Genomic DNA, 72,089 nt, shown 5'->3' with positions numbered 1-72,089 from the left:
AACACTAGGAGTGGTGTTTCCCTTGACCTGACTTCTGGTTACCAGTGAAGTGATGTGGATTGCAACAGTGGAGAAGAAACAGAGGGCAGTGGGGCTGGAGATGGCATGGGGGCAGCAGAGGGCAGTGGGGCTGTGGAGTAAACTAGGTGAGGATAGTGAGGGGATACTGAGGGTAAACCTGGGGAGGATAAGGAGGGTAAACCTAGGGAGGATAAGGAGAGTAAACCTGGAGTGGATAAGGGGGTAAACCTGGGGATGATAAGGAGGGTAAAGTTGGTGAGGATAACAAGGAAAAACTTAGGGGAATAGGGGCCTGGGGAGAAAAATTTGTCAGAGGGGCAGGAGTGAGGAAATGTGCCATACAGGTAGGAGAGGAAACGTGTCATGAAGGAAGGAGGGTAAACGTGACATTTGGGCAGGAGGGTCGGTAGTGATATATTGTGTAACAAGTTTGTGAGACCGGTCAGGGTAGCGTTAATATGATGGAAAGTGTGATGAATATGGGTTAGGGTTGTGCCGATGTAATGGGTGGTGTTTTTAAGACTTGATTAGACTGGAACATTTTATTGTAGAAATCTTGTATGTTCTCAGGGTGCCCACTGCCCCCTGCTTCCTCATCCATCTGAGTCTCTTCCACATCATGGGTCTCCTCCGCCAAGTTGTTAAGGGCAGAGTAGCATGAGATCCTCAACTGCTAGAACCGCTTTGCGAGATGTTCATCTTTAGAAGCCCCCTTTAAAATGAACTTGCTACATTTCAAAATACTCAGATGGCCCCAAGATTTAGGCGGGTAGTAGTAGTTGTTAATCTAGAACCTGCCCTGTGGAGAGGACAGAACACAGTAGGAGGTAATGAGCAACCAGGATATATTAACAATATGTGATCCAGACAGGGAAGGGTTAATGTGAAGTAGTCTGGCATTTATCTGATGGGGTGGATAGCACACAGCAGCAGGTAGTGAACAACCAGACTGTAAATAGCAGAACTCTGAGCCAAATAAGCAAGAATTAATGTAGAGTAGTCTGGCACATGTCTGATGGAGTAGACAGCTCATGTTAACAGGTAGTGAGCAACCAGAATGTATATGGCAGAACTCAGAGTCAGACAGGCAGGGATCAGGAGTAGAGAAGACAGCAGAATCCTTTAAACAAGTCAGGGGTCAGGGCAGGTAGAGATATGGAAGCAAATCTTTTTAACAAAGCCTAGAGTGGAGAGAACAGCAATGCCTATAAACAATCCAGGTCAAATACTGATAGCAGAACATGTCAGGATACAAGGCACACTAGCTCAAGCAGGAGCTATAACCATCATTGGTATGCTACCAGGAAGAGGTTTATAAAGGCAGCAGCACCATTCAGAACTGCAGGATGATTAGCTGCTTGAGTGTGGTAGATAATTGCACAACTAAGGCTGCCAGACTGAGAGCCGAATGAAGCTTGTAACTATTTACCTAGTAACCAGCTGTATCAGTGAACTTCAGGAATGATGCTATATATAGTAGTATTAGTAATTAAATGAATGATAGATCAAACAAACAGGAGAGCTCCTAGTTTATAACACAGGTCCTCCTCTTCTTTGACTGTATCTGCCTTTTCAGCTAACAATAATGAATGGGAAAAAAAAGAAACAAAAAACATCTATGTTTGACTCAATAACATCCACCTTTTTCCATCATATTACTAGATTTCTTAACATTTTTTTTTATTATTTTTTAAAATGAAAGTTGGTGTTTATATGTGGGGTCATCTTTTATCAAAAAGGTTCGAAATTATTGTACTATATAAATTTAACAAACAGCACATCTGTGTCTTTCTTCTCTGAAAAACACTCAGTAATCTTGAAAACCATAGCCAGATTCTACAATAGGCTGTCTAGGTTGTAATATAAGTGTCAAATTGACTAGTGCCAATATTTTATTTTAATATTTATTATATTAGGGGGGCGGGGGGTTATCTCTGGTGTCAATACTGCCCACCCGCTTCACCAACTGATCATCTATGCAAGACAATGCCGTGATCTCCAGGGGACTTTAGGTCCAACACAGTTGGGGGACCATCTCCTTTTCCCCTAGCATGGCTTAAAGTTTGTCTTTTAGGCGATGCTTAGGGGGGGAATTCAATTGGCCGCATTACTGTAAAAAGTAACAAGGCCTGCGCACCATAACTGTTATTACGGTAATAGTGCACTTAAATACCGTTACTATGGTAGATTCAACGCCGGCTTTTTGCTTGCAGCTCAGAAAGCCGGGTTAAATTTACCGTAATAATGGTTATAGGTTTAACCCCCCCTTAAAGTCTTGCCACCTGTGTGAATTGTTTAAATAAAATAATGTTGCAATTTATACTATCCAAAACATTTTCAAAAGACTTGTGCAGATATAGATAGAAATGTATTGGCCTTAAAGGTTACATACTATTAACAGAAAGCTAACCAGTGCTAATTTGAACACTTAAGGAACTAGCAAAGTAGGATTGATAATGTACAATTTTTTAAAGTTATTAGAGATGTTGGTCTGCCATACCTTGCACACTGATTTTAAGGTTTGTTGAATTTACAAAGACCTGTTCTAGGTATGCAAAGCACAATATAATAATTTTGCACACACAAAAAAAGAAAATGACTGTTTTTTTACCTCATTCACTGTTCTTCTAATTGGAGCCATGGCAGTGACCTGCATAGTGATTTCTTCCCATATCCTCATTTTAGCTGGGCAGAGAGCTGCCGTTTGGTAGTGTGCAGCCTCTCCGCCACCAGCTGTACCAGCACTTCCACCTCTCTTTGGCTGTCTCTGCTTCGAGACCAAATTGGAAGAGCCAGAGCCCTGTCTTGGCCCTGGTTGCTGTGACTTAGACATTAATCTAAACAGGATGCAAAGGCAGTCATTAGTAAAAAAAAAGCATTTAAAGGTCTATAAACTGTCTCACATACGATATGTTTTTGTACTCACCAGTAGAACAAAATGGAGGGCAGACTGTACCCTAAGTGAGCTGGCTGTGATGTCAGCAGGCCAAAAAGTAGTATTCTAAACATGGGAAAAAGGCATTAGTAAGAAGTATTATGTTATATAGGGTATTCATCATCATCATCATCATTTATTTATATAGCGCCACTAATTCCGCAGCGCTGTACAGAGAACTCACATCAGTCCCTGCCCCATTGGAGCTTATAGTCTAAATTCCCCAACACACAGACAGACACAGACTAGGGTCAATTTGATAGCAGCCAATTAACCTACCAGTATGTTTTTGGATTGGGGGGAGGAAACCGAAGCACCCGGAGGAAACCCACGCAAACACAGAGAGAACATACAAACTCCACACAGATAAGGCCATGGTCGGGAATTGAACTCGTGACCCCAGTGATGTGAGGCAGAAGTGCTAACCACTAAGCCACCATGCGTTCTCCTGCTATTGCCTGTGTGAGAACGACTAATAGACAGATGAAAGCCATTTTAGATATGGTAAAGAAGGGATCCGCGACTGATGTGTCTCCGCCCATTCGTAGCCTGAGAACCAATCAGTGAGGATGTGACAAAACAAGTTTGACAACACCTTATCAGCCTATTCCTTGTTTCTCACAAAATGTGAAGTATACAACGTGTGCTTTTTATAGCCCTGTTTTTGTTCCCCAGCTGACAAGAGCGCAAATGCAGTGTATAGTTGCATGTGGATAAGGGTACATTGTAGTCATAACTATTTAGCAGACTATTTCACTATATGTTACTCATTGTAAATATGTATATTGTTTATTTTATATTGTTGATATTGCAGTGAAGCTGTTATTCATTGTTCTTAAAATGAAGCCAGGTGGATTGTGGGTAAGAATCATGTTCCAGGACACAGGTGAGAAGGCTGTAGCTACATTCATTTCCCCATCCTTTCTCTACAAGAAGCATGGAACAGCTAGGAAACACTTGACATCACAAAGTAGTGTAAGGGGTTAATTTCAGGAGGGGCTGATTGCTATCCTAAATCTGAAGGTGGGGAAGGCCAATTAGTATCCACTGTCCTCCACAGGACTAGTCCAGAGATTTGTCTGGAACCCAGCAGGGGAGCCACTGTTGAATTACAACCCGATTAGCGATTTGTGATTTAATTTTATCTTGGAGTTTCTGTTCCAAAGCCTGGAGATCTTGATTTATGGCAGTGTTTTAACATTCCTGAAAGTTTCACCAAGTTCTCCATTTGTTGCAGCAACCTGGATTGGTTTAGGATTGGAACTGGTGGCTAGGTCAGTGACTACTTGAGGATGTGCTTGTGACATAATGTCTAAGTTCTGTCACGCTACTGTTGAGCTAGGACTTGTAAAGAAATGGAGGCTAGCCAACTGGGGAGCGAGATTTTTTGTTTCCCTTGGATCTGTCTTCACTGCTCCTTATTAATCTTACACCATTTGTAGAGTGAACCCACTAGTAATTTCTTTAGCAGTGCATTGTTTTATAGGTAGCCAATAGTTTTTAGTAAGTTGTAGATAGTCACCGTTCCCTATTAAGGAGATAAATAAGAGGTCATGAGAGCAATAGATTGAGGTCATAGTGTTTTTCTGACCCATTGGACTATAAGTAAAGGCTGTAAGTTTAATACCGGTACATTGGACCTTGGAATACAGCAATGATTACATATTGGCTGGCAAGTGGACCTAGCAATATGAAGCAAAGATCCTTTCTACAAGAGACAAGTTCCCCACTCCACAGAAAATCTGTGGGTTTGCAGTTCAGCAAAAGTGCAAGATGAGTAATTCAGTAGACCAACCCCTATGTTGGGTGCAATGAGGCAAGGTTGTTCTTCTCCTCCTCCTTTGTTAGTGACCTATTTCCACTTTCACACCCAGATTTTCTGGGGTGTTATAAACCCTTTAAGATTAATATTATTATTGTTTTTTATAATTGTACTATAATCTGTAGGTGGGCAGCACAGTGGCCTAGTGGTTAGCACTTCTGCCTCACAGCACTGGGTCATGAGTTCGATTCCCGACCATGGCCTTATCTGTGTGGAGTTTGTCCGTTCTCCCTGTGTTTGCGTGGGTTTCCTCCAGGTGCTCCGGTTTCCTCCCACACTCCAAAAACTTACTTCCTCAAAGCTCTAAATTTACTGTATCCTGTAATAACAGGGTCTCACATCACATTGCGTCATGGCACGGAGAGAAGGAATTGCTTGGCAATATCCCTATCTTCATTCCTTACTGGTAAGGCCAACAGTCCTCAGTTACGTAATACAGCTAGGTTCAGGTGCCCCTGTTAAGTGTCTTAGTATGCTGCCTAGCTTTCCGGATCTACATTAGTGTGACTATCAAAGCTGGAGTTGTGCCTCTTTCAAGGAGGGTGACTTCTTCAATAGTGGGAGTTATGAATGCTCTCCCATGTTCCGTGCTGGATTGGGTTGATTGATGATACTTGGAACTGATTGGACAATAACCACCATCAACAGCCGTCCAAAACACCCCTGGTTTTAATATTCAAAAGTGAGCACACTCCTTTTCATTTTAGCCTGAAGCCCCTGGCATCTCTTACTTGAGATTACATTTTCATCAAAGGCATTATTGTTCTCAAATCTGTATATTTTTTACTGTGACAATGTTGATAGAAGCTGGTTACAAAATTCGGAAGGGCAGGTTCCTAACCTGGATAGTTTATCCAAGGCTCCTCTAACCTGTGCTTTTATTGTGGCCAAGCAGGTTCTATATTACATATCTGTCAGCAATGCTCTAAGGGCTTGTGCACATGGACTCTTTCCCTGTGCCTATGGTACGCTAGACCTTATCTGCATTCACAGGTATGAAGAAAGTGGTGATAGTACACATGAGCATACAAAGTGAATGCTGGATGGAACAAGAATGCAAGACTATAGGGCATGCACCTTATTTGCAGAGCCAGTTGAGCTGTTTTCACCATGTAGCGAACAAACAACATGACCAGGGAAAGGTGTGATTGAACTTTTAGGGCTAGATTTACTAAACTGCTGATTTGAAAAAGAGGTATATTTACTAAACTGCGGAGAAGTTGCCTATAGCAACCAATCAGATTCTAGTTATCATTTATTTAGTACATTCTACAAAATGACAACTAGAATCTGACTGGTTGCTAAAGGCAACATCTCCGCAGTTTAGTAAATATACCTCTTTAAGTCTACATTCTCCAACTGACAGCAGAGAAAGTCATTTTGTAGACATTATTCAGCCTATCACTTCACTGAGAACAACTAACATCACTGAGGCATGAGGCATAAGGAAATCACCAATGATGGTTGCAGTGTTTATTTATATACCGCCAATCATCATGCAGCACTGTACACAGAATATATAATCAATCACATCAGTCCCTGTCCCATAGTAGCTTAGAAGCCAATTAACCTATTAGTATGTTTTTGTACTGTGGGAGAAAACCAGAGCACCATTTCAGAAGCCCACGAAAACACAGGGAGAACATACAAACCCCACCCATATTGACTGGGCTAAAACCCATGCGCTCAGCGCTGTGACGAGAAGGTGCTAACCACTGTGCAATCGTGCTATGAATATTGCTTCAGCCCCCAATGGCTAATTTAATGAGGCATGACTAAGCAATGTGAGAACAATAAATTTCACTCTGCAACAACAGGCAATTAGCCTTTTAGATTTATATTCCTTGAAAAAAAATAATAGTTTCAAATTTTATATATAAATCTCAGAGATATTTTTGATTAACAACATTGATAATAGAAGTGAATGTGACATTTCAGACAATGTGTGTGTTTGAACATGTTCATATGGTGACTCACTCATTTATAAATAGATGAAAGACATGATGAAATCTGTGAGTGATTATTAGCAGTGAGGCTGGGAAAGAGAGAAGCATTTATATATCAGGACCATAAGGATGATGCGTAGGACAAAGAAGGGAGTTGGAACACAGTGATTTGAATTTTGAAAGTAAAAATAAATTCCTTACCAAGCCACAACAAAAAGGTAGTCATAATAAAAACACATTAGAAACACTGTAGTTGTTAAACAAACTCTGTTTATTATTTACAAGATATGGATAGTAGAAATACACTGTCACATCTAACATATGCAGATGTGCCTCAGTGATGTCACTGGTTTCTCTTAAATTGATTGGCTGCTTTCTCATAAATATTTGTTTAGCCCACAAAAATCGCTGTCTTGATAAACACAAAAAAAAATGTTCAGGGGGTAAATGTATCAAGCTGCGGGTTTGAAAAAGTGGAGATGTTGCCTATAGCAACCAGTCATTCTAGTTATCATTTATTTAATCCATTCTACAAAATGACAGCTAGAATATGATTGGTTGCTATAGGCAACATCTCCACTTTATCAAACCCGCAGCTTGATAAATTTACCCCATGTAGTCTTTACATAACTTCCATTCATGCTAACCCATAAACTATAGTAATAATTCAAACAAATCTATCAGATCATCGGGAGAGTGGATAAATGCAGTTGGAAAATCATCTTCCAACTGCATTAACTGGATCCAGTGATGCCAAAATTGATCCAAATCCTTGGTTGTAAAGGGACCAACTGTGTAATCTCATTCAAATTGGCCACTTTCACACCGGATTGACCTGTGGGGCTGGGTTACCACAGTAACAAAACAATAAAAAAAGTGTGCTAACTGATTTATTATCCCTGCTTTACAATGAACAATGTATCACTCATATTTTTTTAAAAAAAATGTTGTTTAGGTGAAAAGGGTTTGAGGAAAATTTGCAGGATAAATTAAAATGTTCACCGCAAAAACCTTTGTATTACACTGTTATGCCTCAGTTGTCCTACAAGAAGAATGATTATTTAGCTCTGAGAATGCGTCTCTGCTAAAGAGCTACATGGAGGTGCACAACAGGCCCCATTAAAAGCATAGGGCGATACCCTATCTCTGCCAGTTCTGAGCAACATGTAAGTCCTTGTGTGGACTAGAAATGGGTATGTGCCCTTGATCACCTATTCTGTTTTTCAGTAGGAATACCGTCAATCCACCACAATCCTCCCTTCTGCCTGTGAAAACTTAAGCTCCTCTGCAAAAGTGGCCATCTTGCTCTACAAAACTATGTTCCCTAGAGGAAATCTAGGGGCACAATAGGTCTAGCTGCATTTGTACCTTGTATTTTACCTCCTTTGAAGGCAAACTGAACTGTGCATGGTTGTCAGACAGAAGCAGATAGGAGATGCTGTAATTTAAAGTGCCAGCAAGAAAGGACTATCCCACAAATGTGACTATATCCCCACCAATTTGGGGGAGGGGCTGTTCAAGGTTAAAAATACAGTTTGACAGTTTGACTGAAGTTCTCCTTTAATTATAGGAAAAAAAAACCAATTGTAATATGGGATAGTATCTATAGCTGAATTTGTAGGTGATGTGCCCCTAGCAACATAGCTGGAATGCAGAGTCACAGATTTCAAGGCTGTGAATTGCCACATAGCTTTAGCATTTGTGCACAACTCACTGATGCATGCTTCATCCTCCTTCACAAGAGATGCATACATTGTCCAATAGAAAACCTGACCAAAAAAGCAAAGATACACCTTTATGGCCCTAAACACTTCAGCCAAGGCATGCATATCTCCCTACATTCCATATGGCCAACTCAGGAAATGGCAAAGTCTCCCCTGTCAAAGGTCCATGTGTACGTGTTTTTTTTCACCATTACTCGGTACATAGGGACCCTTACAAAATCTTGCTGTGGGGCCCACAAATGTCTAGTTATGCCCCTGACTTGAGCTCTAAACATAGATTGCAATACAAGAAACAGAGTTTTTGACAAGTGTTCATTAAATAAAACAATTAAAATACTGTTTATAAACTCAACCCTGTTCTAGGACAACTATAAAAATATTACTTGAATACACACGTATGGACTAAATCCAATAGCTACATATATGTGGATATTTCCATAACATAAATGACCACTGTATTCATTTAATGTAGTAAGTGTTTAAGTTGTTTTATTCTTTTATTAAGCTGAAGGGCTTTCTGAATGTATCATTTTGGAGGATCTTTTTCAGAATAGCTGAGGCCATCATGCCATGTACTTGCCATAACATTTGCAGTCACATATTTTATTATAGACCAAGATACATCAGCTGTGTTTATGTTACACAAGAGCCCACTTCCTTAATGTTCACAGAGAACCCCTACTGGTTTCACTGTCAACAAACACTGCTGCTTGGCAACACCGGAGCATGCTGGCAGATTTTTTACTTCAGGGCAAATGTTTATTACAGGCCTACATATCTAGTTTACTAGTCTGTAGTTGTGACTACACTTACATTGTAGACAGGTTAACCAGATACCATACTTGAATAGACATGTGCCTTGATGACTTGACCAGAATAGAGTGAAACTATCCTAACTGCATTGTATGTGCTCTACCCAAAGGGAACATTTTTTATACTACTAAAATTCTGATTAATCTGTCCCCTTCATCCAAGAAGATAGGGCTCATACAGACTAGTAAAAAAAAAAGATATTGTACAGCAGTGCTATTAAGTGCATTCACCACTGTGAACACACCATTACCATATACTTGCATAGAAACCATTGGTCTGTATATTAGAATGCCCTCCATGGACACCCAAGTGCAGGATGTACCATAAATAAGACAGACTGAATTACATGTCCATCCAGTACCTGAATGTGCAGGGCTGACACGTTTACCATATTTATGATTAATGCCTTTGAAAGTTCAACACGACAATACCTGTTTCAGAGTTATGCTTCCACTAAAGGTATTTAGAATAATTGTAAACATACAGACACTCCCTTGTTGGGTTTGTTTTATGTCCTGAAATGGAGGGATAAACCTTGCTCTTAGTAATCATATACCAAGTTTTACTAAAATTTGCTGCAAATTGCTAACTGAAAATGAAGCAAATATGGAAAGCTTTATTGTATTATGGTATAAAATAAATTAAGCGTATTATCCTTAGACATAGGAAATATATGGAGGAGCAATACTGTAGTGTTTAAAGCCTCCATAAATGTATATTAAGTTTTTTTTTGTTTTATTGTATATTCAATTAATCCTTCTATTTCTTGGCTGACAGTGTAGATTATCTGCTAAGACTTCAGCAACCTACTTTCCACTGAAACATAATACTCAATGATTAAAGTGGATGTGAGAAAGATGAAAAATGAGGTAGTCACTACCTAGTGATATGGAGTATAATAAAGGTTAATCAAGTCTGAGCATCCAAAAACATACTGGTAGGTTAATTGGCCGCAAACAAATTGACCCTAGTCTCTGCGTGTGTGTGTGTGTTAGGGAATTTAGACTGTAAGCCCCAATGGGGCAGGGACTGATGTGAGTGAGTTCTCTGTACAGCGCTGCAGAATTTGTGGCGCTATATAAATAAATGGTGATGATGATTTTGTGCTCACTCTACATCTCTTACTGACCCCTTTGTTACCAGTTTTGTAGTGGGTGAAGATAAAGCCACCATAATGACAGGCAGAGATTTCCCCCCTACAGCTTTTGTTGTAACTCTTTCTTTCCTCCATCACCACAAAACTCCACGGCTCCAACCTCCACCAAATCTGCATAAACTAAGTGAATGCATTTTACTACTAACTAAAAATATTTATGGCTTTTGTATGCGGACAGTTGCGTGTACCACTACACACCCGCTGCTCCACTCCCACAAAAATACATAGATATGCAATAAAAAAGAAAAAAGTTGTTGTAAGATACAGGAGCACAATAGGAAACATGGTTCAGTCTTCTGCCCCTACAATACTGCCACCTTAGAGCCAAGCTTATTTACACAAATTTGAGCCTATAGTTTTCTAGAGTGTTTGCATTTCTGCTAGTCCATTTTTTTGCATTTCCTTTATATAGTGAAATATAAAATGATGAGTTTTGTAGGAAAGCGTTTGCCGGAGCAGTGCTGGACAAGTTTTTACATGAAGAAGCCACACAAATGTTAGGTCTATGAGCTCACTGGCTGAAAACTATTTATTCTGTATTGATTTATTTTAATACAACTTTCTCTTCACACCTATCGCATACTAATTAACCCCTCTTGAACCGTACACAAACTTGTTGGAAAGTAAGTCAATATATTATATAGGACAGTTCTTTGTTTAAATGTCATCTAGATTACTTTGGCGATTCTTTGTGGGGTATAATTTGCAAATATTAAGATGATAAATTACTTTGCTGGTATGACTTCAATATTGGTAGATAAACATTAGTCAATCAGTTATTCCCGCACAATATCAATCAGAGGCCAAAGGCACAAAATCAATCAAAACTGTAGTCAGTTATAAGATACCGAAAGGCAGGGAAAAAAAGATAAGCTCAATAAACTCAACAATTGGTACCAACCATTATCTTCATGTACATAACATTGCTTGTTGGGGTGAAATGCTGATTGTGGTTTGTCCTTAATTTTTAAACAGGACGAATTGTGAGAATAATCACTCCTCTGTGAGCGAAGTCAACTGGAATGGTTTCTACTGGAAAGAGAGCCCTGCTCAGGAGAGCTTACATTCTAAAGTGGAGAGGATGGAGTGGAAGTACAAGGGGGTGACACATAGAGGAGAGGGGTTAGGATATGGTCCGGTCAACTCTAGTGAACAAGTAAGTTTTGAGGGAGTGTTTGAAGGATTGGAGGCTGGGGCAGAGTCTGATAGAGTGACGGAGAGTGTTCCATAGATGGGGAGCAGCCCGGGTAAAGTATGGGGGTCAGCATTGAGAAGTAGTTAACAGAGGGGAGGAGAGGTAGAGGTCGCTGGCCATGCGGAGTGGGCAGGAGGGAGATAGGTTTAGAGATATAGGGGGGAAGGAAAGGGCAAGAGCTTTGTAGGTGGGGAGTTTGAATTGGAATCTGTAGTTGATAGGGTACAGTGGAGGAATTGGTAGAGGGAAAAGCAGAGTGACGTGAAAGATCAATCTTGCTGCTGTGTTAAGTAGACATTGAAAAGGAGAAAGGTGGGTGAGGGGTCAAATAGGAGGTTTAATTTGAGATGAGAGAGGGTAAGAGAGTAGATAAGTGTTTTGGTAGCGTTCAGGGAGTGGAAGGGTCTAATCCTGGCCATGTTCTGGAAATGCAAGCAACAATAGTGGGAGAGAGAGACGGAATGTAGGGAGTGACGGAGAGATAGGAGTCAAGGGTAATGCCAAGCAGCGGACTTGAGGAACTGATAAGATTGTGGCATTCTCAACATTTGCGAAGTGGGGATGGGAGGAGACTCGAGAGGGATGAAAGACAATGAAATTTGGTTTTCGCCATATTTAGCTTGATAAAACATTGAGACATCCAAGAGGATATGGTAGAGAGACAGTTGGAAATTTGAGAGAGGATGAGAGGTCAGGGGAGGATAGATAGAGTGGTACTGTATACTAAAGCAGATGATAAGTTCATCAAGTGAGGAAGTGTGGAGTGAGAAGAGCAAGGTGCTGAGGATGGCACTATGAGGGACCTCAACTGGCAGTGGAAGGGGGAGAAGTCTGAAACGGAAAAGGATTAGTTAGACAGATAGTAGAACCAACAGAGGACGGTGTCAGATAGAGCAAGAAAGTGAAGGGAGTGTAGTAGAAGGTGGCCCAGGGTGTCAAAGGCTGCAGAGAGGCCCAGGGGTTAAATGTATTAAACAGCGGTTTTTGCAAGTTGCCGATATTCGACGACTTTGCAGGGCAAATTTAAAACGGCAATCTGTTTAAGGGCAAGTTTTGTCTTTAAAGACACTGATGTTTTATTGACGACTTGCAAAAAACGCCCTTTAATACATTTACCCCCAGAAGTATAAACACAATGTAATACTTGAATTTAGTGGTAAGGTCACAGGTTACTTTGGTCTGGATGATTTCTGTGTACTAGAGGGGATCAGGGAGGGAGTTGTTAGAGAGGAAGGTGGTAAAGGGGTGTATACAAACCTCTCAAGTGTTTTGGAGGTTAGAGGGTTTGGTTTGAGAACGGGGGAGACAAGGGCTTTGTTGAAAATAAGAGTTTGAAGGAAGAGGAGACGATTATATTAAAACCAATATTTTAATTACAACTGTTGAATAAAGATTGCATGTTAAAACTGAATTTAAGAGGCAGAAAAAGAAAATTGATATTATGCAGTTGGTCAATACTTGGGACTTTCCACAGACATTGGAGCCAGTTGGCAATAATGCATTTTATATGATCTCTTGGTATTATCTTTCTTAGGTTTGACAGTGACGTAGAAACTCTGTACACATATAAAACAAAGATTTGACTGATTTAGACGCTTCTCAAGGCGACCTACAACGCTCACTAGGGCTGGCACATTGACAGAGCTGTCAACCTGCCCGGCCACCATTTACAAGATGACGTAACTCGCATCGCCTCAGTCCTCCCAACATCCGGGACATCTCTCTCTCTTTCTCTGTACTGTGTGTGAGCTGTTAGAGGAGGACTGGGCGGGAAGGAGATTAACGACGCAGCGGCGCGCGCCCCCGCCCGCCGTGTCACAGAAGCTCGCGCACGGAGGCGCGCTCAGGAGTCAGTCAGAGGGGGGGTGTCGCGAGCTCAGTCCCAGGCTGACTGTCCCCCGCCGGCCGCCCGGCCCCGCTCCCAGTGACATCTCATTCATAGAGCTCCCCTCCTCCGGACAGAACCGTGTGTGACCCTCCGCGCCGGACAGCTCTGCTCCCTCCGAATCCCCCGTGGGGGTGGGGAAGGGGAATGACGAATCCGTCTGCCCAGGGCCGCCGAGAGACGCTGCTGCCCGTCACCGCCTGAATGGTCTGAGGCGGCGGCTTCATCTGCAGTCACCACAGCGCTTCTTCTCCGACAGGTGAGTCTTATTTCCGACTGCGCAACGGCAGACTCGGGGGTTGTTCGATGATGGGGGAGGGGGCGGCGAAGGCCTCGGTGCTACGCTGGGCCCAAGCCTGGCAGCGGTTGGGCGGATAGTGATCCGTAACCGACATTAATCCCACTGCGCAACCAGCATCGCGGCGCCGAGGCCTGAAGTACTGCGGGGACGGCTGTGTAATCCTCTCTCCCTCCTGTACATTGTATGACTATATCGTGCTCGCTTCGTGAGCTTCCAGGCCCCTCACTCTCCCTCCTACTCCTCCCCACCTCTCTCCCTCCACCCTCTACACCCCTTCATTCACTGCTTTTATTTTCTGACAGCGATTTTTAACGTCTGGTCTATTGCAACCTCCACTTTACCTATTTTTACGTTTATTTTAGCTTACACGGTTTTGTATACTGTAATACACCCACTGGGGTCTTACCTTTTGCACCCCTTATGCTTCTACGTATCACTGTAACCAAACTGTGCCCACCATATCCCTTCAACTCCCACTACAGCTCTCTATTCTCCAGTATCACACCTAATGCACACAACCCCCTGCCTTGTTTTTCATCTGTCACCTATTAGCACATCCCATTGTACTGTAATTCTGTTCACTTGTTTCTGTATCACCTCTTTATCACATTGTGCTATAAAATACATTTCCAATTCAATAAATTGCCTCGTTAGTGTTTGCCTGTTATGTATTTTTTCTTTAATTGTGATATTACTGTCTTTGTCCATACAGCCATGCATTTGACAGATCTTTGCAGTTTGACTGTAATGTGCATTTTATTATATGGGGTTCATTATAATGTGCTGTAGCAAATATACAATATAATAGCTATGCAGAAGGAATTCATTAACATGTAGGCTGGCAGTAAGTGGAGTATAGTGTCCCTTATACACTGCTACCAGATAAGTAAATATAAAATAACAAAAGATGATTACATGGTTCATCTTTTAGATTTAACTGATTTATCCTCTGATTATTGTTTGACCCCGCCCACTGTTTATATATGCATCCCTTTTTATTCCCCTCTCCATATATCTATATGCCCCCCATACCTCCTTTCTCGTCAACCTGGTAATCTGGTTTCCTTCCACAGTCCAAAACTATACTCATAGTTAATTGGCTTCTGGCAAAATGGACCATAGACTTTGTGGTAGCGATTTTAGATTGTAAGTCAATGGGACAGGATAACTACTCTTATGTGCATAAGATGGCTTGTACTATATAAACAACAATAACATACCTGTTGTCATCTATCCTTATTCCTCCTTCACCTTATCTAAAATACCTCCTGCATTTTCTTTGCTGTCTATCTCTTTCTATATACCCTTATGACACAACTGTACCTCCCTTCTCAAGGGCATCATATCTGTAATTTGTATGTTCTCCCTGTGTTTGCGTGTGCTTACTCCAGGTTTTTCGGTTTCCTACTACAGTCCAAAACATACCGGTAAGTTAATTGGCTTCTGACAAAAATGTACTCTAGGATGTGTGGTAGGTAATAGACTGTTAAAGCTCCAATGCGGCAGGAAGTGATGGGAATGATTTCATAGAATATCCGCTGCGTCCCACATAGCAACCACATACAGTGCTTTGAGGCCTATTGGGAGAAATGCGATATATATATATATATATATATATATATATATATATATATATATATATATATATATATATATATATTAACACAGTGATGGGCAAACTTTTACAGGAGCGGGCCAAATAAAAAAGAAAAACTTTAGGCGGGCCAATATAATTTATTAAACTCAAATATCGAAATATATAATGCAATTTTTTTGAATGGGACGGGAGGGTGGTATATAGCAGTGTTACATAAGTCCGCCTTAGTATATGGCCCATCTCTTCTCGCATGACTTTCAGCCATTAGGGGGCGGGCAGGTGTTTGAGTGATTGACATACGAAGTGTCCTTTTAGGAAGGAGGATGAAGTGTAATGGAGGAAATAGCTGTGAAGGCATAAAAATGAAGGTTCTGACACACAGGGTCGGCCCTAATAATTTTATGCATATTTTAATTAAATTTTTTAAAATATTGGCGGGCCGTATAGAACCTCTGAGTGGGCTGGATCTGGCCCGCGGGCCGTAGTTTGCCCATCACTGTATTAACATATTTCCTCCATTCTCATTTGTCTGGTTCCCAGCCATTGAATTTTCGTCCATTCTAGCAGTACATTCCATCTATGCTGTTCTTCAGCACCCCCATTTTCCTGCCTTTTAAATTCATGTGCATTTTTGCTGCTGTAGCTTCCCCTTTGTATGAATCCACCAGTCCACATGGTGCTTTTCTGCACAGCAAGTCTGCAAAACTGTCACTTTGCTCTGTTATAGAAGCACCTCCCTACTACCATGGCATCCTGCTGCAGTGAAATCAAAGAATGTTATGGACATATTTAGTTAACTGTAAACACTCCAGTTATATATATTATTCAAATAGTTAACAGCCTGTGATCGATATATTCATGTGAACTAGTATTTGGCTTTATTTGCTCTTTAAATATCTGTTAAAAATAAAATGTATATATAACCATTGCAGATGTCAAATTGAGTCCAGAAGAATTTTTTTTTAAGATTCATTCTTCAGGGCTTCCCCCACATAATTATCTACAAACATGAATGGACAGACTATGCTGTTTTTTAATTAGTTGAACATTTTTTTTTTAATGATCTAATCCCAACTATATCTACGCCTTCTTTTATTCCTCCTAGATAAATGCAATTTATGTGTTTGGAAGGAGAGAGAACTGCAAGCATTCTATTTTGATTGTTGAGTATGATTGATAACATAGAATGGAATAAATACATTTTCCTCTCAACTGTTATTTTTTAAATAGAAAAAACTTGGCATAGTTACTTTACATGTGCGAAGCTCAAAAAATATGCAATAAATGATAGGCAATTCAAAATGAGAGCAACTTTATTGTGTATGTATTTAATTTGTAAGGTGTCCAGTGCTCTGCAGCATCGGTCGGGGGTGGTTAGAAGACATACAAAGCAGACCTGAAAACAAAGGGTAGGGTGGGCCCTAAGTGTGAGAGTGAAGGTTTCGAGTAGGGTAAGCTTTAATAGAGAGATGTTTTCAGAGAGCGTTTAAAGATTTGAAGGCTGTGGTAAAAAATGCCATAAGTTTGTAGTGGCACATGAAAAGCCTTCTAGAAAGGAGTGAGTGTTTATTAGAGGTGAGGAGCAGGTCAGAGGTAGATCGAAAAATGTTTTGATATTATATTAGAGATGTATGAAGGGGTGGTGGTGCTGAATGTTTTGTAGGTGAGGATGAGTAACTTGAATTGTATTTTGTCAGTCACTGGGAGCCAGTGTAGGGATTTGCAGGGTGGAGAGAGGAAGACCAGTCTTGCTACAGCCTTTAATGGGTTGAAACAGGAATAGATGGTTGAGGGAAGTGCCAGATAGGAGATTGTAATAGTCAAGGTGGGAAATTGCGGAATGGACAAGTGTTTTGGTAGCATTTTTGGTAAGAAGAGGGTGTATTTTAGCTCTATTTCAAAGTTGGTGCCGACAGGTCTTGGAGAGCACTGGATGCGAGGAATAAATAATTGTACAGTAGCTTAAGGAGGTTACAAAGGTAGTTTGAGAAGATGGACCTCTTCAGGAAAGTTGTTTTGATTATAAGTTTGTAGGTTAGTGGAAAGTCTTGCACAAGGGAGAGATTTTCAAACGGTAGGTGCAGCTCAAGAAGTTATGTAACTGGGAATAGGAGCAAATAGTGAGGTTTGGGGATTTTGGGCAGAGTGCAGTGATTGTGTAGATATTATGAGATGAATGTAGACAAATTGATGCTGATCTGTTAATGGCTTTATATTCGATTCCATAAAGTACAGGTACAACGTATGGCAAATAAAAGCAACAGTAGAATATTTGGTGTAGAAAATTAGTCTTGCTGCTATGTTCAAAATGGATTTTTAGGGGTGAAGGACTAGCTAGCGGGATACATGTAAGGAAGTAATTGCAGTAGTCAATACAGGATATTATGATTGCTGGAATTGATGGTTTTATGTGAGATACGTGTATGTTCTTGAGTTGTTCCTTTTCATGTAGCAGGATTTGGAGTCTACTTGAATGTATAAAACTAAAGATGGTTCTGAATAAAGGATAATTCCTAGTAAGTGAAGTTGGTGTAGAGTTTATTGTGGCAGTTGTGTTAACAGAAATGGATAAATCGGGTCAGTAGTTTCAATCAGTTGGTGAAAAGGATTAATTGCTCAGTTTCTGAAAGATTGAGTTTGAGGTGGTGAGAGGACATCCAAGATGAAATGGCGTAAAGAAATGTTAGTGAAACCCAAATTAACTGCTTAGTAGTTCAATAGAAGTGGCATAGAAATAGAGAAGTAAAATACCTCCTCAGGCTGAGACTTATGATATCCAACTGGTTAGCAGAGAGACAGTGAGTTCAGAGAAGCAAATACTGAAGGAGCAGCTTGATAGACAAGATAAGAATGAGCATAGGACACTGTCCTTAATACCTAGGGAATGCTGCATATATATGTTAGACAGTGTCACATGCAGCAGAACGGTCAAGGGTTCTTGGAAGTGAGTGGTGTCCTTTTAGGTTTAGCAGTGATTAAATCACTGACTGCCTTAGTCAGTGTTGTCTATGGAGTCCTGGGAGCAAAAGCTTGCAGAAAAAGGTTTAATAGGTTGTGCCAGGTGAGTCTATAGCAAAGGCTCTTGAGAAGCTTGAACATGGGAGTTGAGAGATGGGACATAATCTGAGAAAGACTAAGGGTCTGTCTTTTTTATTTTCTTCAGACTTAACAGTAACAACATTCTTTAATAGTATACCAGAGGAGAGGGAGAGCTTACAGACGTGTTCAGAGTGAATCACATTCAAAATCATGTTTAAATGTAACTAGCGTACACTTGCCAGCAATGAGTGATTGCGATTAATCCCAAATAAAGATAAGCTGTTTCTGTAGGATTTCCTTGCAGTTTTCTTTGTTGCTTCCTACTGGGATAACCATGGTTTCCCAAGAACTTTTCAATATGTCATTGTTAAGTTACCGATTGGGAGAGCGGTATAAATTTCAAAGGTATTACATGTACTGTGGAGCACTATGAAGCATATCATCAATAAATGTAGAAAATGTTGCACAACATCGACATTGTCAACATCAGGATGTCCATCCAAAGTTGATGACGGGACAAGTAGAAAGCTCATCAGGTAGGTTACCAAGAGACATACAGGAAACAATATGAGCTGCAGGAACCTGTCATTCCCCGCATGTGGCAACAATCTCCTGTATTACGCACATGCCTTGGCTATTGGGTTAGCATGGTGAAACGGCGTGGTAAAGTCATTTCTCACAAAAAGGACTTGTCTAAATTTGCCTCCCCCAAAAAAGTCACCCCAAATTATATGGAAAAACGTCTTTTAGTCTGAGAGAGGTTGAACTTTTTAGCCTTAATTTTAAAAGGACAACAGAGCTCATCACTCAAAACACCATCCCTACTGGAAAGCATGCTGGTGGCAGTATCATGCTTTGGGGCTGACTTTCTTCAGCTGGGACACGAGTTGGAATGGATGGCATAATGAATAGATCCAAATATCAAAATATTTTGGCACAAAACCTGCTGGCCTCATAAGAATGAAAGATAACAGGAAATTTAATCTTCAGACATAACTCTTTGCACGCATCCAAGACAACTAAGAAATGTATCTAAGAAAGGAAGATTAATATTTTGGAATAGACCCAGACCTTGGTCCCATTAAAAACCTGTGGAATGACTGAAAGGCTGTATTCAGGAGACCCCCTTGCAGTTTGGTAAACCTTGAACTTTATGGGGGAGATTCAATTACTGGCGATATGGTGCATGGGCATTGCGGCGTACACATTGCTGGCAATTATTGTAGGAATCTCCGTTCATTTTAGAGGTGCATGGTAAAGTGAGTGGAGATTTGACAGAAATCAACGCTGGGAGGTGTCTCGTGGATTTTCCAGAGACACTCTTTGGCTAATTGACTCTCCCCCTATGAGTGGGATAGAAGTCCAGGGGTGAGACGAGGATAACAAAAACTTTTTTAAAAGACTCACCGCTATACCAAAAGCAAAAATTGCTTCCACAAAATATAAGTTTAGGAGTTAGCACAGTTTTGCAACCTGGGTATTGTAGGTTATTTTCACTTTTTTCCTAAAATGTTGTCTTCGTTTTTAACTTGAATTTCGTTTATTATAAGGTCTCGTTAAAGGTGGAAAAAGGTCGGACGTCATTTATCTTCATTCCATCAAACACCTGCAATTTCTCTAAGGGTGTGTAGTCTCTTTATATGCATTGAATGAGTGAATGAATACACTTATCTACAGAGCATTTGTCAAGAGGAACTCTAAAAATCAGTTATACTGTTAAAGCGATGCAAAGAGAGCTCTGTAATTCAGGCCTCACTGCATAGGAACCACAGGAAGTATGCAAAATAATGGAAACACCTGGGTAAATGGAGGACACCATATTGCAAGCAAGGGGTTTCCACACAGGAGTGATTTTGTTAGTTAAGTGAATAACCCAGCATTGCACAAGGTGACTGCCCCAATCCACAGTGCACATGTGGTTGCCCAATGTTTTGATGAACATGACTGAAAAAGCTATGGATTACATCAGTCACTATATCTGAACCCAATCAAACATTTATGGGATATACAGGGATATACTTGAATGAAGCCGGAAACTGTTTTTTGGGTTGTTTTTGTTTTGTGTGTTTTTTGTTTTTTTTAAATGACTTTCTTGTTGGAGAATGTTGCTGCATTCCTTTTGCATAATTCCAGACATTGGTGGACTCGGTGTCACAGTGCACACAGGCTGCATTTGTAGGCTTAACATCCGATTAAAATGACATAATTGAAATTTCCATTTTTTTGGTACAACTATATTCATTTCCTCTTTCATCCTCCATAGCAGCATTACAATGAGTCGGTCCCCTTCATGCCTTAGAGACAGAAAATTAGAAACTCCCCCAGGTTCTATATATAAGGCAGCTCCCCCTCTTCCCCTGGGTCTTTTTCTTGTCTTTAGATGAAGTTAGAGAGGAGAGGTAGTAGTTAATTTTCTGTGTAGAGGCTCACCTGCTCTAATGTCCAGTGTAGGGCCTAGTTATAAGGCGACCTTCCGTAACACACAATGTGCGTCTGCAGTGCGCATGCACCATGTCCGATATAGAGGACTAAGCAAAGAAGACAATTGAAAACCCTGGTTCCCTGTTGCATAGAAAGCACCACTGCGAACAGAGCACAAAAGCAACAGGACATCCAGAAAGATGGCGTACTGCTCCAGATATCTGTAGGTGCTTGTTTTCTGGATTTTAGTTGCAATGTAGTAATTCTCTCCAATCTCTGTTCTATGTAGAGCCTGTGGAGGGGAAAAAAGAAAGTTAGCCCAGCATCCTGAACAATTTAAGGAGTTGATAGCCTGGTTCATGAAATCATGTGACGAAAGATGATTCATATGCTGTTCAGAGGGTAAAGAAAGCAAGGAAGGGTTCCCAGTCAGAACTGGACTCTCTAGCAGACAGATTTTTTTTAATGTGGGTAATGAGGAGCTTCTACTCCGACATTTATAAATATGTGGCATGAATGAATCTACCACCACTGCAGTTCAGAAATCCCTCTGAGTATCACAGTAAAATATGTATATGGAATGGGATCAAGTTAGGTCTCTGTTTAACTGGAAAACATTAGAACATGTGTATCCCTTCAGTGATTAAAAAGCAAAGAAATACAGTTCAATTTCAAAAGTGAATGCCGCAGTAGCCAGTTTATGAACCAGGACCACTTTTACTTTACAAGAGTGTTGTCCTTTTAAGAGATCATATGAATAGGACAATGGAAAGTTGTATTAAAAATCTATATATTTTTTCTGGGACTACCTTGAAATTGGGGTGGTAGTTATGGCTTCAGAGGCTTGAGCACTTTGACTATGGGGTGAAACTTCTCATACACCTATATTAAGGAGACTCCATCTCTTTGTCCATGCAAGCCATTTTCGCATAGTCAATAAATAAAATTCCCTCTGCTTATAGCAGGGAGAATTGTCTTTCGTCCATAGACCTTCAGGTTACTTGCAGTCAAAGTTTTGAGAATGACACAAGTATTGGTTTTCACAAAGTTTGCTGCTTCAGTGTTTTTAGACCTTTTTGTCAGATGTTGCTATGGTATGCTGAAGTAAAATTACAAGCATTCCATAAGTGTCAAAGGCTTTTATTGACAATTACATTAAGTTTATGCAAATAGTAAATATTTGCACTGCTGATCCTTTTTGAAGACTCCTGCAATTCGCCCTGGCATGCTGTCAATCAACTTCTGGGCCACATACTGACTGACTGGCTGTTCAGTCTTGCCTAATCAATACTTATTTTGTCAGAATTTTTGTTTGTGCACTCCCCTCTTGAGGATTGACCACAAGTTCTAAATGAGATTAAGGTCTGGGGAGTTTCCTGGCCATGGACCCAAAATTTCAATGTTTTGATTCCTCAGCCACTTATCACTTTTGCAAGGTGCTCCATCATGCTGGAAAAGGCATTGTTCATCACCAAACTGTTCTTGAATGTTTGGGAGAAGTTGCTCTTGGAGGATGTTTTGTTATTCTTTATTCATGGCTGTGTTCTTGGGTAAAATTGTGAGTGAGCCCACTCCCTTGGCTGAGAAGCAACTCCACACATGAATAGTCTCGGAATGCTTTACTGTTGGCATGACACCTTTCCTTCTCCAAATGTTTTTTCAGATGCCTCAAACAATCTGAAAGGGAATTCATCAGAGAAAAATGACTTCACCCCAGTCCTCAGCAGTCCAATACCTGTACCTTTTGCAAAATATCATTCTGTTCCTGATGTTTTTCCTGGAGAGAAGTGGCTTCTTTGCTGGCCTTCTTGACACCAGGCCATCTTCCTAAATTATTTGCCTCACTGTGCATGTAGGTGCACTCACACCTGCCTGCTGCCATTCCTGAGCAAGCTCTGCCCTGGTGGTGACCCAATCCCGCAGCTGAATCAACTTTAGAAGGCTCCTAGCGCTTGCTGGACATTCTAAAGTCTTCAGGGCGCCCAAGCCTTAACAACTATTGAACCTTTCTCCTTGAAGTTCTTGATGATCCGCACATGTTTCCTTGCAGATCACTATGGTTTACAGAGGAAGAAAAATGATTTGAAGCACCACCCTCCTTTTAAAGCTTCCAGTTTGTTATTCTAATTCAATCAGCATGACAGTTATCTCCAGCCTTGTCATCGTCAACACTCTCATCTGTGTTAACAAGAGAATCCCTGACCTGATGTCAGCTGGTCCTTTTGTGGCAGGGCTGAAATGCAGTGGAAATTTTGTTTTTGGGATAAAGTGCATTGCCATGGCAGAGAAGGACTGGAGTATATGTAAATTGCCATCACAAAAATGGAGTCGACAGACTTTGTGAAAAATATTTGTGGCGGTCTCAAAAAATTTTCTCCATGACTGTACTTCCATATAATGTTGCTGTTCATCCCCAAAGGTTCCTCAGGTTTTGTGTACTGTGACAGCATTTCCAGTTCACCTGTCTTCCCTTTTGGTTTGATAACATCCCCCATGGACTTTCTCCAAGGTATTGGTTATGCTGGTAATAGAATTTTGGAAAGAGGGCCAAGAGTGATCCAATCTGGGTGACATCCTAGCAATGGGAAAGTCAGCATGTTGTCTGAGTCAGGATAGCTCAATTAATGGTCTTTCTGCAGATACACAACTGGATGAAATAAATTATTGGCATCCTTTTTTAGATGTAGTTAAAAATAATTAGATTGCAACAGGTGAGTCTCCTGATCTGCTGTGGACCATAGTGGTTGTAGCTGTTGCCACACTTTGCTGTCATCTTCTCGTTCAGTCTGTTGTAGCCCCTTATTAGTGAGCTTCCTTTTGCATCAAAGTTTCACTGGGAGTGGTATTGACATTTACCATTTTGCAAACAGGCCTAGTGGGATGAATAGCACAGGGATTTTTTTTTATAGCTCCTCATATTACGCAGAATTTACATCGGTCTCTGCGCTAGTGGTGCTTACAATCTAATTTGCTAACACTTAGAATTTTGCTGCAAGCAAATTAACCTACCAGTATTTTGAACTGTAGGAGAAAACCATGAAGATGAGCATACATAAGAGACGTATAAAGGTGGACAATATAATTGCATATGTGTGAAAACAAAGGGTTGGGAGTGCCCTGCTGCAGTTTAGTGTGTCTTCATGTCGAGATCGCTTTTAACATTTAATGCCGTATTTGCTACATGGCAATAACTTGTTTGCTTAAAATACTTAGGTCAATTTTAGGTTGTTGCTAACCTGTTATCACCCCTGCCCGCCATCCAAACGAAATATCACTGTTTTGTAATAAATTTGTTCCTGTGCATTCATTGGCTATACAATGTGACTAACTGCTCTTTTTTGTACGTCTGGCTCTGATCATGAATCCAATGACATCAAACCCATCCTTGTCAAGCTTGTAGTTTTGTAAGAATAATCATGCTGGATGAATCCCAGGTAGCCAGTGTGCCTAGTGTTATTTCTACTGATGTAAAGTACATGTACAGTGCCTGTAATCACATCCTGCCAAGAACTAGCACAGTAGCTGTACCCGTGGACATGTATCCCCACCAACAGCAGTTTTTAGTTGTTAGTGAATGGATAAGCTACTTTTTCATGAATAGTACAGTGCACAAAGTGGATAACTCCAGTATAGGTGACCGGCAATCTTTGCCATTACAAAATAATGTAAAAATCATGTAAAGTACCGTTTTGTAATATTTTTGTAATATTTTGGGACCACAACTCTGTTCCGTCTCTGGAGCATAGGTAGATGCGTATACTGCCTGCTATTTGAGAATTCTATACATGTCCTATTGTGCAAATAAGTAGTACATGTGAAGATTGAGTATGATAGAAATTCTTTGTCTTAATGTGAGGAAGACATGCCATACAAACCTCCCCCATTTCCTGGATTAATTGTGCCACTGTTTAAGATGGGATCTGGGGTCATGGAAGGGTCATATACTAATGATAAACTTGTTGGTATGTAAGCGTATTTTATTTTAATTTCCAGACAATACACAAATGGCATATGCAAGTATGGATCCTCCAAAAATAAGCATTTAAACCCATGTAAGATTTTTGAAAATTTTAAGGCATCAAATAAAACAGATTTAATAGTGAAAGTTCACATTAACAAAGAGCCAGTGTTCTTCCTAGGACCTATTTCCTGGGCTCTTCACCCACCTGTTTTTATTGCCACCTTTCTCTTGGAATCTGATGGATTCCTTTTATAATGGGACACACCATTGTTTGTCTTATTACAATGGGCAATGTGTGAGCATTGCAGCCAGCAGAGTGTTGGAACACTGACCAGTCTGGGCAGTTAGTCCAGGCAGGCAGTGGAAGTAGCCAGCAAGCAGGTAATAACCTCCAGGGTTTTATAAATAAGTTGGCAATAACCTTTGCAATTACTTTACCATGCTTCATTAAAGTATTACGCTGCCCCCACCTGTCTACCTCGTAATACCACCAGGCTGGCAAAATTTTCGGGGTAGAACACTGAAAGAGCCATAGATATTTAGGTTGAAACTTCTGGATAGAGGGGGTATGAGAGAAGGCGATCGGGAAGGGTAAGAATAAGAGTTAATATGGGTACATTAAGGGTTGAAGAGCATTTTTATTGCATAAGAATCAGGGTAACCATTACAATTTTATTTTTGTTGTAGACCTGTACATTGTTTATAGAAAAACAAAAAACAAAATGGGATATCTATACTTTTAAAAAATAAAAGGGGTTCACTCTTAGCAAGCCACCCATTTTAAGTCCTTCTTGAATGATGAATTTGACTCCTCCTGTATTGTGAATGCAGCTGCATATCCTATAATTTATCCAGCCCTGGTTTATGAAGCCAATGCACTTAAATTGTTGGTGCATAACATTTTGGAGTCCTTTTAGTGATGTCAATAAATGTATATCTTGTATGGCTCATTTAAATAGTTCACCTGCCTTCTGAATTTGACTGATTGGTTCCTGCTTGCTGCATTTTTCTTATTAGTCTTCCAATCGTGCAATGTAGTATCCAGGATCAATTAATAGTGAGGGACCTAGAGAGGCTACACCCTCCTCTTTCCTAATTCAGATAGTCAGAGGTGAATGCTTCACATAGAGAGATGAATCCCGAATTCATTATGAGCCCTTAAAGTTTTTGGAAACCTTTTTCTGATTTCCCCCCCCCTTCCCTTTCCCTTTCGGAAGTTGCTTTGAAAATTGCAAAACAGTCTCCTACCTAGCTGACATTGGCAACCAGCATTCACAGAATTTGAATGCTGGTTTCCTGGATCAGCTAGACATGGCAAGAAAGCTGCAGGTATTCAGAGATCGAATTGAAGCATTTACAGGTGTCTGGATTTAGTGAACATCTTAAAGTGAAAAATCTTCTTTTTAATGAAAGCTTAACTAAAGATGTTTTGCTGAGCTCTTTAAAGAGACCTTTTTAGGTTCTGAAAAATAATTTGGGTAGCCTCTCCTTAACTTCTTTCTGATGAGTAGTTATTCTGACAAGGTCATATAGCAGTGGACACCCATAATATTAGTCATATCTTGCACATATGCCCCCACCCACTTAGCTAATTTTACTGATTCAACCAGTATAGTTCTGTCTTCATGTTCACTGGCCTCCTGTCTTCAGGTCATAGGGCAATTCCAAGAATTGCTCGTAGGCTCTGTGACCTTGAAGACAGCATGTCAGAGACATGGAGGTGCTGAGAGGAAGTGTTGCGGTCTCCAGGTTTTGGGGTTATTGAAGTAGGTCTTTTCTGCCTTTCCTCTAAATTTTTAAGTCTTTGTTTTATTATCCTTACTAAAGATAAGGATACTGAAAAAATAAAAGGGTGGGGTGTTGTCCGCAGGCAAGTAGAAAATACATACAGAAAACTTTACATACTCATGTATAGTACATTGAAGGCCATAGCAATAAGTTAGTAAGAAGCAAAGTTTTATAGCTCGGCAATGTTATCTGTATCTATACTAATGGTATTTCACCATAGTTTTAGTTGTCCTAGTGAAGCGGTTTACAGATTTTAAGAAACAAGGAAAACAACCTAGCAGGATCTCTTCTTTACTAAGTAAAAAAAGAGGAAGGTGATGGTGGGAGGGCTGGAGGCCTACCCTTTCATCTATACTGCATAGTGCACTTTAGATGAGAACGGAGTCTGTTTTGCCTCCTGAGCCCTAGTTTGCACCTTAGCTGGTAGGCCAAACTTCAGATGTACCGACAGTAACCGTGGGAACTGTGCAACTGGTCTTACCATTAAGTTGATAGTGTTCATTCTGTGTCAGCCTACAGTTAGGTCTAAAAGTGGGCGTCAAATTGTAGCTTGTATAAGCACCTTTAGATTGAATGAATGTCGTACTACACATGAAGATTCAATCTTCATTTTGTGCGTTGAGCAAGAAGTGTTAGCTGCTGTGAGGTGTTCTTGTATATACACTGTAAATCTGCACATAGTGACTTCAAAATAAAATGGAGACGATCCTTGCCATGCTGGTATATCTTATTCTATGGCACTGCATAAACAGTTTTTTTGTGTTTTGATAAATAGAACATACCTATTTATCTTATTGATCTTAACATAGTGAACTTCACACACAACTTAATTTTACATTTTAGGTGGAGTAATTCTTCATTGTCTATAGTGATCATAAAAAGAAATGCATTGTGCAAATAAACATAGCTAAAGGTGCTGTTTGTGATTTTGATTACTTTTCTTTAATTTTTTGCGTATATAAAAAAAAAATCTTAAGTGGACCTGTGCCCTACCTGCATCTGCACATTAATCCAGATAAATTAATAGACAACATATTAATATTAAATTTATTAGCAATTTTTACGTGTCTCTATGAAGTTGGCTGTCTTCTGGAGAAGTATAAATACTCAAATAATTACAATCGGCATCCCATGTACCAGTAGCAATAAATTTGAGATATCAAACTTGTAGAATTATTTTAAGCTTTAAAGAGAGGGTCCTGATTGGCTGAAATGCTATGTGATTCTGTCTGTTGTAACAGAATTTTCAGCTCACAACTGCTAAATTAAATGCCTAGGACAGAGGACAGCTTTGTAGCTAAATTTTATGTATTACTATACATCTTAACCTTGCATTGAAATTAGGCATCTTACACAGGTTGTGCTATGGATTTTTTTAGTTTTTTTTTTATTGCATGATGGACTTGCTATAAATTATTCTTCCAACAGCATATACAAGTACTTTATTTTTAGGATTTCCTTAATGTCCGCATAAGCTGATTTTTATTATTGTCAGTGTCATTTTGTGTAATCAAGTTTTTGGTTACTTTTTTTAATTTACTTTTTACATTTCTTTTGCAGAACTAAAACAAAAATCAAAACAATGGGAGCATTTTTAGACAAGCCAAAGATGGAAAAGCATAATGCCCAAGGGCACGGTAATGGACTGCGTTATGGGCTTAGTAGCATGCAAGGTTGGCGGGTTGAGATGGAAGATGCACATACAGCAGTGATTGGTCTGCCAAATGGACTTGATGGATGGTCATTCTTTGCTGTTTATGATGGGCATGCTGGCTCCCAGGTTGCCAAATACTGCTGTGAGCATTTGCTGGATCACATTACAAGCAACCAGGATTTCAAAGGGACTGATGGACAACTGTCTGTGGAGAGTGTAAAAAGTGGAATCAGAACAGGTTTTCTTCAAATTGATGAACATATGAGAGTCATTTCTGAGAAGAAACATGGTGCCGATAGAAGTGGGTCAACAGCGGTGGGTGTTATGATCGCTCCACATCACATTTATTTTATCAACTGTGGAGACTCGAGAGGCTTACTATGTAGAAGCAAGAAAGTCCACTTCTTTACACAGGATCACAAACCAAGTAATCCACTTGAAAAGGAGCGTATACAAAATGCTGGTGGCTCTGTAATGATTCAGCGTGTAAATGGGTCACTTGCGGTTTCAAGGGCACTTGGTGACTTTGACTACAAATGTGTCCATGGAAAAGGCCCTACAGAGCAGCTTGTCTCCCCAGAACCTGAAGTTTATGAAATTGAGCGATCAGAAGAAGATGACCAGTTTATAATTCTAGCGTGTGATGGTATCTGGGATGTCATGGGAAATGAAGAGCTGTGTGATTTTGTAAGATCCAGACTTGAAGTGACTGATGACCTTGAAAAAGTGTGCAATGAAATAGTTGACACCTGCTTGTACAAGGTACAGTACACTTTTATTTCAGCTGTCAAATATATTTCCATACTATTGGGCAGATTCAATTTGCACATCGCGGCTGCGCATTTTTACAGTTTCTATGGTAAAAAGTAACGCACACTTTCGCTCGAGCCTCTAGAGTGCGAGCAAAAGTGAGCACGGTTTCACTCTATAAAAAAAAAAAAAGTGCTGTGTTTTACCTCGCGGCCATTCTGGGCCGTTTTTTGCACTTGAATCTGACCCTATATCGTATTTAAAATATTATTTTAAGCGATCTTGGGAAAGAAAAGACAGTCTGCATTTAAAATATTAATCATTATATAGCCTTCCTGCTTGCTCAACTTTGTGGATGTTTGTAAGATGTGTGTTATCAAATAATGACTTTAGTTTGTTGTCACAGTGCTGCACTTTACTTGCTACTTCCTTAACCAAGCCAGAACCCCAGGAACAGCTTCATACAGCTGTGTCTGTTGTCTGGTTCTTTTCAACCATGGCCAAATCTTATGCTGTGTGAGGGGTAGGATTGCTGCTTGTCATTTGTCCCAATGTTCACCACCCCTCCTGATAACACCTACCCCTCCTCCACCCACATTTTATAGAGGCAAATGGAATTAATTTGCTGGTTCTGTATCTTATAACTGAAAGAGTCCTTGAAAAGTGGCTGCATTGAGCAGTTTCCGACTAGGGGGAAAAAGAAGGTTAATAACATTCATTAAGTGGTAGTGCAGCTTTAAATTTTGTGTAGGAAAATGGAGTCTATGTATTAAGAGTCCTTTGCGGTGATAAATTATTTTTATTAACTACCAAAAATATATAGATAGAGATTTATTTTGCTGAGACAGCTGAGCTATTCAGGCCCAGTAAGTTAACTTGCTGCACTGATGTGCCATGCCCTAGACGGTGCTTTTTTGTTATGTTTTTGATTTGTGGGGTAGGTTTTTGTTTTTTGTTTTTTTTCTTTAAAGTAGGGAACAGTTTTTTATTTTAAAAATCATATAATTTTCCATGGCTTTGCAAGCTATCTTACCAATAACAGGGTTATTGCTGGTGATAACCGTGCTGGTGCTAGCAGTAAGACTTTTTTGATGGATTGGGCAAAGCTAAAATAACCTTCATCACTGTCAAAAAATCTTTTTGCCCTTTAGTAAATATGCCCCATATTTAAGCTAGGTACACACTACAGTTATTTTCTACCAATGTTCATACCAATAACACGATAAATGACTGTTAGATTCTATATCACATAAGTGTGTATGCTCCCACGATCATGTTTTATCGCACCCAAGCACATTGTATTGTTTGATTTTTATAAACTGACTAAAAATCGCTGTCAACAATGGAACGATGTAGGGGAAATGTGAAAGTGTTTGGACTTACGGCCAACAGTGTAGGCAGATCTCTATATACTGTGCACAATCTCTTCAGCAGATGGTTATGACAGATGAAGAGCACAGATCTGAAGCTAAATCATTGAAGTGTGTACATATAAATCTACATGCTCATTAGCACTTTCAGTCACTGGTAAAATCGTTACAGAAATCGCATCTGCAGTAACTTTCTGTAGTGTGTACCCAGCTTTACTAGGGTTTTTAAGTATTTCTTAAGGAGTGAATGTACCACAGACTGAGAAGCCCAGATCTGTAATTAGAGAACTGGCAACAGATAAGAACATCTTACCTTTTCTGTCCAGTCTCTAAACCACAGTGATAGCTGCCAATTTATTTATACAGTATACTGCTGAAACAGACTCCTCCCTCATACTGGGGCCACTGGCATTACTCAGGAAATGTCAGCAAGGAGGTTATCTGATCCCGTTCTCATATATAGATCTATATTGCTCATATTTTGCCAAGGCAAACCTTTAAAGGGCGGGAGAGTACTAACAAATAACTTAAGCGTTCATGTCTGTTGCAAATGGCAAGCAGGATATTATTTTAATATTCCATTGCAGAATGTTTATATGGATGGGCTATTGCCATAAGTGATCACACACATTCTAAATATGCTTCACTATAAATAAATGTTTAAAAAAATCTTTACTACAGAAATGCTAAATTATATGTTAAATGATAAAGAACTTCTGAAGTGCTCCTGTGAGTGCTGCCCTAATTACACAAAGTGCCACCACACATATACAAATGTACAAAATCACATATCAATCAGGGTTAATGTAACATTCAATATCAATAAATTTGTGGATCATGATGAATAGATACATATTCCATAATTAATATGCTGTGTACAAGGTCCTTTTGTCATATGTAAGAAAAAATAAACAGTGTAGTATTTTCACAATTAAAGGAAATGCCTCTCCACAGTGACACTTAGTACGTAAAGCAAGTAACAACAATGATTTTTTTAGTGAATGATAGTCTAAAATGTGAAGAATTGCATCCAAAAAATGCACCTAGTGTCTCCCTATTGTAGTTACTCGCTTTAAAAGTGCTTTTCATGGTATAATTAATCAATTTCATGATATCTCAAACACACATCCAGTTCATCCCCAGAACAGCGTCGCCAATATTTTTCTTGTTAAATGAAAAAGGGCAATATATATATGTCATACCTTTTTTGTCAAATGATAAGAAGTAAAGATTAAATGCATTTGCAGAACCTTGAGCAAAAACCACATAAAACAGAACTTCTTAAAAGTCCCCTGGGTTGAGGCAAATTCTCCTACCGGTCTCGGAGGTTTTATGTTGCAGAAATAGATAACGTTTAGATTGAATCCCAGGTCTTCACAAAACAATGTCCAACGAGGTTGAACAGTGATCTGTTGAGTGAAAATCGTTTTTTCTCCACAGCTACACGCCAACGTGTTTCAATCAAATTATTTCTTTTTACACTTCAATAGCCAATAAAATATCCAAAAATGTTCTAACGTATTCTACCGCCCCTCCTTGCATGTATTCAATTATGTTATAACTTAGGAAATAACTACATGTATTGTAAGATTTGACCAAAACCGTGTATCGGATGAACTAACAGAATTGCTTGTTTGCCATGGAGATGTGGCTTATACCACTTTCATACTGCCGCTTCGGCAATATCCCTGGTATATGAACCCGGGATATTGCCGGGGACAGAGGCTCCCACGGAGAGACATTCCCGGGTAGACCCTGTTCATACTGAACACGGGTCTTCCCGGGTCTCCATGGCAACATCATAAGAGGGGCTCTGACTGGATCCTCTTGTGATATTTTTTTTTTTTTTTTTTAAACTTTATAATTGTGTTTGAGACCCAGGTTGAAAAACTCTGGTTTCACCATTCATAGTGCAGGCGACCTGGGTCAGACCCAGGAATTACCCCACCAAAAGTTCCGGGTCTAAATCCTGGGATTTCAGACCCGGGGTTTTTCACTAACACCATTCATACTGCGCCTATACCCAGGGCGTCTGGGCTTGCCCTGGCAAAAACCCGGGTTTTTCATGCAGTATGAATGGGGTATTAGTGGACACAGACATTTCTCTTGTATTTAAAACTAAAATAAAGGAAGTCCCTTATTTTTTCTTTATATTCTATAAACATGATCTAATTACCTAAATATTAACAGTGAGACTATAGAGCTATTTATTATACATACCATTACTTTAGGCCACAATCAGAAACTTAACCGCCCAGTAGATATCTATTGCATCATGTTGCCATGAGGATAAGGCTCTGTAAATATTGAAGGAAGCCCTCTTCTATCATTCTAAAATCTATAGCGGAGATAATTTGTGAAGTTTAATTATTGAAATATTTATAGTTCTACTAGATAGATGATCATATATCAAATTTAAATATTACGCCGAGCAGCAACTGGAAATGTAACAAACCAATAGAAACCTATTACATCAACTTTTAGTCACATTGCCATTAGGATATGGATCAGTAGATATGGAAGTATTCCTTCGCATATTGAAACTTAATGAGGTATAGTGATGAAGAGTATATAAATAATTTATCACTTTATATTTCATTTTATAACATAAGAACAGAATCGGTCACAATTGAATTAGAAATTGGTCTGAACAAAACTCTCCTCCCCCACTAGAAGGTGTGTGAATGTTTCTGTAAGTCTGTTGAGCAGTTGGTCAAAATTAACATGTGAAAGGCTGTGATCCCTTTCCTGTGAAAAGGTAAACTCCACCCAGTAGAAAGGTATTATGTTATATAGCAAAGAGCCCCCAGCCTGATAATACATGCAGGCACAGCTCCTAGCTGTACATGCTGAATGGGAAGTTGCTTGGGGCCTAGGGAGGCCCTGGCTAGCAGGAAAATGTTATAATGAAATTTTGAATGGAAGGTGAGTGAACCTGGATGCATATGTGGTAGAGTATGTGAGAATGAATGATCATTTGTTGTTGGTTAGAATATAGCTGAGATAGGGAAGTTTGTATACAGATGGTAAATGTGAATGGAATTGTCTGAGTTCAGATAAAATGTTATTTGAAGCTTGTGTTGGTTTTAAAAGTTATACTTTGGTTTGGTATGGATAGTGTTACATAACTGCATGCTTTGTAGTAATGTTGCAATGCTGTGTAGATATAACATAGATAATGGTATGGTGTTGGTCTGATTTGTATGTGATTATGTAGTCTAATATTAACTGGGCCCTGTTGCTATGAAAGTTGCATTGGCAGTAAATTAGGCTATTACAAGCACGTGAATGCTGTACAATTCCTGCAGTTTTTGTTATATTTGGCATTGGTTGTTCGTTTAAATGATAGCATTTGTGACTATTGCAAAAGATATTTAGAATAGATATCTTGTGTAAAATAGATATTTGTATTGGATTTACAAGTATATAATTAGAGGTTTAAGAACTGAGCCCTGCTCATTGATAGTATTGTTCAGGAAGTGGTCAGATTGTTAGGTAGTTTGTAATGGAAAACTTTAAAATAATGCGATTTATTGCTGAAGAAATTTAAATAGCCAATATGGCAACATGGAGGTGTTCTAGAAGCTACCATGTGAAGGGAATGTGGATAGTGAATAATGGCTGTTGGACTTTGACTGAGATAAGTGAAATTAAATAATAGGAGAATACATGGTAAACTTATATATGTGAGATGAATGGAGTCTTGCCTGTGTGCCCCCCACACAAACACACAGGTCTGCCCCTTCCTCCCCCTCTCTTTATATACACACACATACACACACACACACACACCCCATTAGACAATAGTTAGTCAAAACACACACACACAATGACTTGTATATTTATATAACAGGCAGTGAATGTAATGTATTGCACCAAAACCTATACTTTTGGGGGGAATTCAATTCCCCCCGAATTTGCGCAGCGTTAAAACTATTGCCGTTATTACGGTAGTTTTAACCTGGCTTTCTGCTCGGAGCTGCTAGCAAAAAGCCGGCGTTGAAACTACTGTAATTACGGTTATAAAGCACATTATCACCATAATAACAGTAATAATGCACAGGCTGCGTCACTTTTACCCATAACGTGGCCAATTGAATTCCCCCCTTTGTGTAAAATATTGTAAACTGTATACTGTTTTATAATATATACATAAGTTTAACAATTAGAATGTTAATACAACACGTTTTACATAAAGCTATATTTTGTCTGTGGTTATTCCTGAAGAGATGAGCAAAAGTTATTATATGAATATTGATCCTGTGGATTTAAGGGAAAATAAGAATTATATTTCTTAGGTTAAATCAGAATTACCTTTGCGAGGAGTTGGTTGACGATAATAGTCATAAAATTACGTTACTAAATGGTCATCCATACTTTTGCCAGAATATTAGGGAGATTAAAACCCCATAAACACCATAGAAACCCTTTTACATATAACTTATAGCAAAAGTTGGAACACATACATTCTAACGTGATTACTGTGGCGAAGGAAGCAAAACAGGCATTCTAAACATAATGAAAAAATGCCTTTCGTATATCCATCTTCCCTCAGCCCTAACTGCTAAAATTAACCTTTTTAATTCTCTTCCAGTTCTATTGCTGGTGGTCGTTCTTGATTCAGAAAAGAATATTGATTAACCTCAACGGTAACATGAAATCTTGTTTAGCCATGATGTGCTAAAGGAACACTATTCACAAAATAAGGCAATAACTATTGCTTTATTCTTATATCTGAAGACTGTGTTCTATAGGTTTCTTTCAATATATCGTACAGCTCTTTGCACATGATGGTTATTAATCTCTTTGTACTTATTTCAGTGTTTAGTTTTCTGAGACAAGAACCTGTTTTCAGGGCTACTGTGAAACCATTAGTTTGCTTAGCCTGCAGCGTTTAGCGGACTGATAAGAAAAGTTAAAATCTGTATCTGGCAAACTGACTCTCCAAACTAGTCTTTGTTTAAGCTGTAGAACTACACACTTGACTTACTGAAACTTGTAGATTTTCAGTTATGGGCGTTGCATGTTACCTCTGTTTACAAAACCTAGAGATTGGGTCAGTTAAAAACATACCTGGACTGCACATAATCGGGAAAAGAAAAAAAAAAAACTTTTCCCAAAAGGGGGAATGTGGAGTGTGCATTTTTGTTAAGATAACTGTTAAGGTGGGGAGTATGTTTTATTTTTTGTGTAATTGACAGCACACTGTATGTGAAAGTGCCATTCTGAGGCCACTTTAATTCATTAACCAGATCCTCATAGTTCAGTGATTTCATAACCCAAATAGTAAATTAGAATATACGCCAAGCATGTGCTTACCAGTCTGGGAGTGCCTAATATCAGGGGACTAGACATTGCTGGTTCCTGTGTTAGTGATAATTAGCTTAGGATGGGAAATGCTAGTTATACAGTTTCTAGGAAGCCTGATGATAAAAAAAAAAAAAGTACATTGTGAATCTACAAATTCTGTAACCAGCTCCTGAGCTATCAAGCCTGGACTGATTAACACTATACCAGGGATACCAGACTTTTATGCTCCCCCTCTTTCTCTGTTGACACTTGACCAGCATGGCTACCACAGCATCTAGTTTGTGCTTAATTGGGGAGTTACTCCCCCCCTCCCCCAATAGGACAGCACCTCAAAACACATCTCTAGGCTTTGTAATAACGATTTGACAAAGGAGAGTGATGGTTTGCTGCATTAGAGGACCTGGTCTCCACAGTCACCTGACCTAATCACAATACAGATAGTTTGGGATGAGTTAGGCGGAAGAGTGAAGGAAAAGCAGCCAACCAGTGCTTCGCATTATGGGAGCTCCTTAAAGACTGTTAGAAAAAGCATCCCAGGTGTTTACCTCATGAAGTTGGTTGAGACATTGCCAAGAGTTTGCAAAGCTGTTGCCAATCTAAAATATAAGATCTTTTTGATCTGTTTCCATTTTTCTGGTCTCTGCAGAATTCCATTTGTAGGGTTTCATAGTTTTGATGACTTTACTATTCTAAAATATGGAAAATGCTATTAGTAGTTATCCAAACGCTTGACTGGTACTGCACATTTCCCAACACCAATTAAACAAAAATTTAAATCTCTCTGCTTGTGACGGGAACATAGTCCAGCATAGACTGTTTTTTGTAAATCTATCCCTTTGAGAAAGCAAACCAGGAAGCACTGTGTAGAACATTTAACATGTTCTTTCAGCTGTTATAGAACTGGAGAGCTGTAAGTTGGTGAGGATGTGGCTGCATTGCTCTCCACCTGCAGGGTGTCGAACAGCAATATTTTAAGAAGGTTAGATACTGTAAAAGCTTGTGGTGGAGCATGAAATGAGCATGTGCGCTTAGTGCAGCGTCTATCAAAACAGAGCAGAGGACCTAAATAGCCAACAGATTGGATGTATGAATTTGGCAGCATGGTGCACATGTACTTTTATGCAGTTTGAATTAAAGAAGAAACATGGAGGCCAGCACTCAAAGGACAATTTAATGCTTAAACGTGAGAAGGCAGCAGAGCAATTGAATGTGTTTGCACATATGCAGTTGAAAAACTTAAGATGTCCTAAGTTTCAGGTTGAATGCAAAGAATTCCAACATCCTAGTGTAATGCTTCTAAAAATGGTATAGAGGTAACTGTTTTTAGTGTACTAAAATTGTCTGCTCTTACAAATATTTGTGACACTCGGAGCTGTTCAAATGACTAATATTAATTTTTTTCCTCCTCTAGGGAAGCAGAGACAACATGAGTGTCATTTTGATCTGTTTTCCAAGTGCTCCAAAAGTCTCGCCAGAGGCGGTGAAGAGAGAAGCGGAATTGGACAAGTACCTGGAAAGCAGAGTAGAAGGTGGATCATTTAACCAAAATAAGTACCCAAATGAATAGTGTTTTTTTGTTTTGTTCTTAAATATGCCTTTAAGTGCCATTTAAATGAGTTCATAGGGCATTAGTGTCCAGATGAGCCTTGTTTTTGTGACTATTAAATCTAAAAATCACTACATTAATTCAAAGAGGAAAAAACAAGCTTAATACTTTGGAAAAAAAATCTGATAATTAAAATCCAATGTATTCAGTTTACTAAAAACTTTACATAGGTGTTGGTATAAAAAAACATTCCTAGCTTGAGTTGAGATATTGGAATTTGTAAAGTCATTATTTGGGGCATAGTATAAAATATTCTTTGTTTTTGCATGTAAATCTTCACAAAACATTTCTGTTATTGATTTTACATAATTCTCTTAAAAAAAAAAAAAAAAAAAGCACTAATTGCAGTAACATGTTTTCTAGCAAGATTAAATGATTTGGTGTATTATGAGACATTTGTAGAAGTAGGTACATTTTTGCCTGCATATGTAATATACACACGGGCACATGTATTTTAAACATTTACTCTATTTACATCACTGGAGCAAGGTACAAGCAGATATCACTCAGTGGATTTTATATGGGTTATGTACCCTATACTATGAAAGGAGAAACATACTGCAATAAATAATTTTCAGGGTCACAGGTCTATGAATAAATACTGTGCTTGTTCAGCTAGACATGCATGCATGCTCTTCAGGGCTGCAGTGCTCTTGTTTGACGGGAAGGAGCCTTGTCCCTTCACTATGTGTGTCGCTATGGGAGCATTTCAGCATTTTGAGTGCTGCATTATTCTAGCTGGAACAGTGTTCTGTGCACAACCTGCAGGGAGGGACAATCCTCTGTATCCTATAGTACTTCACTGTAACACAATCATGAGAAACTGTATTCTGTGACCAAAGTAGCCCAGATCAGGAACATTTGTGATAAAGGAATTATTCTGTTTTATATTCACTTGTTGATAAGTGTTTAATATTGTACAATTGACAAAAAAAAGAGGCATTGTTGCACTTACTAGTAACATTATCTTTTGGAGATATCTTGTAAAATTCATAACTGAAATCTTGTTTAACATCAGTGATTTCAATTGTTTTCTGTCTGCTTAAATTAGTAATTCCTGCCCTCTCCTATTGTAAGTATTCATTTTGCTAAGATGTATTTCTATAGTGGCATTTACTGTTACTGAGTTAATCATTCAATACAGATTTATTAGGTGGTCTGATTAGTTTTAAATAGAACATATGATGCAGAGTATCATGGAAAGAGTTTACTTGTTTGCATTTTTATTTGCCAAACAAAAACTATACTTTATGGGGGGTATTCAATTGTTGCTTTTAACGCGCTAAAACAAAAAAAAACGAGCGCTCGAAAAATATTAGTTTATACGGTAATATGCGCGTAAATACCGTTAATACGGTAGTTTACTCGCTGAATTTCATCTCGCAGCGAGATGAAATTTAGCGAGTAGTTACCGTATTAATGCTAATATTTTTAGAGCGCTCGTTTGAGAGCGTTAACGGCAACAATTGAATACACCCCTATGAATCGCTAAGATATGGGAGCGCACTAACTTATTCAGCAAGCAGATTGAGAATATATTGTGTTTTTAACACCATATCAAAGGGAAGTGTCTAAAAAGACTTTATTCCTCCTAATGACCTGGCGCTTGTTTGTGGGCTGAGCCAGCAATGCAGAAAGTGCAGCCTAGAATCCAGTGACCACACTGGGCCATTCATGAATAGTCACAGTGCACAGCTTCCTGGTGAATTTGTTCATCCCCTACCTATATGTAGGCAACAGGTGCTCTTCCAAATTCTTGTGACCAGCTTTATTCACCAAAGTTAAGTCTACACTACAGAAATGTGTAACTGTTTGCAGTGTTTTGCCTCAGACACTTGCATTGGTCATCTTAATTGAAAAAGAAACACTAATTTTGTAAACTGATTACTGAACTGACTTTTTTTATTTTTTTTAATGCTGCCACTAGCACTTTCATGTTTCGTATAAATATTATTTTCAAGCTTATTTTTAAACTGCTGATGTATATAACAAATTATTTTTTTAACCACTGTACTATCAGCTTTTATAGTAATTACGGAGTGCAGTTAGTTTACTCCTTTTCCAAGGAGTACAGCTGTTCTGTCATGGCCCTCCTACATGACTGCTGTGAGCAGGGGCAGACATCGACTTTTTTGGGGGTTGGGGGATTTACATGGCCACGCCCCTCCTTCACACTGATTGGCTGGCCCCGTCCTTTTCCTTCCCGATTATCAGACTTTTCCACAGCAATTTTAAGGTATGAAGATTGCTGCTAGTGGGGAGCGAATGCCCCAATAGCCCCCTCTAGGCCCGCTATTGACTGTGCGTGACCCAAGCAATGTTTAGATAAAAGTATTGTCTGCAGGGCAAACAATACACCACAAACAAATTTGTGAAATGAGTACATCCCATTACATTTTAAAATGCCTTATTTATAAATTTTAACCTCTGAAAACTATTTTATTAAATTGTGGTTCTGAAGATGACATGAGTTCTATTTTTCTAGCCTCCAATATCACTGATAAATCCTCATATTCAATTCGTTAAACTTTTTGTTGATGATTGATCCATTGGGAACATTATCTTTTTCTATTTATAATGTGCTGACATATTACGCAGTGCTGTACATTGAGAGGATCATGAGAAAAGGCAAACAAATGACATACAATGACATGAAACAGGAGGTGACCCAGGGTAAATGAGCTTACAATGTAAAAGGTGTAGGGGAACAGATGATACCAGAGATGGCAGAATAACAATCATATAATGCTGGTAGGGCTGTTCCGTGCTTTCAGTATAGTTCAACAGGTCAGGGATCCTCGGTTGGGGATTAAAATACTTAAATACTTCGGCACAGTCATTAGGTTTTGATTTTGAGTGATTTGGGATTTCTTTTTATTTTTTGCTAGGGACTTCATTATTGAAATTTCCACAAACCTATTTTTGTTCATTACAATTAAGAATGCAAGAAATGATTTGAGCATACTCTGTGCATACAGTCGTAGAGAATGTAGCTTTTCTATACTTCACAATCAGCATTTTGTATTGAGGGTAAACAGTGTATTTCACAGCAGGCATTTTGATTACTTATGTCCCAGGACAATACAAAGAAACCAGTATTTGAACATTCCTGAAGTGAAATATTGCTAGTTATTACTTAAATTCTGATTTGATAGTGCAGTTTTCAATTTAAACATTAACCTCAATGTTTTATAGGTAAGGGAAATAAATTGTGTTCTTGTCATTAAAGAGCATCCACCATCAACACAAAAGTGGAGGCGGCATTTGGTGGCCTGGATATATTCCTGAGAATGCATATTATTATTTCACTAAGAATTGGTGAGGAATCCAACACTGGTTCGTGCATCAGCGTTGTGACTAGTTCCTAGTGGGATTGATATGTTGAATATATTGGTTCAGCTGATTGCTTGCACTGCATGTAGGTGTGTGGTGCTCTTTAAAATACTCCAGTTTCACATGGTCTTGGAGACCAGCTTTGCAGGGAATTGAAGGGCTTAATCCAGAATGAGTGTAAATAGGTAAACAACATAATTGGTGTTTACTTTGTGTTCAATATGCCCCAATATCTACAGCTCAAAAATAATGATCTGTTTTGAGTTAGTGGATGATATTGCAGAAAGTGATAAGCTTGTTCCCTCTTTCTGAATGTATACATGGCTAATTGTTTGAAGATGTATAATAATCTTGTCAATGTGGGTTCATTTTTTGGGGGAGATGATTCTAATTTTAATTTCTCATCTGTATTATGCAGAATGTATCTATAGCCTACTATACTAATTAATGTGTTTGTTTAGTGGAGACTGTTAATGTAATCCACTTCAAGGATGTAAATTGTCTAGATGAGATTGACTCCTTATTTTTGTATATCTTAATTTCAGCAATAGAACCTTGTAGATTCAATTTAGATGTTAAAATTATACAATAAAATAATTTGGCAAACCAAATCTGAGATCTTTGCATTTTATTCAGAAATCAATGTTGATGTCTACAATCTAGACTTGTTTTGGTGTGTTAATTTGGTTAATTGGTTAATTTGATGGGGCGTTTTGGGTGTGGGTGTTTTTGATTGAATGCTAAAATGTAGATGTAGTATGTTTTGTAACTTCAGATAGGTTTCTGCAAAGCAATACATTTCAGCCAAACGTTTACTTCAGCTAAATTGTTATTTGAATTCTCCACTCGCTTCAAACATAAGTTTGACATATAGAAAACATTTTCTGCCGCACTTAAATACTACTCCTTTTGTATGATTGTGCTTTAAAAGTAATGGTGAAGCTGTACTGTACACTGGTTGATTTGAATAGCACTTACAAAACAAGTACTTCTAATTCCTAGAGATCATAAAGAAGCAGGGTGAAGAAGGTGTACCAGACTTAGTCCATGTGATGCGTACATTAGCCACTGAGACCATCCCTAACCTCCCACCTGGGGGTGAATTGGCAAGCAAGTGAGTTAACCTGATCATTTTGTGACTTGTTTTAATTTCATAGACTTATATATGCCACACTTTAAAAATAAGTTTAAATTCCATCATTTTCCTATTACACTTGTGAGCATTTAGGAATCTGCAATAGCTATAAGCTTCAAAAGTAATGAAATGATGGGCTGAGCAGAGATTCCTCATTTTACTAGTACACCAATTTTGTCATTAGTGTTTGTTACCTATAAGCTCTCTTTATGTGAGGGAGCACTATAATTGTTTTCCTGCCTGATGTTCCTAACTCTGCTATTGGATTTAAACAGACTGACACTTTCACATGAGACTTCCATGCATGCTTTTAAATGCAAGAAAATAAGAATTATGCCAGGGAGTGAAATAACTTATTTTTTAAATAGTGGCATATGTTTGTGTAGCATGATCAGTTTTGTGTGTCGTGCAAAGTGGTTTACCCCTTTATTTTTAAAGCTTGTTTGTAAATAGAGCTTTAACCAGCTAATTATCATTTTTGTGTTCCTATTGTCTTTCCCTTTGCTCCCTCGTTATGCCATCTCCTTAAATTCTAGCCTCCCTGCCACAGATATTGCTTGCACAAATGTGAATACATAGTTACAAATGTGTTTCTCTCTACTTGTACCACACACTGATGCCTGCCATCCACATGCTGTACACTAAGCTGCATCATGTTCAAGAGTTTATATGCCTCCTGTTTGAACACAACTGGATCAGTATGTCTGTCCCACTGCTGGAGATCCCACATGTAAAAAGAAAGTCTGAGCAAAAGCTTGGTCCTATTACAAGTTTTCAACCAGGAATATTTGTACCTGTTAACCATAAGGCACAGTAGGAATTAAGTTCTGTGTGGTGTACCTGTAACACATGCCTTTGTAACAAACTTTGGAACATAAGACCTTGAGGTACACCGCCCTGCATCCCCGTTCATTATGCCGAACATATTAACTTGTTGAAACATTACAATGACAGCCTAAGGAGGAACCCTTTCATAATACTTGTATCCAAAACTCGCAGGCTGAAAAGAAAACAAGTAGCTAAAGTCCAGGCATTTTCTTACAGTACAGCATTTTCCTTGAAGTCCAAAGTGACCATATGTATATGTAGGTTTGGGCAATAGCACAAATATTCCGATGTTGATCACACTAAAAAGTTATGGAAATCATATATACATTTATTAGAAAATGTTTAAGGTCTTGAATCAAAAGTGAGGTTAAATCCACTAAAGTTTCAAGCAATGTGTGTGCGCCAATGTTTTGGCCAGCTAGTGACCTTTGTATCACCTTGAAGCAAGTCACCTGCTGGTCAAAACATGATCACTCAGTGCTTGGTACTACTTTGTGGAGTAAGTGTGTTTCTGCCCGTACCTTATTTCTCTCTTGGTCCCTCTTATGCACACACACACCCTCTTTCTCTGTGTGCTAACCAACATCTTTCTACCTATCCCCCCGTCTTTTCTTTCTTTACTCCATTGGAAACCACAACACCTAAAGCAATGGCAATATGTTGGTGCTAAACTGAAAATACTAAAGCTGTCTCACAGGCCACATGTAGTGGCCATATTATGAGATGCAACCAAACCATTCTGCAAAATGACCACTCGCAGTGGCTGTATGATATCTTTCTGTCCCCGTTGCCACTATCCATATTGGTGGGATACTGACACCATTGCTAGAAGTATTTTGGGACAGGCTGACTTCTAAGGAGGAAATATATTCGTTGTGTTGCACCAGGCATATAACACACTTCAATATAGAAAAGGACTCGTTACTTTGTACTGCAATGAGCATGGAGAAAAGAGAAATCCAGAGAATTGTTTTAGGAGGTCACAGAACATTGCAGCCAAACATGGACAATCAGAAGGCAAATCTCAAGAGACCTTGACGTTCCCGTCTCCATCATACGTAAAGTTTGACACTGTAGCCAACTTCCTTGGACGTGTCTGCAAGAGAGAACTTGATGGAAGATTGCAGCACGAGATTGGCAGTTGATAGAGGTGCTTTCTCCACCATTCGAACAAACCGATTCAAGCGGACCTTCAGAGACACTATATCCCTTCCAACTTTCACCCTCTATCACCAACTCTATGAAAGAGGGTTTGCATGGTAGAACTGCTGTGAGAGAGGTACGAAAGCCAGACTGGCTTATTCAGGTGCTGCTTGGCAAATGCCAAATTCCTTCTGGGAGCATGTCCTGTGGACAGATGAGACCAAATTAGAGGTTTTTTTTTTGTTTGTTTGTTTTTAAATCTTTTTTGTTTTCCTTAAAAGCACAAAATCATTCTGTTTTACAGAAAGCAAAATGTAAGGAAGGTTTTTTTGGAAAGTTTCACTTACACATAGAAGGCAGTTCGTTGATGTTTTGGGGTTGCTGTGCTGGATCGGGCACTGGGTACCTTGTGCGTGCCATGAAATCTGGAGATTACCAGGCCCTTATGGAGTGTAAAGTTGAATAGTGTCAAAAAGCGGGTTCTCCGTCAAAGGTCATGGGTCGTCCAGCAGGACAAAGACTCCCAAAACACACTTCAAAAAAATACACAGGAATGATGGACTGTTAGGTGGGCAGCAACGATTCTAGATCTAAATCCCCCATAGAACACCTGTGGAGGGACCTTGCAAATCTGGGAGAACTGGAGCAGTTTGCAAAATAAGAATGGACCAAACTGCCAGTAGAGATCTGCAGGAAGCTCATCTATGGCTATAGCCAGCAGTTATTTTGACCAAAGGCTGTGCTACTGAATATTAAGTCTAATTGTGGCAATGCCATTTAAAAGGATATATATACAATACTCAATTCAGAATAAAAAACAATTGTTCTGTGTATTGGAAAATTGTGGAGACAAAATACTGGTGTTTAATTTCAACTTATGTTTACAGAAAATTGGAAGTGGTTTAAAAAGAAAAAAAATTGAAGGGTGCCAATGTATATACACTTCTAGCATAGAGAATACATTTTTTTTTTTTTTTAAAGCCTAAATTAGTGTTCCCCAACAGACATTTAACACATGGCTAGTAGGCAGCCCTGTTCCTGGTTCTAAACTGCGAGAGGCTGAAGTTCCATTCTAGTTGTCGTGATTCTTTTAGTTTTAAAAAAAAAAAATTATGTCAAAGTACTGTAAGGATAAGGGTACAAGGGAAAAAGCAATAAGCAGACTTGTGGGGCAATTAAGTGAAAGCCTTAACCAAAGGTAAGTGGAACATGTTTAGCGTGGCAGAAAATGTCCATACCGCACCTGGCCATGTCTCAGAAATGTATTTCATATAAGCAGTCTCCAAGGAAGACGATGGTGCATTAATCCGTGAACAACAGACAGCGTCTCTTAACTGGGTATGCAGCCAGGAGTGAGCTGTTTCCTATGAAGCCTAACTTTAAGGATTTGTGAGATTGGTTGGGCAACGGCAGTGTTGGAATGTTGTCTCAGGTGACTATATGATCAGATACAAATATTTTCTAGTCATTTTTGCTTTTCTGTACATGTAGACTGCTTTTCACGTATGAGTTTTGGACATTGCTGAGAAGTGAATAGGAACAGAAGTTTGGAGTTTACAAATTTCCATCCTGTAACAATGTTTTTTTTCCCGAAAATTATTTCTTGAGATAGGTGGCTGTAATTTACAAGTTTGAGAGAGTGATGCTGTATTTATTAGTGTGTTTTGTGTAGCTGTTCAGGGCAACTCTTTAGTGCAGCACCTATTTGACAAATTCAAGTATTTCAGTAGCCCTCAGGCATCTGGGAGCTGTTTTTCTTGCACTGACTTCTACAATTTAAGGCCTTGTCATGGGGCACACACAATTGTAAATCTGTAAAATTGGCTTATCCTACTGTAATATGGGGTGTTAAATGATAAAGTACTGTAATGTCAAACATTTTGTCTGCTTAATTGTGACTAGCACAGGGTAATGTATATTCATCTATGTAGTCTGAGCAAGCTTCTGCAAGGTCTGCCACTTGTTTGCCTGATCCTTGTCATGTGTGGTCCTTAGGACTAGCCGCTGTCATTTTCCGCTAGGCCATGCCCCCTTGATATTGTATCTAGAGGGTTGACATCTTTGTAAGATTCACAGAAGTGCTGTAGGAGGAGATAAATAATGGGAGAGAGACTGAATTTTGTATAATTTAGAAGATAAAATGTTAACAATTTTTTATATATATTTATATATTATGATCTATTTTTAAAATGTTCTGTCATGATTAATTCTTACAATTTGATTTAGGCGGAGTGTGATTGAAGCAGTGTACAACAGACTGAATCCATATAGAAATGATGACACTGTAAGTATGTTTCTTGTGTCTGCTTTCAAGTAATTGTCCACAATCTTTGCCAGGAAAATTTAATTGGTTTTCTCTTACAGTATTGTTATGGATTTAAAGTATATTTATATCTAAAATGCAAGCCAGAACTTGGCATATTTGTGTTTTATAAAAGATACAAGCATCAATCAGTCACAACATTAAAATTACTGACAAGTAAAGTGAAGAACATTGATTATCCCGTTACAATGGTACCTGTCTATGGGTTTGTACATATTAGACAGAAAGTGAAGTTGCTGTCTGTTCTGGAATTTGATGTGCAGCAGGAAAGCAGGGCAAACATAAGGGTCTCGGTGACTTGACAAGGGCCAAATTGTTATGGATAGATTAGGTCAAAGCATCCCCAAAATGGCAGGGGGTTTTCTGGTATGCATTGGTTAATACCTACCTGTGAACCGCGACAGGATCATGGGCGCCCAAGGCTCATTGTTGCACGTGGGGATACCTTGGATTCTAGCATTCATGTAGGTGTTACTTTGACACGTACAACCGTCCTAAACACTGCTGCAGAACAAGTACACCCCTTCATGTCGGTGGTCATCCCTGATGGCAGTGGCCTCTTTCAACAGGATAATGCGTCCTGCCAGATTGCAAAAAATGTTCAGAAATGGTTTGAGGAACACAAGAGTTCAAGGTGTTGACTTGGCCTCCAAATTCCTCAGCTCTCAATCCAATTGAGCATCTGTGGGATGTGCTGGAAAAACAAGTCTGAGCAATGGAGGCCCCACCTCGTAACTTACAGGACTTATAGGATCTGCTGCCAACGTCTTGGTGCCAGATACCACAGGACACCTTCAGGTGGTTTTAATGTTGTAGCTGATTGGTGTATATTAAACCATTTTCCAGTAAATGCAAAATGTTCCTTTTGGATTATGGCTAAGCATTAGCTCTGTAAGACTGTTCCTAAAGTTTCAGGAACTGAATTGCATACTGGAAAGAGTTGTGATTGTGGTGGTAGCAATGGGAAGGACACATGGCATCATTAAAAAAAAGCCTGTAAGAAAAATTTACATGGCCCTATTATGTAAGTCACAATTTCACGTCTTTTAAAATCATATTGAGGTGTGTATTAAAATGAGAATATAATTTGCATTGACTTGGCCTGCTTGTTTGGGATTCTACAAGTAATTGATGAGGGTTACTTTTAAACATTTAAATTTCTGTTTTTCTTTTCCCCCTCTCCTCTAAAGGATTCGGCATCAACTGATGATATGTGGTAAATGTATCCATTTAGCAATGGAGTTTACATCTATCTGCAATGAAGATACAGCCCAACCTCGGTGATCCTTCTTAGCGTCCATCCTCAACCTTTTTCATTTAAAGAAGGGAAATTGATGTGGGTGTGCTTGGTGAAAACTAAAAATCCCAGCAGTACAAATGGTCCCCGAGTATTGTACTGTTTTCCCTAATACTCTCTTTACACTTTTTTTTTTTTGGGGGGGTAACATTTTAATTTCTGTTTAATGTACTTTCAAACAATACATGTTGTAAATCAGACTCCAGCAAATTCTGTTGTATGATTTTTTTTTTTTCTTTTTTGTAAAGTGCAATTGTCCTTGTACAAAATTGTCATATTTAATTATGGACTGGAAATTTCTCTAAAGGTTACAGGAAGTCTAGCTTGTTATGTGATGCAACCAATAATCTAACCCTATTTGTTCATGTGGTGGTTCTAGATTGGAAAAAAAGCAGCAACATAACCAGCTAAGGGTCCCTATTAAATTGTTTAAAGGATTGTATCTTTAGTGTACAGTATTTTTCAGGATAATTATTAACTTTGATTTCTCAAATTGAACGTACTTGATTAAAGAATATTCCTCCTTTTGATATTAAAATTTGACTGAATTGCAGTCTTTTATGAACAAATGTGTATCAACAACTTAGACACTTGGATCCATTCACAAGTAAATCATTTGTGTTTTTGTTTTTTGTTTTATTTTTTTTAACTAAATAACTACACTGGCTGGGTCTGTTGCTGCTACAGAGAGTTCTGAATTCCATTTTATCAATAAAGCTTGATTTGACAAACAAAGACAATTATTATTCAGGAGTACTTTTTCTTGTCTGCATTTTTAAATACTGCCATTTATATTAAGTTAATTCATAGTAAAAGCTTAAAATTGAAATAGACATTTGTGTGCAGGAAGCATGCCCCTCCACCTTGCTTTTCGAAAAGTAACTAAACCACTTTACAACTTTTATATTTTAAAAGGCTTTTCAAGCAATTGTCTGTAAACTTGAATTCTGCCTGGTGTTAACATGTTATGATCACTTCACCAATTCATCTAAAAGGGGCAAGTTAGTGAATAAATAACTATTTGTGGTTGCAAATATAATGCATGTTAATGTTTAATTACTGGGTATTGAAATGCGTATCCTTCATCAAGCAAACTGTTTCCATTTAATTTCATTCACAAAACTACTGTTTTGGGCACCCTGTTTTCTTTTCTTTATTTTTTTTTTATTTTTTTTTTCATGTGTGATATGTTTATTAGTTGTGTTCAATTTATCCCCTCATGTTTGGTCGGTTTGAATTTCTTCCTTTACAATAAAGCAAATCTAAGACATACTGAGGATTATTTGGAAGGCCAGCACAGCTTGTGAATTTAAAAAGTATTTGACAGTTCTTTAGCATATTATTCCGAAAATTTCAATATTTTCAAAATTTCTTTTGTAACTAAAATCGCAGTGGGTAAGAATGAACATGCTTCTTGCTAATATTTAAAATGCGTCTGTTTTATGGTCAAAGTTATCAGAAGTGGAAACTCCTCGCAGATTTTATGTTTCAAATGCGGCTCAATTTCTATAGCTTAATTTTTGTTTTTGTAAAAAACGTTTTTGTATGCACATTCTTCATTCATCACTGAGGTGCTTAAATTCTTCTCACTTTCAATTTTCTTTTCAAGCATGAATGAAGAACACAAAGGCACATGTATTGTATCAAAACTCCGTTTTTGGTTCACAAAACGTTTTTATTTAACAAATAAAGACTGAAAATGTTTCATTGTTGTACAGTGAAAATGTAATTGTAACCATGTGTTTTTGATGTGTGTGCACCTGATCACAAGGATAGGGGTCAGAGTGCATAAAATTAGGAAAATGTTTTTGCTTTTATTTTTATTTTTTCTCTTTGTTTAGTTTTTTAGATACGGACCCAGTTACCTCCCCCTCCTTATACTTTACAGCCATAAGTGGTGTACACCAAGATGCATTCCTGCTAATGATTTAAACCCCAAAAGAAACAAAAATAGTGCAAAAGTATGAACATTACAGCACAAATTATATGATACGATCTTCACATGAAGGTGTGATATGCCTCACAAGGGACTTATAACAAGACAAACAATTGCTCCTGTATGTTTGTTTTCATGACTTTAAACACTGTATAGTTTTGTGCTTTAGGGGCAAGATTACTTAACTTAGCTTACTAAATGAAGGTGCATTTCCAAAACTTATCTTGCATTTTAAACACAAATACAATATCTTATATGCAATAAACACCCATATTTACAAATAACTGGATAATCAAGGTTTCACTGTGTACTCTTATAGACCCTACTCCACTATCTGTGAGGCATATGCATGTGACATCCAGAAGTTTTGGGACATAGTACTCTTATACCTCCTCTTGTCTTGGAAATGTTTGCCTCTGACCCTAGTATATTTGTACACTGAGTGCATTGTAGTGCATATATTTGTTAGATTTAAATAGAAGAACACTGATAATAAATTAAGGGGGGTATTCAATTGTTTGTTTTAACGCGCTAAAACCCAAAAAAAGAGCGCTCTAAAAATATTACCGTTAATACTGTAATTACTCGCTAAATTTCATCTCGCAGCTCCCTGAGCAGCGAGCTGAAATTCAGCCCGCTGGCAGCGAGTAAGTACCGTATTAACTGTTTACGCGCGCAAATTTACCGTATAATATGAAGTTTTTTTAGAGCGCTCGTTTTTTTTGGTTTTAGCGCGTTAAAAGAAACAATTGAATACCCCCCTAAGTGTCTTGTTGTACTGGTAAAACCACACCTGTACTTTACAATCAGGGCGAATTGTGGAATAGAAAGGATTGTAATTTAATAACAGAAGAATGAATGCAGAAATGCATAGCAACTAATCACACCTTTTGGTTTCATTAACTTGCTCTTGAACATTCTGACCAGGTTGCTTATCGGTTGATACGTTCATTGTTCATACTTGTTAGGATAACATTTTTATATCGGAACAATAAATTAAAATGAAGTAAAAATGAATTAAAACTTTGGCTGTACATCACATTTAATACAAATTTAGCTTTTTTTCCCCCAGTAAATCAAGATGTATGCCAATGTGGCAATCTGTGTGGTTTACGTCGGTGCCAGAAAAGTTAGTTGTTTTTATGGCGTCGGCATCAAACAAACTTCAAAGGGTTTTGAAAACGGTTGTGGGGTTTTTTTTGGTTTTTTTTCCATTTGCGTATAATGTTGTGGTGTATTTTAATGTTCCTGAAATCTTAAGAGTGGGTTTATGGAGGGGGTGTTTATATCCAGATATGTGCTACATGGAATATTTCAATCTATACTGGTGGTGTATTTAGCTGAATCACTGACACTTTGAAAGTTCATAGAAGAGAGCATTAAGCATTATCAAAGTATTACATGATAAAATGTAGAAATGTATGGCCCGTCAGTACTGCAGATCTTTGTCTAACATCCATAAAAAACAGGCAGTGCAGCAGAACATTATACAATCCTAACTGGAGTCCTGCAAATCCCCCACACTGCCATCACATTCTTACGGAACATTCAGATTGCTGTGTCACAACTACACCACACAAGTGAACATGTGAGTTATATAAAAGATATACCCCACAAACTATTATTGCCTTGTTTACTGAACATCAAGCATTTTGCAAAAGTATTGGGGAGCAGATTAAATTGATTTTAAACAAAACTAACCCAGCCTGTATCGCACTATAGTTACTAGTACTGCACTAGGTGCAACCAGCACTGAAATGTTCAGAGGCTTTTCCCAGCTGCCCTGTTGTGGTGGTGGTTTGGGAATAAAAGACCCCAAAATTGATGTCAGAATATCACACATGTATGGTCCAATGCGTTTACAACTGCACCAATACATGCTTAGCCACTCAAAAGTATACTTCCTATTCACAGCCACTTAAAACACACTTATGTTTTTTATTTATTCTACCACCTTGTCTTTTTTCTTATTTCTCCGTCTTCTAATCTGTTGCTTTTGCTGTTTTCTATATCCGGTCTTGTACTTTTTTTGCTATAGTCCCATCTCATAGCACAGTGAGAGGTTCTCGGAAGATAATCTTTTCAATACATTCTACTTTGAAAATTTAAAGCGGCAATGGCTTTAAAGGCATTGTTTTGCCCTCAAAGCCATTGCCGCTTTAAATTTTCACTGCAAATTTGACGATTTCTGGCGAATTGCAGAAATCGATACTTAATACATTTTCCCCCTGATTTGTTGAAAACTTAAACCAGTCAGATGCATGAGAAGCTTTCAACCAGTGCTCAGAAGAGAATCTATAGCAGCTGGTATTTTGCCCTGTCCCCCATTTAAACATTTCCTAAAAGGGGTGAGCAAGTGGGGCCGCTTTTCTGTCCCATCCTCCACTGCCTCAGGAGAGACAGGAAGGGCACACACTGCACCAGTTGAGACTTGTTAGCCTCCCTCCCACAGTAGGGGTTTAGTATCTGTGCAGTGTAGAGCCAGGAAAAGACATCCCTAGGTGGTTGTTCGCCTATAAACCCCAGACCCAAAATGCATTAGAATTACTGTGTATGGCCTGTAGCAATAGGCTGCTTTTATTTTACCTCCCACAACTCAGAGGAAATGCTGCAGTGACCAGTGATAGACTGATTTTACATAGGTACTCGCTGCATCCCATAGACTTCAATGTTTAATTTTTAAAATTAAAGCTTTAAGTTGAAGGTGGATTTAAATCAAAAGTACACAGTCGACATATCTGATAGTCTGCACTGAACTAATTGAATTAAAATATTCTTTTTTTCACAAAGTTTTTGCACTAATTACTAGCTAGGTTCAGTGTCTTTAAGTGACATTACTGAAAGAAGGCCCACTCTGTATTGGAGAAATAAGATCTACATAAAACTCGTGCGCACAACTTTAACTCTGATATTTTCTGTTATAAGCTGCTGAAACACACACACACGCACGCACGCGCGATTAGTGAACTCTGGCTGTTGGGACTCTATGGAGAGACAGTGAGCATTGCTATATATCTTGATTTTGGTAGCTGTACAAGCTGCCTCTACACTATTTATGATTACATGGACATAGTGGAACACTAGTCACAGTCTAGGTATATTAACCAATAACCCTGTGCTAAAATAAATATAATAAAATGTGAATTAGGAACAGATACTGTACTCTAATCATTGATTGTAATATTTAAAGTTTGTGTTACAAATTGATGAAAAAATAAAGGGATGAATCTTGGAGGTATTTGTATTTATAAACAACCATCGGCAGAGAGACCGTCTCGAATTTCTGAAAAAAAATGGCGAGCAATAGCGCATAAATGCAGTATGGATTGGATGCTACTGAAAATGGAAAATAAAAGCAACAAGCTAAAATTAGTTTAGAATTAAATATAGAATCTTTAGAATTCAAAGCCTCCTGAACGTCCTAGCGACGATTGCAACTGTTTCTAGCTCCAGCACTAGACTAATAAAGGACGATCACTGGAATGGAGCTGTCACCACCATGTACACTAGAGTGCAACAGATTGGAATCGCTAGGAAATGTTTTGTGTTTGAAGAATTGATACTTTTTTTTTTTCTTAAGAAGGTACCATTAACTTGATATAAATATATAGTTAAGGCGTTACTAATGTTGCAAAATAACTTGTTGCATTTATTTATTTTTCACATATGGTCCCATAGATTGTAAGCAGGGCCTTCTTACCTCTATAAATGTATGTATGTATTACCCAGTATTGTTTTATTACTGTTTGTTCCCAGTTGTAAAGCGCTATGGAATCTGCTGGTACTATATAAATAAATGATGATTGCCAAGTCCCATTTTCAGCAGCTATTACTCCAGTGTCCTAGTTCTGGGCTCAAAGATGGGCATCACAAAACAGTCTTCTCAAGAAACCCATAAGTCTATTGTTTTGAAATGAATTAAGTCTATTCCATCATCATCATCATCATTTATTTATATAGCGCTAGCAAATTCCGTAGCTCTTTACAGTTGGGAACAAACAGTAATAAAACAATACCGGGTAAGACGGGTCAGAGAGTTAAGAAGGCCCTGCTCGCAAGCAGCAATCAATCCATTCCATGCATCAGATTGCCAAGAAGCTAAAAATTTCATATAAAGGTGTCCACTGTCGCTTTGAGAGAAAAGAGCAAACTGGATCTAACCAGGATAGAAAGAGAAGCCAAAGGCCTATATACACAACTGCACAAGAGGATAAGTACAGTCTGCAGTTTGAGAAACAAGACACCTAACAAGTCCTGAGTTGACGGCTTCCTTCAATAGAACATGCTAAATACTTTCATCAGTAAAACAACAACATATCTGCAAAAAGGAAACATGTTAAAAGGGGCAAAAGAACAGTCATTGGACAGATGATGACTTGAAAAGAGTACTATGGACTGATGAGTCTAAGTTTGAGATATTTGACTCGAAGAATAGAACAAATGTGAGATGTAGAGCAAATGTAAGGATGTTTGAGGAGTGCTGGATGCCTTCTGCATGGCAGAGGAAATGTAATGATATGGGGCTGTTTTCGTGCTGATAAAGTAGGAGATTTACACAGAGTGCATGGACTAATGAACCAGCAAGGTTTCCGTCATGTTATCCCATGTGATCAGCGATTGGTAGGTGCAAATTTAAGCATGCACGACAACGGTCATAAACATACTTCTAAGCCGTGCAGAAACTAGAAACGGGCTGGAGAACTGACTTTCATGGACTGGTCGTACACAATCACCGGATCGCAACCCTATTGAGCTCTTGTTGGATGAGCTTGACCTTAAGGTCAGGGTAAAATACCCTTCAAGACAGTTGCACCTCTGGAAAAAGCTTCAGAGGTTGTGGGTACAAATTTCCCCTGAATATTTTCAAAAACTGACAGCTAGAATACCAAACTTCTGCAGAGCTGTAATTGCTGCAAATGGAGTATTCTTTGATGCATGTAAGGTTTGATGAATAGAAGTTATATATAAAAAAAACTTAAGTTACAACATTGTCAATGTATTGACTATAATTTCATGTCAATTTAATGGTGTTTTGATTAAAAAAATGTATTGCTTCTTTCAAAAACCAAGACATATCTTTCCCAACCTTTGCACGCTAGTGCTGATACTTGGAGGGACATCTCAAACCAGATAAGTTCTATTTACTTTTTACGTTTTACTAATTAAAGGTATGATCTAAGTATACTACATCATGTTGGTCTCCTTTGTATGATGATATGTGAAGTTATACGCTCTGGACCAAAAGGAGGTGTTCACAGCATTTATTCAGATAAGCGTATAATAATTTTCACATTGGTTAAGGCCAATTTTTGCATCTTATTATTATATTCATTTATAGGTTGGAGAATCAAAATGACAGCACTAGAGGGCGCCATTCTGTATTCTCCTTACATTTTTTCAGTCCCCCCTTTAACAGTTAAACCTTCAGATCAGGGAGGTTATTTAGTTGAGATGAATACTACACATTTTCATACAGCTTTTTTCTATTAAAACTGGACAAAGACCCTATCGCCAATGTCAAAAACAAAGTTGACATATTGCATCCCATATCAGTGTAATCTGGTTGGATAACAGTTAAATTGACAGCACATCTGTAGATGAACTGCCCAGTATACCAGTTGTGACAGGATGGACCGCCTATGCCACCCTGTCTGTTGTTGCTGGGAACCGGCTGGGCTTACTTTGCCACCGTTCCCTTTCGTTATCCCAAATGCGCCCTCTTGCCGCAGTAAGAGGGGCTTACACGAGCTGCCACCACTAGACTCCTTGCCGGCATCCAGAACCGGGTTTCTTCTGGGTAACTGACGCTGCTAGCATGTCTTGTTGCTGGTGCTCCTGACCTATTACTATAGATCAGGGAAGCTGTGAATGGATTCTACCTGGCCTATCACACTAACCAGGGCGGCCATGGGTAGCAGGTAGAGCGGTAGTACTGGAAACGCTTCGGTCCAAACCTCAGAGATAGCCAGAGAACAGATTAGATTTTAGGTCTAATCTGCAGGTCACAGGAATACAGCAATATTGAAGATGTTTTCAAGCAAGTCTTGAAGCAAGATGTTTATTTACTTTAACACTGATTGAAGGTACCAGTGTGATCAGGTCAGATGAAAATCAGAAGAACAAGTTTCAAATACAAGCTAGTGCCTTTTATACAGTTCAGACACAGGCTATTTTTAGCATCAGGATGTACTCTATTTACACAAACATGGATTTACATGCATTGGAAAGCTAACAATATTAACACTTATATGTGAAATTCAAGAAACGATGTGATGTCCTGCATCTGGTTTTCAGATGCAGAGAATCCAGGAGCCAGTCTTAATTAAAAGTTCCTGCCTTATTCACACAGAACAACAAAAACAAGCCAGTTTCCCACATCACAACACCCAAATATATACATCAAAAATAAGCATATCCTATAGCAAGGTTAAACAGGAAAAACGAGTTTCTACCCTGGTCTCAGAAATAACGATTTTCTATCTCAAAATATATACAATATTAAAAATAAGTGCATTGGCAATTTATATAAATAAGCGCCCTGCGCTATTTCCCTTAAAAGGAATTGATACCATAAGTTATTTATATGTGATCCAGTCACACCAGTATTTTATATTGTTTTACATGCCAGGTCAAATTATAGTGCCTGGTTTTGGCTCAGTTCTTGAATTTTTGTTCCAATACCTATGTAATCTTATTAAGGCCCCCTCATGCTTAAGAATTTGCACATATTTGTCTGATAAATTGAGTACCATTGATACACAATGCCTAGTAATGATGGTCATTGAATCTCTATGTACTAATTTTTCAGATCTCTGATTATTTTTGTGGCAAAAATTTTTGATCACCTAACGTTGCCTTTTTTTTACACATTAGGTATAAATATTACAAGTTGTAGAATACATTTAGCAAAATGTGTGTGGGATTATATTAAATGCATCAAAATAAAAAGGACTAAAAACATGGTTAGGTGAATTGTCCCTGTATTATATAAATAATAAAAAAAAAATTTTTATCCCAAAATGCGACCAATAGGAATTTACAGTTTTCCCTGGAAAAAATAAATAAAATTCACCTGGTTAGACTGCAAAATAATAAAGAAATTTAAGCTGCTCAATCCAATGTCAGCACTCCCCAGTGCTGACATTGGATTGCTGTTTGGAGGCTTCTGGGATACCTCTTTGGTAAGTTGGCTCTCAATTTAAAAACACATATGTATGGCCCAAATATATGGGACTCTCATTGTTTAGAGTTAGGACCACCCTATTAGCAAAAGCGCTGTGGAGAGGTGGGTGGCTTTAACATACATTTGCAAATGTGTGCAACTGAGACTTTTGCATTTTTATCTACAGTAGAAATAGCAGATCTGTTGCTGGCTATAGCAGTGTGCTGGGGGATCTCTGTGTGTTTTTTCCTTTTAGGATAACCCCACCCTTTCACACACCTGCTATAGCCTATAAATTGATTGAGCAGCTTCCACTTCTTTATTTGTCTGAGAGGCATGTTGGTGTCAGTAGCTGAGGGGGAGTGCTGACATTGGATTGCTATATGGAGGCTTCTGGGGTACTTCTTTGGTAAGTTGGCTCTCAATTTAAAAACACATATGTATGGCCCAAATATATGGTACTCTCACTGTTTAGAGTTAGAAACACCCTATTAGCAAAAGCACCGTGCTGGGGGATCTCTGTGTAGACTGCAAAATAATAAAGTTATTCCTGTTAAAAGTGACTAAAGGAGAAAATTACCTTGTCATATGTGTCAACATATCTTTTTTTTAAGATTTATCGATGACTGTTTGGTTCCAAACATTCTCAACAATGTCTATAAAACTTTTTTCTCATTATCATGAGACCAGGGTTCTGTTTTTTGGACCTAACCATATTCAAATAGTTTATCAGTTGAAGACTACTTTGTATTGCAACTCGATTTCCACACTTTCTTGTCACGCTACTATTTTTGTCATCCACAGTCCACTAAAAATGCCATTCCATGTTGTCAGTACAAGACAGTTTAGAAAAATTGTGCAGGCATGGCACAACAACACACATGTTCATACATTGCATTCATGACAAGCCTGTGTTTTGGATAAAGTTTGCACATTGATGGGAAATGAAGTGGAACGATTTATGAAACCTCCTACATTGAAATTTTGAACAACATATATTACATTATGGATGCAAACCCAGATCTGCTGTCAGAGTCTGCTCTGCTGTTCTTCTGACTACGTTCTTAGCTGTTTCCCAACCTCGTGTTCTGCTCATTATGACTGATATTCAGCTGTTCCAGTTTTTGTGTCTCTGCTTATTGACTTCTTATGAAAGACAGTACCCCTCCACTTGTCAGAGAATTGTGCTTCTGCCTGTAATCTAAGTTGTTGCCACCCATGTTTGCTGCATTCTACAATGACTGTTTGCCTGCCTACACAATACAGCTTGTTACTGGCTTCATTCCTGCCTCATCATTTTATACCAATTTACTGACCAGTTTTCCAAATCTGACTACCTCACACCTGTCCATTCTGGGCCTATTGTCAACTACCTCTGCCTGTATTCATCTTCAGCATATGGACTCTGAATCTCACTTCATACTGTTATAACCCTTTGGTCAGTTCATAAAGAGAATATTTTCAAAATTGGCAAATATTTCAATGTCAAAATTAGCAGATTTGTTAAATATCCTGGTGCACAAATCTCGCATGACCAGGCAGATGTACATGAACCTGGCGCTTATATTGATGAATAATCATTATCAATTATCATTATTATAATCATATAAATTATTATTATTACCATTTATTTATATAGCGCCACTAATTCCGCAGTGCTGTACAGAGAACTCACATCAGTCCCTGCCCCATTGGGGCTTACAGTCTAAATTCCCTAATACACACACACAAACAGACACAGACGAGGGTCAATTTGTTAGCAGCCAATTAACCTACCAGTATGTTTTTTTTGGTGTGTGGGAGGAAACCGGAGCACCCGGAGGAAACCCAAGCAAACTCGGGGAGAACATACTAACTCCTCACAGATAAGGCCATGGTCGGGAATTGAACTCAAGACTCCAGTGCTGTAAGGCAGAAGTGCTAAACACAGCCACAGTGCTGCCCAAAGATGACGATGATTAAATCTTTTTAAATTGTATTTTATTACAATATGCTAAAGCTGCCCTAGAGCAAATTAGTTGGAATCCGAATGTTAATTATTTCTTTCTTAAAATCTGCCATCAATTTTTGGACTCTACCATGTTTGTATAGGTTTGAACATTATGCAGTATAAGAAATAAGTAAATTCTATAGATTCATACTTCCCTCTGCCAATATTCCAAATTTCAGTTTCTAAAACTCAAGACAATGCATCAAAATGTCTGTTGCCAAAATAAGTCTGATCAGTTCCTTGTGAAAGTACATGATTCCATAAACATTGTGATATTAATAAAGGACACATTAGAACACAAAAAGTCTATAGAAAGTAATAACAATCAGCACAAATAATTTGATGTTTTGTTTATTTCACAATATAACATTTAAGCATTTAAAGAAAAATTAAAGAGCACTGGCCTAGTTTGAGATGTTCCCACACAGCCTACATTTATATTTAAATAAGCCCAAATGCATTTATTGTTTAAAAACCAATACACAAAAAATGGCTCATTAAGGCCACAAAAGCTTTTCATAGACATGACCGATGTTTTGTATATATGCTCACTTGAAGGCAGAAGAAAATGATTTAATTTAAAGGAACTAAACATAATCTATGACATTAGGTATCAGAAATGCAAAGAAAGTAATTTATTTAATTCAATGCATTTACAGCCCACCAAGAAAAACGTCTCTGTGAACAATTCAGTAATATTCAGTGTGGTTATAAAAAACCCCATCCATCCAGATTGGAAAGGGCTTAATTTAGGGGATGGGTTTGGTGAAATGGCATTAAGAGGTGGGGGGGTTATTAAGGAAATATCTAATGTAGAAACAAGATGGATTGCTCACGTGAATACTCTGGCACCTTTTTGTTTGAATCAGAAAATCCAACTTTTCTCCTTTTAGCAAATCATGTCTGCCAATGATTGTTGTGCCATATTTTGATCAGATAACAGGTGAGAGATGAAAACATAGGATGAAATAAATCCATATGTATGGCACTGGTAAGATTATACTCCAAAGAGCTTTGTTTTCTCTGTAAAAACTAGTCCGTTTATAATCGTTATATAATTTCAGAGATTTATTACATCAATATGAGGTTGGTGAAATGCCTATAATTTTGCTTTTTCATTCCTTTAGAAAAACTTGAGGGCAGCCATCCATCAATCAGACTTGGTAAATACTTATTAGATAGCTATTCAGGGACCTCAGTGGTACATAGATCTCCACAGTGCATCATCACACACACAGTGGCAATAAGAATGCTGGGAAACAGGTGGGTTTTATAGGTCCAAATTCTGCTCTCCAGGACTATTTTCTCCTCGGACACAGAAAATGCAAATATCAATCCCTTCCCAATGTCCCTACTACCCCACTCCTCCCTCTACCCCACCTTCTTCCTCCTCCCTTCAGGGACACTATATTGGGCTATACAAATATGATTGTGAGCTATACTGGGGTATACAGAGATGATTGTGACATAAACCCCAACCATGGCGCAAAAAACAGACCCGGTGCCTGCAAAAGTTCTCCCAGACTGCAGAGTGCCACTGGAGGAAATCTCGTTCCTATCACAATTTCCTTCACTATAAATTCATCCTTTCATCTTACAGCACTGCCCTTTCAATTGCCAAACAAATATTCTTCATATCATTAACATCCACCCAAACTTCTAACCAACGTCGCCTCTTTGACAACTTCAACTCACTTCTCTGCGCACCTGCACCTCCTCCAACTTCCTCTCTCACAGCCCATGATTTTGGCAACTACTTCAAAGACAAACCGCCCTATTTCTCTCCTCCCCTTTGCCCCCAAACTGCTTGAGCGATTAGTGTACAAGCGCATGTCTCATTTTCTCTCCTCTCATTTCATTCTAGACTCTCTGCAATAAGGCTTCCGCCCCCAACATTACACTGAAACTGCTCTCACAAAAGTGATCAATGATCTGCTTACTGCAAAGTCTAAGGATCATTTCTCCATACTCATTCTCCTGGACCTCTCGGCAGCTTTTGGTTGTTGATCACCCTCTTCTCCTACACACCCTTCACTCCATTGGCTTTCGTGACACAGTGCTTTTCTGGTTTACTTCCTACCTATCATACCGCTGCTTTAGTGTTTCTGCCTCTGGCACATCCTTCCCTCCACTCCCACTATCTGTTGGGGTCCCACAAGGCTCTATTCTTCGCCCTTTACTTTTTTCACTGTACACCTCTTCTCTTGGGGAACTAACTTGCTCATTCGGCCTCCAGTACCACCCCTACGCTCACGACGTCCAAATTTGTATCTCTTCCCCTGACCTCTCCCCTTCTGTACTATCTTGTGTAACTAATCTTTCTGTTATCTCCACATGGATGTACCAATGGTACTTAAAGCTCAACATGGTCAAAACAGAACTTCCTGCCAAAGTCATCACATCCCCTAAAATCCCTCACTGAAAATAACACCACAATTTCCTCAGTCTCCTAAGACCACTGCCTTGATGTCACACTTGACTCCGCCGTCTGCTTTATTTCTTACATCCAAACTCTTTACCTGTCCTGTCAACTCCACCTTAAAAATATTGACAAAATACATCCTTTTCTTACCGACCATGCTACTAAACACCTTGAAAAAGACTTTTGAAGTTGAAACGCGTCGGTGTGCAGCAGGAGATTTTTATGCTCTTATCTTGAACTTTGTCAAGGGCTTTGTATCCCATTCTGAAAAGCCGCTGCTTTACCACTGTATCCAGGTCGCAGTTGTGTGTTTTCTGGCTTATACCTTTTCTATCTGGTACGAATAGTGTTTATAATCATGACATCATTTTTTTTATGTTCATGTCAGTGTAACAATAAAGCAGATCTTGTGATATTATCTAAACTGAGTTACACTATATGATTTTTTTTCATTACTGCATGCGGATTGTCATGTCTTCGTGTTCTTCTGAGCTTCGTGTCCTGGCTGTCTGGATCCTCTGTTAACCATCAGAAAACCAGAAAAGGGAAAAAGAAGACTGTCTAGACTCTGAAGCTCAGTGGTCATCAACATTCAGTATTGCAGATTGTTTGGCCTGATAGTTACATGTTGTTTCATCTTTCTTCTTGTGAGTATTATCACATGGGGACAGGAATCAGGAGGAACATCTTCGAGGTCATTTTAAATTGTTTTCTGAACTGTTTTTTAAGAACTTTATTTATTTAATTAATGACCCATTATATGGTATATTTGTTCCACTATTGTAATAGAGTGTTTCTAATTCCTATAGGAAGCACCATAACTCCACTCCTTTATTCTTGTATATTCATGCTATTAAAATCCATTCTCTTATCATCTCCCGTCTTGACAACTGCAGCCTCCTGCTATCTAGCATTGCTGACACCCATGTATCCCCACTTCAATCCATTCTAAATGCAGCTGCAAGCCTGATTTTCCTCTATCATCGCTCCACATCTGCTGCACCACTTTGCAAATTCCTACACTGGCCTCCTGTGTCCTTCAGAATCCAATTCAAATTACTCATCCTTACCTACAAAGCCCTCGACAACACCACCCCTTCATATATCTCAAATGTCTTATCAAAATACTCTCCCTCCTGCCCACTTAGATCTACCTCTGACCTGCATCTTGTCTCATCTCTGGTAACCACCTCTCCCCACTTATGGAATTTCCTACCACGCTCAATCAGACTTTCTCACAACCTTCAAATCTTTAGACGCTTTCTGAAAACCCATCTCTAATTTAGAGGTGACCTTATCCCCGATCACACTATTCACATTAACTGTCCCAATCTATACTCTTAAAACTTGCTCCTCCTTTTCCAGCTGTGCCTTCCAATTATAAGGTAAGCTCTACAATGAGCAGGGTCCTCCATACACTTTGTCTACCTTGTATGTCCGGGTTTTGTGTATGTCATGTTTTCCCTACTGTACGGCGCTGCGGAGCACTGTAGCGCTCTACAAATCTACGATAATAAGTAATACTACTGGGGCATCCTGATATGATTGTGAGATACACAGCATTGAGCAAAAGTTTAAGGCAGGTGTGGAAAAAATGCTGCAAAGTAAGAATGCTTTCAAAAATAGAAGTGTTAATAGATTATCAATTAACAAAATGCAAAGTGAATGAGCAGAAGAGAATTATAAATCAAATCAATATTTGGTGTGACCACCCTTTGCATTCAAAACAGCATCAATTCTTCTAGGTACACTTGCACACAGTTTTTAAAAAAACTCAGCAGGGAGGTTGTTCCAAACATCTCGGAGAACTAATCACAAATCTATGGATGTAGGCTTGCTTAAATCCTTCTGTCTCTTCATATAACCCCAGACAGACTCGATGATGTTGAGATCAGGGCTCTGTGGGGGCCATATCATCACTTCCAGGACTCCTTGTTCTTCTTTACGCTGAAGATAGTTCTTAATGACATTGGATGTATGTTTGGGGACCTTGTCCTGCTGCAGAATAAATTTGGAGCCAATCAGACGCCTCCCTTATGGTATTGCATGATGGATAAGTACCTGTCTGTATTTCTCAGCATTCAGGACACCATTAATCTGACCAAATCCCCAACTCCATTTGCTGAAATGCAGGTACACTGTTGCCTGCAGACACTCCTTATTGCAATGCTCTCCAGCCTTTCGGCTCAGAACTGGGTAAAAACAGTGGGAACCAGGTACACCCATCTACTGTTTGGAGAAGTCTGGCCAGAAGTGGTCTTTGTGAAAGAACTGCGGCCACAAAGCCAATATTCGACGTGGAAACAAGGCAAAGTGACTCAACTATGCATGAAAACATAAGAACTGGGGTGCAGAAAAATGGCAGCAGGTGCTCTGGACTGATGAGTCAAAATTTTGAATATTTGGCTGTAACAGAAGGCAGTTTGTTCGCCGAAGAGCTGGAGAGTGAAATCAGCGAAGAGACCCCCTCATACTAGAAGTGTTTGAGGTCTCCACCCACAGCTTAATGCTGCCGGCGAATGCAGAATCTGAAATGCACATGCGCAGCTAGAATTCATACATGAGCATGGATATGACCCAGCAGGGGATCATGCAAAGCCATTCCAGCTTCAGTCAACCCTATAGAGACAGGTAAGCTAACGCCATCCTGAGATGACAATCAATGCAGGAGAAATCTCTGATTTTTTCCTATGTTACCTTCATAAATTGTGCAATAACCAGTTGTAGCTGATCGCACTGTCATAAAAAGAACCCTTGGTATGTTTGTGGAGAGTCAGAGTGACGGCTCAGTGATATACTCTCAGGGGTAATCTCCAGCAGCCTCTTTTGTTGCAGGTGTGTCTCCATGTGGCAGTACAGGTCACAGACTGACACATTAATGCATTCAGCAAGGCAAGGACAGCATGTCTCTCTTCTCCATAGCTCTGCAGCTTCCTGCCACTGTCTACCCACCCACTAAGCAGCTGAATCACTGTGAAATTATTACCAACAAGGAGATGCAGTGGTTACATACAGTCAGGTCCATAAATATTGGGACATCGACACAATTCTCATATTTTGGTCTCTGTACACCACCACAATGGATTTGAAATGAAACTAACCAGATGTGCTTTAACTGCAGACTTTCAGCTTTAATTTGAGGGAATTTACATCCAAATCAGGCGAACGGTGTAGGAATTACAACGGTTTCTATATGTGCATCACACTATTTAAGGAACCAAAAGTAATGGGACAAACTAAACAATCATACATCAAACTTTCACTTTTTAATACTTTGTAGCAAATCCTTTGCAGTCAATTACAGCCTGAAGTCTGGAACGCATAGACATCACCAGACGTTGGGTTTCATCCCTGGTGATGCTCTGCCAGGCCTCTACTGCAAATGTCTTCAGTTCCTGCTTGTTCTTGGGGCAGTTTCCCTTCAGTTTTGTCTTCATCAAGTGAAATGCATGCTCAATCGGATTCAGGTCAGGTGATTGACTTGGCCATTACATAACATTCCACTTTTTAGCCTTAAAAACCTCTTTGGTTGCTTTTGCAGTATGCTTCGGATCATTGTCCATCTGCACTGTGAAGTGCCGTCCAATGAGTTCTGAAGCATTTGACTGAATATGAGCAGATAATATTGTACGAAAAACACTTCAGAATTCATCCTGCTGCTTTTGTCAGCAGTCACATCATCAATAAATACAAGTGAACCAGTTCCATTGGCAGCCATACATGCCCACGCCATGACCCTAACACCACCATGCTTCACTGATGAGGTGGTATGTTTTGGATCATGAGCAGTTCCTTTCCTTCTCCATACTCTTCTTTTACCACCACTCTGGTACAAGTTGATCTTTGTCTTATCTGTCCATAGGGTGTTGTTCCAGAACTGTAATGGCTTTTTTAGATGTTGTTTGCCAAACTCTAATCTGGTCTTCCTGTTTTTGTGGCTCACCAATGGTTTACATCTTGTGGTGAACCCTCTATATTCACTCGTGTGAAGTCTTCTCTTGATTGTTGACTTTGACACATATACACCTACCTCCTGGAGAGTGTTCTTGATTTGGCCAACTGTTGTGAAGGGGCTTTTCTTCACCAGGGAAGAAATTCTTCTGTCATCCACCACAGTTGTTTTCCGTGGTCTTCCGGGTATTTTGGTGTTGCTGAGCTCTCCGGTGCGTTCTTTCTTTTTAAGAATGTTCCAAATAGTTTATTTGGCCACACCTAATGTTTTTGCTATCTCTCTGATGGGTTTGTTTTGATTTTTCAGCCTAATGATGGCTTGCTTCACTGATAGTGACAGCTCATTCGATCTTATCTTGAGAGTCAACAGCAACAGATTCCAAATGCAAATGTCACCCCTAGAATCAACTTCAGACCTTTTACCTGCTTAATTGATCATGAAATAACAAGGTAATAGCCCACACATGTCCATGAAATAGCTTTTGAGTCGATTGTCCCATTACTTTTGATCCCTTAAAAAGTGTGCGGCACATATAGAAACAGTTGTAATTCCTACACCGTTCACCTGATTTGGATGTAAATTCCCTCAAATTAAAGCTGAAAGTCTGCAGTTAAAACACATCTGGTTAGTTTCATTTCAAATCCATTGTGGTGGTGTATAGAGCCCAAAATTGAATTGTGTCGATGTCCCAATATTTATGGACCTGACTGTATATACTCACAGAGAAGTCTATTCTCTTTATTCTTTGCAGATATATTAATAATACTTTGCATGTAATTAAGAGTTTGTGGTGATAAAGTGGAGATAAAAAGAACTTAATTTTTTTAACAGAATGAATTTCATTAATACAAATGTAAGGACAGTTTAATGTCACTTTTCACCTACTCAACTTTTACAACCTTATAAAAATCTTGAAGTGGTTTCTAGCTGGTGGAGGGTATGCATTACTTTTTCTTTCTCTTTATTAATACAGGGTTATGTTACTTATTCATCTTACTGGGTGAGGATGATATGGATTTCTACCATAGTAAATTACGTCTGAGCTGAAAGTGCAGCGCTGAATGGATGTTCAAGTTATTATTGATTGTCTGTAGGTTATTAGATAACCTGCACTCTTGCTGGTTTGGAATACTCTATTGCAGTGAAAACATTTCGCCTTTGCTACTGTACATCAACCCTCAATACTGCTAAATTATTGACCTGATGTGAGCTCTGTGTGGGGACAGAGGAATATGCATCAGGATTCTTGGAGTTATAATACTTATAAAATATATGGCTTTCAAGATCTGTACATCATCACTGTCGCTATCCCAGCGAAGCAGACTGAATATAATGCTACAGCTCCATGTCAACAGATTTAAGTCTACTAGGGAGGTTGTGGATGGCTCAGTAATAGATAGGGTCACTCAAAAGTCATTAATGACGAATCCTAATGGCTACCATTGGACATATTTACATTATATATGCATATTATACAGCTATAATCTGATTTTATCATTATTACCCTACAAAGCAGTACATGGTATTACTGGACAATACAATAAACAAATAACAATAAAATTCTCAACACAGCTAATAATAGCCTAAATGGGAAATGAATAAATAATAATATAAATAAATAATAATAATGGGGTGCAGGGGTATTTTTTATCATCATATAATAATAATATCAAGTCTAACACCCCTTTACTCGCTCGGCTTTTACCTTGTTTCCTTTGTTGCACAGTGCCTTCACCTTAGTCGGGGTTCGGTAGGATCTTTGTGGGGTAATGTTCTTGGAATGAGCAACACCAGTGGGAGTTTAAGGAACCCTCCAACCCCCTACATAAGACCACAGACACATATGAATGAAATAGCAATACACCAGGATGATCTTTAGAAGCCACACTGGCACGTTTATTAGTGAGGTGTGGACTTCTAAAGGTTTTGTAAGGTTTCTATACATATCTCTTTAAATCAAGCAGTGGTGTGAGGGTAACTTTGGGTGCAGGAAACACAATAAATACACAGCAATTTAGATACACACATTTCTACTATATCAAATGAACAGGACTAACTAATGCTAAATACACTTTAATCGTGTCTCACTTGTTATATACCACTAAGAGGTACCTCTTAGCCTTTTAATTGCTATCATGCAATATTACTGTAACCACAGTACTTCTTACTAGCATATATATGCTTCAAATTCACTAACACATATCATACAAAAACATTTGTACAATAAACAAATGAGTGTGGTCTTCTTAGCAGGTAATACTAATGCAGATCTCTTCTCCTTCACGGAGAAAACAGTCATTAATATTGCAAATAGCAAAGCAACATCGTAGTTATCTGTATTCCTCAATATTGGCATATCATCGATAATCCAATACAGCAACACTTTGCAATCTTACTCTTCTCCAATGGTTACTTTCGTGAGGTGATTTGATAAAACTCACTCCATTGTCTGTCTTACCTCCAATTCGACAAGAATGTAGAATATAATTTACATCCTCTGTGGTTCCCTCTTTTCCTCTTAGGCGTGAACATATATTCACTTTAGTACAAGCTGGCTCCTCAACATAGTTAGGACTTTCCCACAGATACCAAATAATGTCAAGATGGTTTGACATAATTTTCCTCAGTTTTAGACTCCGTCTCTATCCCTTATCTTTCCCTACACTTCACCCTTGTTACTATATCACAGTCCTGCAAAAGGGTATTATAACATTTTCTTCAGGTGTCCCCACTTGTTCCCTACCTGAATAGTAAAAACAATACTCAATCCAAGTATATCAATAAAAAGGGTTACTTGTCCCCACTGGTCTCCAGCATCTGTGTCCAAGATGGCTACTCTCTGCTCAGGTATCTAGTAAGCTCTCCCACTTTCCATTGTAAAATCTCTGCTCTCTCAGGGTGTCTATCTCTCCTTAATCCCTCTGTCTCTCAGACTCCTGATACGCTCATTCTGGGAATTTGGCTTCTGGTGTCACAAAGTGCTCCATTTTGTTATAATATTTAATCTACAGCCCATGTGTCCCCAGTTGTGAGAGTAACAGATACAGAGGTGATGCTGCTGTAGATTACATATGTTGGGTCACAATTTAAGGAAAGAAATGGATTGAAGTAGGAAGCCACAGTCTGAAAGTTTGATAGAAGAAGAATCGGTGTCCTCCAACAACAGAGCAGTGATGTGTTCCACTGATGCCGAAAGATTGTGTTGTGAAACGCACCTCTGTATGGAACAAAGTTCTTAAATGAGACTTCTTATCCATATATGACTAACATTTCGATACATATCTATGTATTAAAACTAATTTATTTAATTGAAAATGTACTCTATATTGTCTTATCAGGGTTTTAGGACACCTACGGGGCTCTTCAAACTCAAATAATGGCGCATCAACCTTCAACGTGGTATAGTTCATTAAACCTTGAGAACATAAAAGGCATAAGCAGAGAATGATAATAGTATATAGTACGCTAGAAATAATTTTAGCAGAAGTAGTGGATTAAAAACGCGCACACAGTGTAAAAATATAATCCGCTTATCTAAATGTGAAATGGATGATGGCATGTGTCTACTCCTAGCAGTTCTACATGAAGATCTTCTCTGCCATCTGTGATGGCCTCAGTTTGTGATTTATTTATTCTTGTAAATAAAGTTTTATTGAAATTTTTCAAGACAAATAAGGGAGGGGGAAGGTACAAGAAAGAAAGACACGGGTCCAGGGATATGCACCATTTATAAAACAATTAAGTACAAATTCTTATAATAACCACAATGGCTAGAAGAAAAAAGGGGGGAGCCCTTGCAATTACAGATTAGTTGATTGACATACATAATGTAGGATGAGGTGAGGAAAAGGACCAGTAGTGGGATAAGGTGGGGGGGATAGAGAAGGAAGGGCATGTTAGTACATAAATAATAAGAGGGGGAAGGACGAGGAGAAGCTTTCAATAGAGGAATTGAGTTGTATGGAGTACTCTGTGTATTGGAGTAGGAAATCAAGAAGTGACATAGTCACACCGGGAATGCCAGGTCGATAGAAATTGGTTGGGGTGATAGTTTATGATACCAGTAATATGTTTGTAAAATATTTTTTTAATCAATGATCAATGGGTAAGCCCACCCTTTACTTTCATGTCTTTCCTCTTAGGAGAGGAATAAGTGAGAAGAGCATGAATTAGAGCTGCAACACAGACCTACATCAATAAATGGTTCTATGGAGTGTCAGTGTACTAATGAGGCTTCTGTCAGGCAGCACCTGCAAAAAGATCCCTAAAAAGAGTAGGAGAAGAGCCACAATAAAATACAATACGTTGGCCAACATTTCACCTAATTACTGACGACTTTAATAGTACAACCCCTTTAAATGTGTGTGTGTGTGTGTGTGTATATATATATATATATATATATATATATATATATATATATATATATATATATATATATATATATATATATATATATATAATCTACTATATAAATGCCTAGTGGCGTATGTGGAAAAAAAAAACCAAGCTGCAGCGCCACCTGCTGGGCAGAGTTATACACTGACCTATATATTTCTTGAAGGAGAAGTGACAGTTGGGAGTGGTTGGTGGTTGCCGGGGGTGACAGTGGGGAGTTTTTAACACCTTAAGTAGCTTGATTTGACTAGAATGCATGAGTATCATGCACAGGTTAACTTGTGTGTGTATGTGTGTATATATATATATATATATATATATATATATATATATATATATATATATATATACACACAATATTGGTGCCATCTGTTTCAGACCTACAAACATTCTGAGATGAGGGGTCAGGAAATTACAGTGTGAATGTCTTGGGAAAAATTCATTGTGCACAGTTCATCATCATCAACATTTATTTATATAGCGCCAGCAAATTCCGTAGCGCTTTACAATTGGGAACAAACATTAATAAGACAATACTGGGTAATACATACAGACAGAGAGGTAAGAGAACCCTGCTCGAAAGCTTACAATCTATAGGACAATGGGAGTTAAAAACATAAGGGCATGTGCTACATCATATTGCACAATGGACCAGCCAGACTGCAAAGGTAAAAGTACTGAGTGGGCTGTGTGTGTTGCAATGTTGGTCAGAAGGTTGTTGTCTTGCGTTAGCAGTGTAGAGGATGGTAATAGGGTAATCTAGGGAAATTAAGATGATGGTTGAGGAATATCATAACCTTGTCTGAAGAGGTGGGTTTTCAGTGAACGCTTGAAGGTTTGAAGACTAGAGGAAAGTCTTACTGTGCGTGGGAGGGAATTCCACAAAGTAGGTGCAGCCCGGAAAAAATCCTGTAACCGAGAATGGGAGGATGTGATGAGAGTGGAGGAGAGACGTAGGTCTTGTGCAGAACGGAGGTGTCGAGTAGGGAGATATTTCGAGACAAGTGAGGAAATGTATGTCGGTGCAATTTTGTTGATGGCCTTGTATGTTAGTAGAAGAATTTTATATTGGATTCGTTGAAATACAGGCAGCCAATGTAGAGACTGACAGAGTGGCTCAGCAAAGGAATAACGTAAGGAAAATCAGTCTAGCCGCTGCATGCAAAATAGATTGTAGCGGTTCAAGTTTGACTTTGGGAAGACCAGTAAGGAGGGAATTGCAATAGTCGATGCTAGAGATGATGAGTGCATGAATTAATGTTTTTGCGGTGTCTTGTGTCAGATATGTGCGTATTCTGGAAATGTTCTTTAGGTGTATGTAACATGATTTAGATATAGAGTTGATGTGGGGAATAAACGACAGTTGTGAATCAAGGATTACACCTAGGCAACGAGCTTACAGGGTGGGATTTATGGTCACAGTTACATTGACCAGCAAATTCTCGAAGCTCTTTATCTTTTGCACCCTCTCTCTCGGGCTCCTGTGTGATTCCTGATTGCAAACAACATTACCAGGAGACAGATCGGTAGAGTCTAAATGGGTAATTCAAATCTGGCCAGGCTAGAGAAATGTATTCAATGCAGCAGCTGTTTGGACAACATACATGGTCAATCCAATCAGGGTCACATTCCTTACATGCCTGCAGTCCATAGCCTTGATCCTCCTCCTGTGGTTGCAGATAGCATGGGTCCTGGGGACACCGCGAAAGCAAAAAACTGGGCGTGGAAGTGGGACTATTGAAAAAGGAGGTGTCGTACAAAAATGAAACCCCTCAAATTCCTTAATTTCCAGATCGCTCAGCTTAGAGGAAACATTGTCCACTAGATTCTATGTGCAGTATAATAATTCTACCTGGAAAGAATCTGGAATACACCTGTCTTCGCTTAGTAAATATAATACAGTTTAAAATTAATTATCCAGTTTGCATGTCATTTAAGAGTCACCATGTAATGGAACAACATATGGTTTAGTACAAATTTGGGATAGACTGAACCCACAAGAATTCTGGGAAATGAAATGATCATGTTGTGTAACGTGTGACAGGAAATGATGTGTTAGAAAAGGAAATGACAAAAGCAGAGCAAGCATTCTATACGAAATAGCATGGTTTGCAGGGTTTCCAGCTTGCTTTGTTGTTTAATCAAATAGGGTAAAAAAAATTAAAAATCAGATTTTACATTATTCATTTTCCCCTCACATGTGTGAAATATAGTTTTCTATTAAATAAAAACTAGAGAAGCAACCTACAAACCGAACAGATATTTTAAACCACTTTTTACCTTCAATTAATACAGTTAAAAGTATTACTGTACAATACAAAAGAAAAAAATACAGAGCTTATTATAGTGTGATCGTTATCAACAAAATATACTTATTTTATTTGAATAATGCTTAGGATGCACTGTTTGTGACAAGCTCACACAAAGGCTTTATTAGTTCAGTTAACATAATTTTATACAAATACATTTTAAATGATTTATACGTATTTTACCTCTGTAGTATTGACAATTTAATATGACACCGTTCTCTGAGCACTAGAGAGCCTGTAATCTTTTCTGTACAGTCACCTGGGGCTTATCGCAGGGAGCACTAATACCCATTGTTAACAGACTCAAATCTATTTCCCTTCCATTGTACTGTGCTACTTGTCAAAGTAACAGTACACCAAGGGTAAAAGATTTTTACACAAAGAATCTTAAGTAAAGGCTGGCAAATTGCAATTCATGCGACTGTGAATAGTAAAGTCATAAGAGATGTAAGGCAGTGTTGCACCTGGTGTAAATAATTATATGCTTGCAAAGGAAAAAAAAGACTACATGCAAGGTAAAGAGCCAAGCCAAATGCCACATTGATTGTTTTAGATTAGGACATTTTTTGC

General features: G+C 38.7%; 1 protein-coding gene across 1 annotated transcript; it reads left to right on the top strand.

Moving 5' to 3' along the window:
* The first annotated feature begins 13,366 nt into the window (after positions 1-13,366).
* On the top strand, positions 13,367-48,093 carry PPM1A (protein phosphatase, Mg2+/Mn2+ dependent 1A). Its single transcript, XM_075192087.1, has 6 exons — positions 13,367-13,756; positions 28,165-29,020; positions 37,100-37,217; positions 41,630-41,741; positions 45,960-46,017; positions 47,247-48,093. The coding sequence occupies exons 2-6, from the start codon at positions 28,187-28,189 to the stop codon at positions 47,274-47,276; spliced, it is 1,152 nt and encodes a 383-aa protein (XP_075048188.1). The 5' UTR covers positions 13,367-13,756; positions 28,165-28,186; the 3' UTR covers positions 47,277-48,093.
* The last annotated feature ends 23,996 nt before the right edge of the window (positions 48,094-72,089 follow it).

The sequence above is a fragment of the Mixophyes fleayi genome, chromosome 12, assembly GCF_038048845.1.
Source record: "Mixophyes fleayi isolate aMixFle1 chromosome 12, aMixFle1.hap1, whole genome shotgun sequence".
Classification (NCBI taxonomy): Eukaryota; Metazoa; Chordata; class Amphibia; order Anura; family Limnodynastidae; genus Mixophyes; species Mixophyes fleayi.
This window is presented reverse-complemented; position numbering and strand designations above follow the sequence as displayed.

Bases quoted from the DNA above. Each gene is read 5' to 3' on its own strand.
- PPM1A (XM_075192087.1), top strand. From the start codon at position 28,187: ATGGGAGCATTTTTAGACAAGCCAAAGATGGAAAAGCATAATGCCCAA. The intron at 37,218-41,629 runs GTGGATCATTTA...TCTAATTCCTAG, and splicing joins CCTGGAAAGCAGAGTAGAAG to AGATCATAAAGAAGCAGGGT. The intron at 46,018-47,246 runs GTAAGTATGTTT...TCTCCTCTAAAG, and splicing joins CATATAGAAATGATGACACT to GATTCGGCATCAACTGATGA.